General features: G+C 44.0%; 1 protein-coding gene across 2 annotated transcripts; it reads right to left on the reverse strand.

The window, feature by feature from the left end:
* Positions 1–14058: 14058 nt before the first annotated feature.
* Positions 14059–40318, reverse strand: ST6GAL1 (ST6 beta-galactoside alpha-2,6-sialyltransferase 1; the record flags this gene model as incomplete). Of its 2 annotated transcripts, none has more annotated exons than XM_084231304.1 (5): positions 14059–14300; positions 16335–16509; positions 17689–17787; positions 32996–33093; positions 39712–40318. In XM_084231304.1, the coding sequence occupies 5 exons, from the start codon at positions 40316–40318 to the stop codon at positions 14059–14061; spliced, it is 1221 nt and encodes a 406-aa protein (XP_084087430.1). The 2 variants fall into 2 exon arrangements, with proteins under 2 accessions (XP_084087430.1, XP_084087429.1); XM_084231303.1 differs by having other exon boundaries at positions 17689–17808; positions 32981–33093.
* Between the last annotated feature and the right edge of the window lie 31771 nt (positions 40319–72089).

The following is a 72089-nucleotide window of genomic DNA, read 5'->3' on the forward strand; positions in this document are numbered from 1 at the left end:
ACCATCTCTATACATCTCAGCTTTTACTGTCTAACTGGGATAAAACCAAATCAGTGTGATTCTCCAAAGGCTGGAGAAACTAGTCACTCCCCCTGCTCTTCCTTTCTTGGCAAGGGGATCTCTTTCTTGCAGGGAATTTTCTTCTTAACACCAAACAATGCCAACTTGGGGGATGGAATTATGCAGGCAAAATGAATCTGCCTTCTTTTTCTTCTTGAGCAGCTATTCTCAGATTTTTTTTTTAATATTTTTTTAAATAGAGGCATGTTTTATTTATTTGTTTGTTTGTTTGTTTGTTTTTGTTTATACATGCACTGGGTACAGTCAGAAGCACGGGAGGGTGAGCGGGGAGCAGAGCAGGCAGAAGGACCGAAGTACACTGCTGAGGGGAGCAGCGGGCGGCAGGAGAGGTCTGCGCGCCATGGGGGACCCTCCTCCGGTGGCCGGGGAACAGCCGGGGAGGAACCGGAGCTGCAGAGGCTGCAGGCAGCTTCGCAACCCAGCGCTCAACCGCTGCGCCACCAGGGAGGCCCTATTCTCAGATTTTTTGCTGAACTGTGTCACTCACACTTCTTAAGTGGACTCTAAAGTTTTCCCAGATTTGTTTTGTTGATGTATAGCTGTCTGATTATTGAGTTTTGTGTGAGGACAGAGGCTGGACGAGGTCTCCTACGTCACCATTCTGGTGATGTCACTCTCCTTATTACTGTCATTATCTTTGTAACTGCATCACATGGCACCAGAACTGGGCACAATGTAAGATAGCAATACTTATCAACTAAAAGAATAAGCAGGTGGGTGGTTGGATAGACAGATACACAAATTTAATAATCGTTTATTAATTTTTTATTTTATTAAATACATTTATGAAATAAAAATAAACTGTATTCCTTTATTGCCAGAAAAATCTGCTTTCTTGCAAAGTGATAGCAGAATTCATGGACATCAGAATCAAAGAGTTTAAAATGAACGTTAGGTCCGATCTAGAGAGTCTGTCCTGGGCCTCCCCTGGTGGCGCAGTGGTTGAGCGCTGGGCTGTGAAGCTGCCCGCAGCCTCTGCAGCACCAGTTCGATCCCCGGCCGCAGGCGAGGGTCCCACATGGCACGACAGACGTCTCCTGCCGCCCACTGCTCCCCTCAGCAGTGTATTTCATCAGTCTGCCTGTTCTGTTCCCCGCTCTGGCTCTGGTGAATTCTCTCACTGTCCAGCGCTTCTGACTGTACCCAGTGCTTATGTAAATAAATAAATAAATAAATCTTTAAAAAAAAAAAAAGTTTAAAAAAAAATAGAGAGTCTGTCCTAAGTGGAGGTTGCTGAGTAAGGCAACAATAGAAACTTCAATGTCAGGACAAATTTAGAAAGTGTCTCCACTCTCGAATAGAGATTTGGCAAGGTGGTGTCCTAGCTGGTAAACATGAAATCTCTACTATGTGGTTTCTGATGGAATTTACCATGGTCTGATGAGGAAGAACTCACACGAGTGAAACTGAAGAGGAAAAAGCCGCAATTTCTCACCACTGGCCAAGTATAGCAGACAGTGAGATCAGTACAGCCACCACCGGCCAAACCACTAACTCCCTCCCTTGGTAAGCACTGCCTGGGGCATTATAATCTACAACGGTTGAATTATTTTATTGTAAAAGTGGCTACTCAGGGCTTAGGTTTTTACTTTCACTTAAACCTTTCCTTGAATGCTACTTTATTTCTTAATGCTGCCTGGGGCTACACACTTTCCCTGTACAACAGGTTCCAAGAATGCGAGGTTTCCCTTTTAGAAAAAAAGCATTCATGTAATGACCTAGCAGGTACTTCTTTTGATCTCATTCCACAGGGGTTTGTGAAGGCTCACAGCCTTTGTCTCAGCCTGAGTTGCAGAGTTTAACAGACTTTCAGCCACTTTCATGTCTGTGACTAAAACTGGCTTTTTCCCATTCATCTGGTCATGCCTCTGGATAAGCCTTTGGCAGGCAGGTTTCAGAGATTCTTGATAAAGCACTTTATGTAACTTGTTTCCACTTACTTTAAGACCCCTTCAAACTTTCTTTGGCAAGAGTTGAAAACAAACATCCGAGGAAGCAGTGAGAGCTTTGGGCTGTGTCCCCACCTGATCCTTCAGTCCCAGCCTGTTTACTCAGCTGGACAAATTTCGGCCCACCTGGAGGCTGCCCCAGAGCAAGATGTTGTCATCAGAAACAAACACAGACCCATACCACAGAGAGACAGACCAGATCTCATGTCTGGAAAGAGTGGGTCACTTTTGCAGCTGAAGACTTTACAAACTCAGTTCTACAAAGCAACCACACTACTTTGCAGTGCCCAAGCTGTCCCGTGTTCCCCTGCTCGCTGGCCTGTGTATGTCCATTACACACACACTCCACATGGGACTTCTCTGACGGTGGCCAAAATCTTGTTTTGATCTTGGCCCTTTAACCAAAGTGCCTCTCCCCTCAAATCTCTACACAAATGGGATTGAGAGACATTGGTCTGAAGTAGACCTATCTTCATGACAGCCGTCACTTTTCTTTCTTCTGTGAACACTAAAGCCAAGCATGGGCCATTCTTGCTGCCTCTCCTTATTGCCCCATCTGCTGATACTGGAGCTGCAAATTGCTCATGCTACATGGAGTTTTCACTATCCCATATATGCCTCAAAGAATCTGAGTTATTAGGGACTTCTCATGCTGTCACTACAGGCACCTTTAATTATTCCGTAGGAGAGAGCTACAGACAATCAGGGTCTCTATCCCCTCCTATTGGGGGTTCTTCAACTTGCAACAGGAAGGCTCACCTCAGTTCTGTTCCCTCTATTCTTGGATGAGGACCCTTTCAGGAACCTCTTTCTGTTGAGGCAAATAGAGGCCTATACAAGCCATTCTCCAGTTTCTGAAACAGAGCCAAATCGTTGAAAGAACACAGATTCAGCTTAAGTAAAACTCCTGTAACAAATTTATTCACTTCAAATTTTAATGAGGAGACCTTGATTCCTGGTAAAGATAATATAAAATAGGGCCTCCCTGGTGGCACAAGGGGTTAAGTCTCAGCACTATGAAGCTATTGGCAGCCACTGCAGCACGAGTTAGATCCCCAGTGAGGGAAATAACCCACATGGCGCAGCAGACCTCTCCTGTCTTGCTCTCTGCTCCCCTCAGCAGTGTATTTCAGTCAACCCACCTGTTCTGCTCCCCACTCTGTCTCTAACCCCACGCCTCTGGCCTACACGCCAGTTCTTGTATGCATAAATAAATAAATCTTGAAGAAAAAAAAAGATAGTATAAAATAGACTAGATTTACTCTCCTAGATGAAACAAGAACTATACAAAAATAAAAAAAAAATCAAGTAAGATTACACTATATATCAGCTGTAATATCTAAAATTATTCATCCTACCAAGTTGGGAGGATGTGCAGGGACTAGAATGTTCATGCACTGCTGAAGGTAATATAAAATAGCACATCGACTTAGGAGAAAATATGACAGCTTGTAAAATGCACCAATCATACATCGCAGGGCATATTTTACTTGTAGTAACTTACCTTAGAGAAACAAAGGGTTTGTATGTGAATGGTGATAATAGTGTAAACAAACCAAATTTTCATCAGAGATATTCATTATACAAATTGAACCACATTAATAAAATGGAATGCTACTATTCATAAAAAGGAGTGCAATAGGGGCCTCCTGGTGGCGCAGGGGGTTGAGCACAGCGCTGTGAGGCTGTCCAGGGCCTTTGCAGCACGATCCCCCATGGCTGGCTGGGGAGCAACCCGCATGGCACAGCAGACCTCTCCTGTCTTGCCCGCTGCTCCCCTCAGCAGTGTGTTATGGTACATCTGCCTGTTCTGCTCCCTGCTCTCTCTGGTGAATCTTCTCACTCCCTGCGACTCTGGCCTGTACCCCACTTCTTAAAAGAAATACTTAAAAAAAAGCGCAATAAAAAGGAATAAACAATATAACAACACAAATGAATCTCAAAATAAATATGCCAAGTAAAAGACATCAGATGAAATAGCGTCTGTGTTGACTATTAATGTGTTGATTTGTCTAGTCTGGACTGTATGTCCAGGATTCTTCTTTCCTGCATGTTTCTGGTTAGGTTGAGCCACCAGGGAGATTCTTTGGAAATTTTGGAGGGTTGAAGGACACCTTGATCACCAAGATCAGAGGAAACAAGAATGGACAAGAATTTCGGTCAGTCCTTGGGAGATTCCAGCTCATGCTCCTGGAGTGCCAGCTCATGCTTGTGGGTCTCAGCTCATGATTATTGGTGTCAATCTTTCTGTGATCACCCTTTACTAATTTATTGCTCAGCCGACTTCAAGCTCCATCATCAGACATAGAGACAAGCCTTGAAGAGACTACTTACCCAGCCCCTACAATTGCATAAGCCAATTTCCTTTAACAAATCTCCTTAAAATGTGTTTTCACTCCACTCCTACTGGTTCTGCTTTTGTGGTTGAACCCTTAAGGATATTGATACAGGGCTCAAAGTATTGGTTCCATTTATATAAAATTCTAGAAAATGCATGCTAACCTATAGTATAAAAAACTGAAGGTGCTTGGGGATAGGGAGGAATGGGGGATGGAAGGAAGGGATAATGAAGGAGAAGAAAGAAACAACTTTAGGAGGTGATGGGTGTTTCTATCATCTTGATTGTGGTGATGGCGTCACTTTAAGTATGTGCAATTTATTATATGTCACTTTTATCTCAATAAAACCTTTGATTTCTTTGAATGCAGGAAAGAACTGGCACCTCCCCAATATTAATTTCCAAGTCCAAGCTACCTAAAAATAAAATTTTAGAGCCTTTTGGTCTTTGTTGTGTCACCTTCATTATACAGAGGAAGTGGTAGAAAAGATAACATTTAGTAACAGGAAGCTGATTTAAGTCACCCTTAAGAAAATGGCAAATCTCAGTCTGGAAGGAAATACAACAAAATGTGTTTTTCTTTTTCTATTATCTGTATTTTTATATATTTTTTAATTTTTATATTTTTCTACTTTGAACAGAATAATCATGTTACTGACCTAACAAAAATATTATACATTTTCTGGATGTGTTTTTCTTACACTGAAAGTTTTTTTTGTAACAAAATAATTTGAAAGTGTAAAATTAATAGAGTAGTAAATGCCTATTATCTGGGACACAAGTATCTAGAGTCTACAAAGACATGAAGCTATACAGAAAACACGGCAACTCCAGCTCACTGATACTCCCTGACTATGTACACCCATAAGGAATCTGTTTTTTAATTACTTAATTAAGTTTCCTATCATTTTCTTTATTTGATCTTTCTGGGATACTAGAAGGCTGATGTCATGGAACTCTGTTCCTAAAGAATACGAGCATGGCTTTAGAAACAAAATGGGTTTGTACATGCACATGACTTTGGCTTCTAACAGGTCCACTTAGGTGATATGAAATATTCCAGGGACAAGGTGTTCTTTACTGATTTCTTATTTTTCAATATGAAATTTAGTTTTATAAGTCACAGGTCAGCACTGTTAAAACATTTACCTGAGGGCCTCCCTGGTGGCGCAAGGGGTTAAGCACGGCACTATGAAGCTATCTGCAGCCTCTGCAGCATGAGTTCAGCCAGAGAGCTACCCACATGGCACAGCAGACCTCTCCTGTCTTACCCGCTGCTCCCCTCAGCAGTCTATTTCAGTCAGTCTGCCTGTTCTGTTCCCCACTCTGTCTCTAGTGAATCCTCTCACCCCCAACCCCTCTTGTATGCATAAATAAATATTTTTTAAAAATTTACCTGATAACAATAGAGCCCTAATAAATTGGTTCATATTGTATTCCAAGAATACTGCATTTTCCTGTGCAGTTTAATACTTCTTAAAAATCACCTTCTATGAATCAGGCTCTATACTACACACTAAGGATAAAGACAAATAAGACAAAAGCCCTGTCCCAAGGGAGTTTACAATCCATGTGTCAAGAAGTGAGTAGGATCAAAACAAGGGGGGTGGGAATTGTATAGGGACTATACCAAGATGAAAATGCATACATTGTGCAAAAATGAAAAATGATATATAAAATAAAAATGCTCAAAAAAAAGAAATACATACAATTTATAACTCTACTGTAGTCCAATATGTATGCAGGAAAACAGAAGAGCCCCCCCCCCCCATTCTGACAGGGAAGGGTGTAGATCACAGATGGCTTCCCAGAGATGTTCTGGTCTGTTTAGCTGACTTTGCTTGGCAATTTTTGCTAACAGTACGACAAGCCTAGAAAATGCATAAAAGATCTGAATTACTGTTCACCAAAGAAGATACATAACTAACAAATAAGCTCATAAAAAAATATTCAGTGTAACATCATCAAATTGATGATGTCGTTACTGAGTTCAGGTCCCCTCCCAAGAATATGAACAGGCGACGAGCCATAGATAAGACACCTTGGTGAAAACCTCAGAACCGGGCCTCCTCGGTGGCGCAGCAGTTGAGCGCTGGGCTGCAAAGCTGCCCAGAGCCTCTGCAGTGCCGATTCTACACTGAATACTGGGGATGGTCCCACATGGTGCGCAGACCTCTCCTGCCGCCCGCTGCTCCCCTCAGCAGTGTATTTCATCGGTCAGCCTGTTCTTTTCCCCACTCTAGTGAATTCTCTCACCCTGTGCTTCTGACTGTACCCAGTGCTTGTATAAATAAATAAATAAATCTTTAAAAAAAAAAACAAAAAAAACCTCAGAACCTGGGGATGAAGTGGAAGCACCCCCTTGGACCACAGAGACCTAAAAGAGCTACATTAGTCGGGTAAGTGAAGTGGTCTCACTCTAATCAAATTTCTCCTCATCACTGCAGGGCAAGGGTGTCCTGGAAAGCTGCCCTGGTGTCACAAGGGATGTGGCCACAGAGGCCACGGAGAGGCAAGGAGCTGGAAATAGGGCGGAGACAATTCCAGAGCCCCATTTTGTCCCTTTCCCCTCTTTTACTCATGGCTGTCGAGCCAGTAGTGAAAATGTGCAAAGGTTGGGGACATTCACAGTTCTTCACCCATGCACTGATAATTGTAAAACATGGCTCCGTCTCAGGGTGCAACAACAGGGTTTATTTGCAAAGGGTAATTGGGATAAGGAAAGAGTTTTGAAGGCCACAAGTGACCATCTGTCCTACCCCAGATAGTGTCCAGATAGTGTCCTACCCCAGATAGTGTCACAGAATCTAGTAGTCCAAACCAAACGCTGCTCATTCAAGATAGTGTTGTCCCTCCCAAGGGAGCCTGGAGCTGTTGGTACATCAGTCAGCAGTGGACAGGATCCAGCTAACCTGTGGCAGCTGGGGTGGTCACAGCGGCACTGCCGAGGCCATACCACACAGCATCTCTCCAGAAGCTGAAGTCTGCCTCCCCCTGAAGCTTCTTCCAACCTGAGTCAAACCTTCTCAACCAAGACTTCCCAGGCAGCCTCTTGCAAACTGACTAAAGCCTTCTGAATCAAACAAAATCAAGCCTTTCCTCTCAAGCTGGCTCCAAATCTTCCCAAGCAGCTCCTCTCGAACAGCCTCTCTCTCAGGCAGCTTTCTCCAATTTGCTTTTCTCCAACCACTCTCAAGCTGAGCCCAGCCTCTGCTTATATCCCCGCTTCAGGCTATCCGCCTTTCTAATCTGATTGGTTCATCTCCCAAACGAGCTGTTTCCAAGACTTAACTGGTACCTGTGCAAGCTTGACCCTAAATGGTGTCAGTGGGAGTTTGGATCTGATCCATTTTCAAAGCCAGCTCAGGATTCAAAACCAAAACCCTGGTAGTGGGTCCAACCTGCCCTGACCCATCTTGTGCAGGAGCTAGGCAGGTAAGCTCTACTGTATCTGAATGGCAGTGGCCAGGTTCAACCTGACCCACATGTCTCCAAAACTGTCACTTTTTTTCTTTCATCATAAAACCCTAAATTGGCTGCTCCACGGTCAGCTGTCAAACCCAGGTTGCTGCCGCTCAGCTGCCAGCTGCTGTTGCAGCCCTGCTGTGGTGTTCAGCCTACTGCCACCCTCTGTAGAAGCCCAAGTTACAGAAACATTCTGTAAGAACAAAGGGCCTGAGATCTGGGCTTCTGCCAAGGAGGATCACTGTGGTGAGGTGGGCCTGGAGGTGGCAGGTATCTCTATTGATCTTTCCCTCTGCTGTGTCTTCTTTCTCCTAAATGACTGATGAGGTAAAGAGCCAAGTTCCCATTCCCTCCCACCCTGGCCCCCAACATATACACCTTTTAAAAAGCAGTGGATACCTGAGTAGGAACCAGGGGTAAGATCCCCTAGGAAGGTTACGAAGTTCCCAATCAGAACTGGACAGAGGGGTTTGGTATCACCCCCAGGTCCAGCTCAAAGGAGCTTATAGGGATTTAGGGCCATGGTAAATTTGTCAGCTTCCAACCTAAATAAAATCTATTTTTCAGTAACCGCAATATCAGGATCCAGGCAGAAACCCAGTCTGGTTGACATGGCGTTACACCCGAGTCCAAAGAACTTAGAATGTGAGACATAGAGAATAGGGCCGAGGGACTACAGTGTTACCTGATCACTCGGATATACTCTGGTGTCCTCTCACGATCTTGTCGGGGAGAAGTAGTCACCCAGTTGTCCTTGTGCCTCTTTGGATGGGACGTCTTCAAGGCTGCTGAAGTCACATCTGCCTGGACACAAACCCTTACACAGACCCACCCTCCCCAGACTTGCAGGCCCTCCCCAGAGTTTGCTGAGAAGCAGGCACCAGGCCCCCTTCCCAGGCCCTCGATAGCCACGTTCTTTTAACGGTTCTTTCCAGCACAGTCCAGGGAACTGTTGTAGGAACAGGGGTTACACGCAGGAGGGGGAGAGTATTCATTTGCCAGGACTGCCCTAACAAAGTACTAGGGACTGGGTGACTTCAACAACAGAAGTGTGTTATCTCAATTTGGGAGATTGGAAGTCTGAGATCCAGGTGTCAGTAGGGTGGGTTCCTTCTGAGGAATATGAGGGAGTGCTCCATGCCTATCCCCCCTCATTTCTGGTAGCTTTGCTGGCAATTTTTGATGTTCCTTGGCTTAGAGAACTATCAGTCTGATCTCTGCCCTTATCTTGACAGGACATTCTCCCTGTGTGTGTCTGCTCCGACCTCCATTTTTTAAAAGGACATTAACCCTACTCCAGTATGACCCCCTCATAACTAATACACCTACATTGCCCCTACTGGCAACTGAAGTCACATTCTGATGTGCTAGGGGTAGGACTTTTACATATGAATTTTAGGGGTACACATGCAACCCACAGAGGAGGTGGGCAGTTCATAGGGAAAAAGGAATTATCCTTTCTCCCCTCATCCTGCTCCCGCTCAGGATTTTTATCCAAACATCTTGGCTATTCCCCTGGAACATCTTTCTTTTAAGGTCTTTGGAAAGTAAGGTAAGGAGTTTCTTTTCACTCTGCTATCTGCCCTATTATAGCCCTTCCCTGATGTGTACGATGACCAATAGTTTAGTTATTTAATTTCAAACAAGAACAAAAGGGAGAAAAATCAATAAAGCAGTCACTGTCTCACAGATGGCCTCCTGCCTCCTAAGGGGGTACTCCCTCTGCTGGAGCACTGAAGAAGCAGGTTAAGTCCAGAGGACTTGGAGGGAGGAGTGAGTTTGGGAATTCAGGACTCCAGTGTGTCCCCTTTGAGGACAAGAGTTTCCAATCAGCAGTCATTCCCTTAGCAAGTAAGAAGAGAGGGCTAGATAATCTTTTTAAAAAACATATTTATTTAATTTTTTTTACATAATCTTTTGGTAATTCAGAATTAGCTGAGCTATGTTTCAGCAGTTTCTGAGATTACTGTCTCAACTTCAAACCAATACCAATAGCATATTTGATTGGTGGAAGGATGAGAGGATCTCATGATACAGAAGGAGGACAGAGGCTTTTCCTGCACGATTTATAAATTATCTGTCACAAATACAAAACATTGCATCAGATCAACTATAACACTTCATCTTATTTGCATTTTATGTCAGAATCATAAATTAATTTGATCCCTTATATTAATAATAACAATTAAAAGCTAGCATCTACCCAGTGTAGTCTCCGTGTCCACACCGCTGTGCTGTGTTCGTGATTTGAAGATGGCAATGAGTGTCAAATCAGTTCAGAAAGCAAACCAGGAACTCATGGACACAGAGAGGTGGAAAAGACTCATTCCACCCAGCAGTTAAGTCTGAATCAGGTTGGAGTTACCTGCAGGGAGGAGGTAGGTGGGTGCATTATGTGCCTCCATACCTCAAATGGTTTCCTGTGTGTTCTGAGCAGGGTAGTTTTTGTCTCCCAACAGGACAGTTAATTCCCTAAGGCCCTTTCTCTGGCCTTCTTTAAAGCAGGGTCTGCCCAGGTATCTGCACAGAGCAGGTCCTTCATGAAGGAAACCAGCATCTCCTGAGCCCTGTACCTGCTAGGTACAGAAAGGAGAGAGTTTCACATAACTCTCACGACAACCCTCATCACCCCAATTTTGGCTGTTCCTGCCTTCTCTTTTGGTCCATTTGCTTGTAGGAATGTTTTCCATCCTTTAACTTGGAATCTATTTTTATCTTTTGTCATTAAATGTGTTTCCTGGAGACAGCAAAAGGTTGGGTTTTGTTTCTTAATCCAGCCTGCGACTCTGTGTGTTTTTATTGAAGAGTTTAGTCCATTTACATTTAGAGTTAATATTGATATGTTAGCGTCTGTATTTGCCATTGTGTTTGTCTTTCCTCTCCTCTGATTTTATTTATTTATTCCTTTAATAACTTTTTTTTTTTGGCCTTGTTTCATTGTTATTCATCCCTCTGTTGGTTCTGGCTTTAGGACTCCTTGTAGTGTTTTTTGGAGTGCTGGTTTAGTCGTAATGAAATTCCAGAGTTTCTGTTTGTCTGGGAAGGTCCTTATTCTTTCTTCATAGAGGAAGGAAAGCTTTGCGGGATAGAGTATTCTTGGTTTGCATTTGTTGTCTTGGAGTCTGTTGACTATGTCCCTCCACTCTCTCCTTGCCCGTGTTTTTTCGGAGAAGTCTGATGTCAGTCTGATTGCTTTTCCTTTGAATGTTATATGTTTCTTCTCTCTTGTCATTTTCATTATTTTTTCCTTGTCTTGGATTCTTGGGAGCTTTACTAGTATGTGTCTTGCTGTATTTTTCCTTGCGTCATGGAAGTTTGGTGTTCTTCTTGCTTCTTGTATGTCTATTTTCAGCTCCTTCACGTTTGGGAAGTTCTCTTCAATTATTACCTTGAATATTTTCTCTGTTCCTACGTCTCTCTCCTCTCCTTCTGGGATCCCTATAATTCTTATATTTCCTTTCCTCATGGAGTCAGATAGTTCCCGAAGTCTTTCTTCAGTCTTTTTCCTTCATACTTCTCTTTCCTTTTCTGTTTTGGTTCTTTTTATTTCTGTGTCTTCAAGAGTACTTATTCATTCCTCCATTTCATCTATTTTGCTTTTACTGCTTTTCCCAGAGTTCTTTAGCTCTTCCATTAAGTCTTTGATCTCCCGCATTTCTTTTACTTCCCTCTTTAGGGACTCAATTTTATTCTTCTGATTGTTGATTATTTTTCCCATATCATTGTTGACTTCCTTCAGTTTTTTAATCATGGCAATTTTAAATTCTCTTTCTGGAAGACTCAGAAGTTCTTCCAAGTCACTGTCGTTGCAATCTGGTGGGTGGTTTTCTTTTGGTGGTGTGTCTTTTTCCTGAGGAGTTGCTAGGCTGCATGTAGTTTTTCTTCTCCATGCTGCCTGTTTTCTAATTTGCCCTATGCGTTGGGACACTGTGTCGCTGGTACTGGCTGGCATGTTTTTGGTGTGCTCTTTCTGGGATTTCGGAAACTGGTGGTCCAAATGAGTCAAATACTGTTATGCCAGAAGTCCAGTGAGGCAGTGGTACTTTGACTATGTTAATGGTCACTGTTACAGAATATCTCCTCCTTCTGTGTTTGTTTAATTCCAAAGGTGTGTCTTGAAGTCCCACAGACTTCCCTGGAGGTGGGGCGGCTGGATTACACTCTGGGCTCCAAATAGCTGGATCACCCTCTGGATGCCACTCTTTGCCGGGGGGGGGGGGGGCAGGCTTGTGGGGGCCTTCAGCTCAACTCTGGCTCCACGGGGAGCCTTCTGCCAGTTTCAAGAATTCTTTATTGAAGGAAGGTCCATGTTCTAAGATGGTGAGCCGGAGATGCACTTTCCTGTGCACCCAGACTTGGATGCCCGCTTCCCCTCTGGGCTCGGATTGCTGGCCAGAAGGGGCCTGGCATGGCATCACCCCGATTTTAAAAATGTGGAAACAGAGACTGAAAGAGGAGGATTTGCTCTTGGTGTCACAGCTAGTAAATAGGGAGCATCAACTCGAAAACCCTGAGCTGCTTACTATAGGGTTCGCTCTACTGCCTACCATGCCAACATTTTGGCAGCAATTGAGTACCCAGCTGCAATCAGCTGGTCTGGAGCATAAACTTTAGGGGCCCTGAGCACATTGGGCCAGCTTCAGGAGTCCAAAAGCCTGTGTCTGCAGCAAGCAAAGCATCTATCCTCTCCACACTAGGGGGCTGATCAGTCCATGTGGCTCCAGCAGGGAATAAGACTAAGCAGAACCATACAAAGAGGAAGACTGCAGGGACTTCTGCCCAAAGATTCTGGCATGGCTCCCTGCTGGACAGGGTTGAGAGTATGGCAATTTGATATACCCCATGCAGATCAGTTATGATCCCCAAGGTTCTGCCCACTGATAACAACTTTAAGTTCTGGGAACCACATCGGCACTCCCTGAGAGACTTTTCACAGAAGGCCCACAAAGGACAAAGAAATAAGGTCAGGACCCTTTTAAAGTAGGAAATGCTTAGAAGTCATGGGGGCGGAGGAGAAAATTATTTTAAAGGATTAGAAAAGATGCCAGTTAGGAGAATGAGGGTGGGCCTTAAAAAGGAAGTGTTCAATGCAGCATGCAAACCCAATGGGGAAGAAAGACATCAGGCCAGACCAAGCCTGGAGAAATCAGGTTTTTGGCATCCAGCTTTCCTGGTATGTGCCATGGGGCTTATACTCGCTGCCTCAGACATGGTAGGGGACTTTCTCAAAAAATAATTTGAGTCTAAGTTCAGGCAGGTCTTAGAGAATAAGTACAGATAATAGAACACACAACTCAAATATCTCCAGCAAAATCTACCCAACATGTTCCTTCTCTCCTCTGGAAGCCACTCTACTGTCCCCAGACTGGTGCAACCTTCCATGACTTACACAATAGTGTGCGACCTCTGGGTACGCAGACAGATGGCACAACAGGCCCATCTCAATACAGGCCCGGCAGCACTGTTCTACCCATCTCTGCCACTGACTTGTGAGCCACTTAGGGGTGGCGACTGTGCCTTCTGCATCTCCACCTCCATACAGAGGGAGATGTAGTTCATCAAGGCCCTTTGCTCAGGAGTGCCCAGGTGAAGGACCAGCGAAACCATCCAGAAATAAGAACACTGCCTCCCCTAGGGGAATGGACCCCAGGGGCGACTTTGTTCTGGAGGAATCCAGCATGTTTCCTATGCCCTGGATTACTTACTTGCTCCCCCTCGCCCTATGAATCCCCTCCACCCCCCTACCCCCACCCCCTACCCAGTGTCATCCTGTACCAGGCACAATCAGAATTTGGGAGAATGTCTTGAAAACATGAAATCAACATCACGGTGCAGATTTCACGTAATACAGAGCGCTGGTTGGCATGAATAGCATCATTCAGGTGGGGAAAACGCTCAGCTTTGGCAGCCCTGGTGGCAAAGATTGATCCTGCAACTGCTTGTGGGGAAGGAGAGGAGAACTCTGTCTGAAAAGAACATTGTGTGTGTGTGCGTGTACATGTGTGACACGGGCACTGCGCTCACGTCTGCGGCTGCAGGGCAGGCTGGACCTGCTTCCTTGCCCTCAGGTGCTTGAAGCCCCAGAGCGCTCACTGACACTGCCTAGCACACCAGGGACAGGCTGGGACTGTTCAGGGACTTGGTCTTCCCAGGTCAGAGTGGCTAAGAGAGCAGCTTGAAAATGCCCAATGGAGAAAGATAAGGACACCTGGCAGCAGTCCAGGCTCAGCAGTGAATGCTCCGGAAGCCAGGCAGTGTGGCTTTTCCAAACTGGTAAATGTCTTCGTCTGTGCCCTGGTTGAGGTGCTTCACCATGTTCTTCTCAAAGAGTAGCGGGTGGTAGGCGCCCATGGTGCAGGCGCTGTCAAAGAACTTCTGGTAGTAGTAGCACACATCGGTCTTGCGCTTGGATGGGAGGAACTCATAAATATCCACCTGGTCACACAGTGTCATCATGATGATGATGCCTAGAAAGGGGACATAGGTTGAGTCCTGCCCGACAACCCACCTCGCCTCCCGAGCTCTGCCCAAATAGCCCAGCAGCTTGAAGCCAAATTCAAAGAGTTACTCTCTAGAGTTTCTATTGATTTCTCTGACCCCCCCTCCCAAGTCGGAGTTCTTCTGGTGAGCTAATCCACCAGGCTGTTCACTGGGGTGAAGGACCACTTGAGCCCGATGCACCTCTGGCCCACACCCAGGTCAGGGCAGGTCCTCCTGAACACTAGAGATTGAAGGGCTCCGCCAACCTCCTCAGGCGAGAGATTGGAGCAGAGGGGATATGGTGTAGAACACAGATGAAGCCCAACATGAGGAGGAGACCCGTGCTACCACCTATGCTTTTCCCACCCATCTTAGTCCTTTGTGTAGGACTCAGCCTTCTCTGGGCCTCAGCTCTTCATCTGCCCCAAGGCATTCCTTTTATCAGAGGCTACTATTAGGCTGCAGTAAGATCATGGATCTAAGACCCCTTTGTCAACTGTAAAAACAGAGATCTCTATGATGGGACAGTTCTCATGACAGCAAAATTTTATATAGCTAGCAGCAACTTAGTTCCAGAACCACTGTGCGCTCTGGCCACCCTGGCTCAATGGGGTAGAAAGATACCTCTATAACTAACAGATGTGGGCATGGCAGAAGGGATTAGAAGTTATGGGAGGAAGCACGTCCCATGGAAGAGCTTGGGCAAACCTCATAGAGCACCGGAGTGGGGCCTGGCAGGGGCTATGGCCATCGGGGATGGGCAAGAGAGGAATATCGGAAAAGGAAGAACAGTATGGGCAGAGGCGGCCAATAGGGCAACAGATAAGTTTATGCCTCATGATGTTCCCCCAAATGTTCCTCCTCGAAAGGACTCCAGGAAGAACCCCAAAAGACCCATTCAGAAGTTGAAAGCAGATGTAAAGATGATGTGATAGGGTAAGAGTCCCTGTCTCTTTCTATACTAAATATCTTCGAAATTAAACACTTACTTGTTCATCTACTGAGGGAACACTTACCACCGCTCTAAACCTGACCAGACCCATGAAGGTGAGTTCAACAAAGTCCCCCAACCTGAGGGTGTTTGCAGTCTAACAGGAGGGTGAGAGGCAAATTACACAATGGGGAGTGGCTGGGGTCATCTGGTGGGAAAGTGGCCCTCAAGGGGACCCACAAGAGGGCGTTCCCTTCCTATGCATTTATGGAGCCTGGAACCTGGTAGAAATTGCCCATGGTCCAGTCAAATTCAAAATGAAAGAGAGAGAAGTGCAGACAGACCGTGAGGACTGAGGGGTCTGGAGAAAGCCCAAGAAGAAAGTCTGTAACCAGCACTCAGGGCCCTCTATACTCTGCCTTAGCCCACCCAAATAAGTTTCCACCTTCTTGGCCCCCAAACCCTGTCAAACTCCACCACTAATTCTTCTCTGAGGGGTGAGACTAGGGTGAAAAGGTGAACTAGGGTAAAATTTTGAATAAAGTATTATTGATTGTTCCTTTTCCTCAGATTCCGATCTGGTTCCCAGTACTATTATTGATCCTGTCTTTATTTAAAATTCTGTTGTGTTGTTCATCATAAAGTTTTGTATTTATGGTGACTTTTTTATTATATACCTAAGGCAAGTGCCTCATTCTCCTCATATCAATATAAAGTCCCAATATTTCTCCCCCCGGTTTCCAGCCTCCCCCCGTTCTCTGTGCCTCCCTTTCCTCCACCTCCACCTGTCACATCCACCCTTCTCCTTGGCCTGGCCCATTGCCACTCCTCCATGAAGCACACGATCCACCCAGAGTAAGTACTCTCTCCTGTGGCACCGGTGGTCACGCCCTCCTGGAACTCCTGACGGAGCTCTTCCAATGGGCACCGTAAATCAGAAGGATTCTATCCTATCGATCTCTGTATTCTATCTAGAATGCTGCATGCTGTCCAAATACAGCAAAACAATTGTTTGGTGAACAAATGAATGAATGAATGAACAAGACCCCAGAAGAAATAAACACGAAAGCTTTTCCCCAGACAGCCTCACCAAGCATCCCAGAAGATGGAGGGTTTGGCTGGATCTCCTCTGGGGAGATTTCCTGAATGATGTCCCACAGCTCCCAAGGCATCTGGGGCCTGAGGATGTAAAAGGGCTGATCAGGATGCAGCTTCCGGTAGCTCTTGTAGTTATCAAAGAAACTGTAGTCGGGATTCTGGTACCACTGAAAAAGAAGAAAAGGGTCTTCTCAAGCAGAGAAACATGCCAGGCCCACTGTGTCTGCAGCCAGCCTCGTCTGAGGACTTGAGAGGGGAAAGGTCTAAGGCAGAGTCCTGGGGCACAGCCCTGTCTTAGGGCAGATTCCAGACTTCCCCTCACATCACAGTCTCACTTGCTAGCAGAAGGACCCTGAATGCAGCCTGTGCACACAGTAGGTTTTGAATGTGATGACCCTGAAACAGCTTCAGAGTCTGGGATCGTAGACTTTGGGGATGGTATCAGAGCTGAAATGGGCCCCAGGCATCACCTGACCCAGACTCTCAATTTTATTTATTTTATATTTAATATATTTTATTTTATATAATTCTTATATCATTTTTCATTTTTGCACAATGTATGCATTTTCATTTTGGTTATATTCCCCACATAATTCCACCCCTCTTATTTTGACCCTAATCTCTCCTCTCCTCCCCTTCCCACCCCCCAGTGTGTCTCTGGTTTATAGTTGCTTGTTGATTTTGACTTTTTCTTTATTATAATGTCTTTTTCATGGTCCCTTATTTAGGTTCTAAATTCCTGCTATGAGTAAGACCATCTGGTATTTTTCTTTTTCTTTCTGGCTTATTTCGCTGAGCATGATCCCTTCTAGCTCCATTCATGTTGCTACAAATTGCATGAGTTTATCTTTTTTGATTGCTGAGTAATATCCCATTGTGTATATGTACCACATCTTCTTGATTTATGGAGATTCCTCAATGTACTAAAGATAGAGCTTCCATATGATCCAGCAATTCCACTCCTAGGTATTTACCCAAAGGACACAGAAACATTAATTCAAAAGGGCACCTGCACCCCTATGTTTATAGCAGCACTATTTACAATAGCTAAGCTATGGAAACAACCCAAATGCTCAAAAATAGATGACCAGCCTCTCATTTTTAAAGGGCAAAAGACTAGGTCACAAGTTACTATAGCTGAGGGTTCAGAATCCTGGCCCTCACCTCGAGAAATTTGAGTTCTAAGTGAGATCAGCACAAAACTGTGGAAACTGAAGTAGAGAGGGTACCTTCCTTCCTAAAGCCATTCTCCTGCTCAGGGCAGCTGTGACTTTACAAACTCCAAACTCAGGAAAATCTATAGCAATCCAGAGACTCACACCTGTATGCCAGGGCCACCCACTTACCTTTGGGATATCTGAATGGTACACAGATGGGTCCCACACGATCAGGATTCCCTCATTGTACAAACTGTCCTTGAGGAAGCGCTTTTCTGTGGTGACCAACTGCAAGAGGACACAGACAAGCTGTCACTTGGACATTGACATATAAATAATGGACACATCACAGGCACCACCTGAGGTCCCAAAGCCTCTGAGGTCCCAAAGACCCTGAGCTGCTAAATTTGGGTGCAGAACCTCTGTTCTGCACATGTGAAGAAGGCAAATTGCCTGCAGAAATCTGTGGACCTGAAAGGTCATTTTGTCACCACTGATCAGCCATGGAGCAACAAGGATTCCAGTCAGACTTTGAGATTACTGAGAGTGAGAAGAGCCTGGCTATTGTCCCCTTCAGTTCCACCTGGTGTCCTAGCATGGGGGTTGGGGAATGAGGGTCAAGTCAGACTTTCATATACTCAAAATGATCCCTGAAAGTGTCTTCGGTTCCCTATAAAGTCCAGCATGCAGTTATTTAGCACCTCTCACGAGTTTGCCACACCCAGTGGTTTCTGCAACTTGGAACAGATGGCTGCATCTACGGATGGGCACCAAATGTAGCACTTGGCTTGTGTGTTGGGGCCACATCTTCAAATATGAGACTCTCACCAGGCTGGTGAGATGCTCCGTACAACCTGCTGGGAACTGGTCAGTTCTCGTCCCCCCCAGGCTCATCCTAGGCTCTTGGGCTACAAAGAGGGATCTGGTGGATGGAAAGAGGAGTGAGAAAACATCCCTAATCTTAAATGGATGTTGTTCTGAATCTACCACGATAGTTCTAGTGACCCTTTAAGTGAGAGTCAAAGATTTTCTCAAAAAAAAAAAAGTTTCAAAATTGTACAGGGACTTGGGAGACTGCTTTGTGTCTAACTCACTCTGTGGTCTAAAGTTGGCCTGTCCATCTCCAGGCCTCAGGTGCCTGATTTCTAGGATATTATCATCGTATGAGGCCTTACCTGGGGACCGGTTGTGCTTGGACAACATCTCAGTTATGTCAGTTTTCTAAGTGCAGCACAAGAGACTTGAGGGAGAATAAAGTTCTTCTACTCAACTGGATGGGGAGTCTGACCTGAGTTCAGGCACCCCATGGGCCTCAGGATGAGGAGAGTAAGGCATTGCCAGAGCAACAGCACCCAGGGGAACACCTGCCAGGAAAAGGTGACACCAGGGAGATGGAACACTACTGTTTTAGAAACCTGTTTAAAGTAACCTCTCCAGTTATAAAGGAAGAAATGCTCACTGCAGAGAGTTAGAAAACACAAGAAAAGAATACATGTACGTGTGTGTGTAAACACTTACAGACACTTCTATGTATATAAAGAAAATAATAACCATCCATAATTGCATTTCTTCCCAAATCTTCTTTCTTTGTTCTAGATTGAACACTAGTATTAAAACAGTACAAAAATTGTACTGAAACAGTGCTAAGACACAGTACTTTAAAAAGTGCCAAATTTGGTATTCGAGACAGTGTCAAGGGGCAGTGCTCAAGGTGGGGGGACATGTCCCTGTCATTGCAAGACCACTCAGGCTCATGGTCCAGTAACAATAGGGTTTATTTAACAAACAGGGGATTGGGGAAAAGGGAAGTATCTAAGGCCCCAAGTGGCTGGCTGTCCCACCCCAGTGTCTGTAGTGCCCAGAAGTCCCAAAAAAGACTGCTTATAGAAGATAAGCAACAGCCCACAGCAGCAGTCCAAAGGCTGGGCCAGACACTGGACAAGATAATGATGGACTCAACAGCACCAGGAGGTGGTGCCAGAGAACTAGACGCTGTGGACAGCTCTTTGTGAGCTGTTGGCATATACCAACAGCAAACAGATCTTTGAGACACCAGACTGAGGCTGATGATGCTCATCATAGGCAATGTTAGAGGCAGGGACAGAGGCAGGGCCACTGGCAAGTTCTCTGCATAGGTGTACAGAGATCTAGAGGTCCAGAAGTCTACTGAATCTCATGGAGATCAACTGCTCGTTTCTCTCTTCGGAGGTCAGCTGCTGAATGCTTCCTCTTCAAAAGTGGTCCAATGAACACTCTCTTAAGAGGCCAACTGCTGACTGACTCAAGCTGGTTCTTACTCTGCCTTATATCCTCTTCAGGGTCCCTACCCTACAAGCCTGATTGGATCATTTTCAAGCCTGAGCATTTGATTGAACCATTTAGCACCAACCAGCTCACTTTTCATTTTCAATCCAAAGTTATCTCAAGGTTGAGTGATAGCTGAAGAGCTCGAACCTGATTAGTCCATTTTGCTCAAACCTTATTGGTCCATTTAGTTTGAACCTGATTGGCCCATTTAAAATCACAGAGTCAGATGTAAGAGGAAAAAGTATTCTCCTGCCCAGACTGACTTGCACTGAAGTAAGGGCAGGCTCATGTGCCTCAAGGCTCTGATTTTCGTTGCCCCTCAAATTCATGTTGAAGCCCTCACCCCCAAACTGACTTATTGGAGGAAGAGCCTTCAGAGAGTTGATTATGGTTAAATGAAGTCATAAAGATAACATAATAATTAGTCTTTTCCCTGGTCCCTTATTTAGGTTTTCTAAATTCCTGCTATGAGTGAGATCATCTGGTATTTTTCTTTTTCATTCTGGCTTATTTTGCTGAGCATGATCCCTTCTAGCTCCATCCATGTTGCTGCAAATTTTATGATTATAATAAAGTAAAAATCAAAATCAACAAGCAGCTATAAACCAGAGACACACTACAGGGGGAGGAGTAGGGAGTAGGATGAAAACAAGGGGGGTGGGAATTGTATGGGGACTATAACCAAGATGAAAATGCATACATTGTGCAAAAATGAAAAATGATGTAAAAAATATATAAAATAAAAATTTTTTTAAATAAAGGTAAAAAAGATAACATAATAATCTGATAAGAAATATTGGTGTCTTCATAAAAAAAAAAGGAAGAGACACCATAGGCATATGAGAGAAAAAATGAGAAGGCTGTCATAGACAAGTCACAAAGAGAGCCTTTCTTTTGTTATACCAGAAAATAAAGAAGTATCAAAAAGGAAAAAAAAAAAAATGACGTGGGCATGCACCTCATGGAAAACAAAAGTCAGCTTGAAGGCACGCCCACTAACCAAATTGGGGAAAATTTGAATACCACAGTAATTCAGAACAGCAATGAACTACAAGTCATTGAAAAAATAGGAACCCATGAGTTCTTTGCAATAACAGGTAAAGAAAGGAAAGCTAAGAGAGAGGGAGGGAAGAAATCCTTGGAGAAAGAGGGTTCTTGCTTATGGAAGTTGAAATACTAACTAGAGGCTATGGAAAAAAGGAAGGCTGGGACTGAAAGACTAATAATGCAACCCTCATAGTAAAGATTCTTCAGGCCAAAAAATGATCAAAGAAAGCTAAGCATGGGAATAAATTTTGATGAGGAACAGAGTAATGGCATTGTATTAAAGTGATTACCCACCAACTACAAGGGAAAAGTAGTAATTGATCAGTGAAGCAATCAGGCCACACCTTATCCAAGTGATCAAAATGAAAATCATTTTGATGGGCAGATCAAATCAATTATTTTGATGGGCAGAAAATCATTTTGATGGGCAGATTAATACTGATGTTTCCTTTTGTGATGCTCTTTGGAGGACACCATTTCATTTTTATAGTTTTTGAGCTAGGAATGCATAAACCAAATCTAATATTGAATAAACATTAGACAAGTCCGAAATACTTTTCTTATTTTTTAAAAAAGGGACTTAATTCTTTTAAAGCACTAATGTTAAAAGACAAAGAAATATTCCAGATTAGAAGAGACTAAAGATGTGTAACAACTAAATGTATTACACATTCCTATATGGATCTTGTACTAGAAGAAAAAAAATGACATAAAAACATTATTAGATCAATTAATAAAACTGGAATGCAGACAATTAGGTAAAAGTATGGTATCAATATAAATATATGAAGCTGATAACTGTAATTTGGCTGCTTACAACAATTTTATCCTTAAGAAATGCAAACCAAAGTATCATCTCAGTTAGTTTGGACTACTTAATACCATAGACTGGATGGCTTAAACAGTAGATTCACTGTGAGTGCTTTGCTGAAAATATTTTTCACCACAAAACAAATTGGCCAAAAGGCAATTCTAGCATTAAAAAAGATAAAGATAATAATGAAACATAAAATATTAATAACACAATTAAAAGTGCTTTTTTTGCTAAAATTTCTTCCTTCACATTAAAAGAGTTATCAGTTTCTAATCCTAGGATGCACAGTTGTAAGTGAGCACTGTATTATGTTGTGAAAGACTACTATGCTGTTATCTGTTCTTGGCATATTGTCACATGTCTGCTGATGGGTGTTCCAAAGTTGTGTGGGAAACCTGGATTCAAGTCCACACTTTCATGGTCTTCAGTCTCTTTCTCTTCCAATGTAGTGTGTTTTGAAATAAGCACCTTACCCTCATCTGTCAGCTTGATAAAAAAAAAAAGTCACAATGTGGAAGAAATGTTGATGCTGATGGTGTAGTGCATTTAATTTTCATGTTTAATTCACCAAATTTGGTAAAGATAGCATTGGAGAGCAAGATGTGGTGTGTAAATTATATAAAATTTATATAATTTTAATTATATAAATTTAAATAATTTATAATAATAATTATAATTATTATTATAATGATAATTACTGCTCTTGAAGATTTTTGTGAATCGCTGGCCACCTCTTTTAGATTTGCTTTAGCTTGGTAAACTGTTGGTTTTGATAATGGGAGGTTTGACTGCAGTTGCTAAGGAATTTGCAAACAAACTACCATTTTCTAGTAAACTATGCAATCTGGTTTTAAGTTTCTTATTTCACACTTCTAGTAAATTTTATTGCTATATTTTCTATCAAGTTCATATACGTAGTTACCTATATTTTAAGACCACCACTTCTACTTGTCACTATATGAACCAAACTTGAAAACAAACTGTCAAACCAAGCTATCAACCACTTATCTTTTATATTAAAATTGCCTTACAGTCAATAAGTGAAGTAGTAAAAATGTTTGCAGCAAAAATGCTTGTGGCAAAGAATTTATGGCAAATCTACTTGCCACAGGCTTGCAGAGACATCTGATTCTCACAGTTCTGGAAGCTGGGATGTAAATCAAGCAAGGCCAAGAATCCAGTAGGTTCCATTCCCTAGAAACAACCCACTTCCAGACTTGCAGATGGCAATCTTTGCCCTGTACCCTCACATGGTGGAAAGGGAAAGTCTGGTCTCGTTCCCTTTTCTTATAAGGACACTAATCTCATCATGATGTCTCACCCTTAAGAGATGTTCTGTGCTTTTGTCCCAAAAGTCCCATCTCCAAATACCATCATATTGCAGGCTGGGGTTCCAAAATATGAATTTGGGGAAGGCATAAACATTCTGTCCATAACATAGTGCCTCAAAGTCCCCACAAAGCATGTCCCACTTGCATGCAAAATACATTAATTCCACTTCAACATCCCCCCAAAGTATTTACTCATTCCAGTGTTAAGAATAGAAAGCCCAAAGTCTCATCTAAATATCTCAATCAGATAATGTTGAGAATCAAGGTAGAATTCATCTTAGGAAACCAATTAAGTTATATGCTTCCAAAATACAATGGTGCACAAGACATAGGATAAACATTTCCATTCTGAAAAGGAGAAATCAGAAGGAAGAAAGATGAGAAGTCCCAGGGAAGTCTAAAACCTAGCAAGGCAAATTTCATCAGATTTTAAGACTTGAGAACAATCCTCTCTGGTTGAATATTGTGCCTTAAGAACCCACTGGAATAGCAGTCCCATCTCAGTGACTATGCCCCACCAGCCGTGAGTCACTTCCCCCAAACTCTGGGCAGTTGCCATCTGGCTTATTGAAAGCAAGGCAGTGTACCCACCCTTTGAAACAAAGGAGGGTACCCTGATGATTTCTGAATCAGCTTTGGAATCATTCTTGAAAGAATGATTGTTTTGATGAACAGTATGCACTCACAGCCAAACAGCTGTACAGTCTGACCCTATAGGATCTAAGTCTATCAATCTTTCATTTCATCCTGTCTCCATGTGCTTCAGTTTAAATGGACAGTTTTTCTGCCAGGGTGACTGTGCTTCACATCCACGCTGAATCTTCTTGTCAAATGGTTATCTGGCCATCCTCTTAGTATTCTCTTCAAAGCAAGCTTTCTCACTTTTTTTTTTTTTGCAATATAGATAAAATAAGAATTTTCCTAATCTTTAAGTTCCACTTCATTTTGCTCAACTATTCCTTCTTTAGTTCATCTCTCTCCTCACATTTTACCAAAAGCAATCAAGAGAAAGTTTACTGAGACGTCACCTCAGTTAAATATTAAATTTCTATATTAAATTTCTTTGCTCACTAGTTCAATCTCCACAAAATATTAGAACAGGTTTCAACCAAATTATTTGCCACTTTATAACAAGGATCACTTCGCCATTGTTCAGTAATGTATTCCTCATTTCCATCTGAGAACTCAAACAAATGACCTTTATCATCCATATTTTTGCCAACATTCTGTTCATGATTATTAATGCATTCCTAAGAAGATAGATGCTTTCTCTCCAGTTTGCCTCATTTCTTTTTGAGTCCTCACCAGACATTCCCTTAGTATGCCCTTCAAAACTCCTCCAGCTTCTACCAATTGCCCACTTGCAAAGATGCTTGCACATTTTTAGGTATTTGTTACAGTAGCATTGCACTTCTCTATAATAAAAAAATCTCTCAGTAAGCTCAGCGAGGAACAAGAAAATACCACAACAAAATACCACAGGCTGGGTGGCTGAAACAACAGAGAGTTTCTTTTCATAGTTCTAGAGGGTGAGAAAGCTGAGATAAAAGTGCCAGAGATTTGGCTCCTGGCTTGAACATAGCCATGTTCTCACTGAGTCCCTACATGGGAGAGATAGAGATCTCTGGTCTCTCATACTCTTCCTATTGGGATCCTAATCCCTTCATCAAGGGGATCCCATCCTCAAATAACTCATCTCAATCTAATTAACACCTGCAGGTCTCTACCTCCAAATACCATCATATTAGAGATTAAATCCTACTTATGAGTTTGGGTGGTTGGGGCAGGCAGGTGAAGACACAAACTCTCAATCTGCAACAGGTATTTAGGGATCAATGCCTACAATACAGATATTATAGAAATCACCTCAGTTAAATACTAAATTTCTATATTAAATTTCTCTGCTCACTAGTTCTATCTTCCAAAAATACTAGAACAAAGTTCAACCAAGTTATTTGCCACTTTATAACAAGGATCACTTTTTCTCCACTGTTGAGTAATACATTCCTCATTTCCAAGTGAGAAGTCAACAGAATGACCTTTATCATCCATGTGAAAAATTATTATGAAAGATGAATAGAGTGCATGATACAGCAATGGGATAAAATTTCATAATAACTGAAGATGGATAAAGGATATATTTGCATCCTTTGTATTATTCTTATTGCAACTTTTGGGGAATTTTTACATATTTCTAAATAAGAGTTCAAAAAACACACACTAAAAAAAATTGGAGGAAGTTTGGAGGCAATCCACTGAGTAAAAAGAAGGTTCCCTGTACTAGACTATGTTCAGCAAATGTTTGCTACACACCTACCGTGTAATGGGCCCTACTCCAGGTAATTGAACAGAACAGACAAAATGCTTCCCTTATGAACCTTATTTTATAGTGGGGCAAAAAGCAATAAATGAGATGGATAAATAAAATGATGGGAGTAGAAAACACGGACTTGGAAAGTGTTGCCAGAGAACCAGGGACATTCCTAGAGCAGCTGTTAGGAGGATATCCCCCTCATGGGCCGGCCATCATCCTCTGAGCAACAATGCAGTCGCCTCTTCTCTCTCCTGAGGTCTCAGATGTCTTGTTTGTAAAGTGAAATAATCAGATCAGACCCTGAGTTCCCAAAGGGTAGGGTGTTTCAATTCCAGCTCCCCTCACAAAGTCTGAGAAACAACAGGTGATCAATAAGAACTCCAACATGAATGAATGACTAATTGATCTCCAAAGTCCTTTTGCACAGTGATTTCAAATGCCATTTGAATCACCTCAAAGGATGTCACATCACTACAGATTCTACAAATGTTAAAAAGATAATGAGGGACTACTATGAACATCTTTACAACACCAATAAATTGAATAATTTAGAAGAAATAAACAAATCCCTTGAGACTCAAACCACTATAGCTCAGTCACAAAGAAGCAGATATCACAAATCACTCTGGATCTATTAAAGACAGTGAATTTGGAACTTAAAACTTTCTCACAAGTAAATTGTAGGCCCAGTTGGCTTTATTGGTAAACTCTACCAAACTTTCGAGAAAAAAATACTAATTCTATACAAATTCTTCCAGAAAATTGTAGAGGAAGGAATTCAATTCCCAATGCATTCTACAATGGCAGCATTACTCTGATATCAAAAATACAAAGGCATTACAAAAAAACTAGGGTCTTCCTGGTGGTGCAGGGGTTAAAGTCAGTGCTGTCAAGCTGTTGCCAGCCACTGCAGCATGAGTTCAATCCCCAGCCAGGGAGCTGACCCACATGGTGCAGCAGATGTGCCCTCCCCTCTTGCCCACTGCTCCCCTCAGCAGTGTATTTCAGTAGATCTGCCTGTTCTGCTCCCCAATCTGTCTCTGAGCAACAATGCAGTCACCTCTTCTCTCTCCTGAGGCCTCAGATGTCTTGTTTGTAAAGTGAAATAATCCGATAAGACCCTGAGTTCCCAAAGGGCGGCAGGGTGTTTCAATTCCAGCTCCCCTCACAAAGTCTGACACACAATACCCTGCACCTCTGGCCTATACCCCAGTTCTTGTATGCATAAATAAATCTTTACAAAAAAGGGAGGGAGGGAGGGAAGAAGAAAGGAAGATTACAAATGCATAGCCTTAATGAACACAGATGCAAAAATTCCTAGCAAATCACCTCAAAATATTGAGGTTGAGTGAGATTCTTATGTAAGCAATGGTTATGGCTGGCGGATGAGCTGAAAGGGAGTGTGGAGTCAGGAAAGAGGTTATTTTGAAGATAGCTAGTTTCTACAAGCTAAATATAGGCTTTAAAGGTAAATGTAAATCATCTAGAATTTAGCAGTGAGCTCACAGAAAGAACCCCATGCCAATGACTGTCTTCCCCTGATCCAAATTTCTGGGTCAGTTGGTACCAGTCAGACACTGGAGTATACCCTGCTTTTTTGTATTTAGGGTAAGAACACTTTACATGAGATTGACACTCTTAACAATTTTTGAAGTGAACAATACAGTATTGTTAACTGTGGACATGTCATACAATAGATATCTACAACTTAGTCATTTTGCATAATCAAACTTTATACCAACTGAACAGCAATTCCCCATCTCTCCCCACCATAGCCACAACAATTCAACTATCTATTTCTATATTGTTCAATCTTTAAAAAAAAAAAAAGAATTTCAACCACATTTGATACCATAACTGAATCTGGAGGACATTACACTGAGGACATTACACATTACATTACGTCAATCCTGAAGAACAAATACTGCACTTCATTTATGTAAGGTATTTAAAAGAGTCAAACTAACCGAAAAATAATATACCCTGCTTTTGCACTGTACATTTTGCATACTACCTTTGCGGGGTGTGTGGAACCTTTTCCCTTCAACTAAACTCAAGTCCTTGTAGGGAGAAGAATTTTGCATTCTCCCAAAATGAATTCTTTTATACCAGCCAAAGTGTGAAGGGAGTTCATTTACTTGACTGAATGGAATCTGGGCAGCTGGTGAGCCCAGGGTGGATGGACCACAGAAAGGAAAGACCAAGAGCAGCCATGACAAGAAGACCACTTGTGACCAGCACTATGGAATAAGAAAGCAGAGCCCAAGATCAAGTCACAGCACTCCTCTAATTCTGAAAATTATCAGCCTCCTAGCTTGCAACTGCTGGCCAGAACAAGGAGTCCTGGCATTCATGATACCCACCATGTCAAACTTTCAGCTCTCAAAATCATGATGCTAAAATACTGTATCAAGGGCATTCCATCCAATAAGCTGGCTCATCTAGTAGATTTTAGTCAGGCTCTTGATGGAAAATCTCCCCGCTTATACAGACGCATTTTGAGAAGAAATATTAGAATTTAAAGGAAGCTGAGGGAATTAACAGTGCCACTGGCAAATAGATCTAGATTCAAGTCCCATCTCTGTCACATGCTTTCTGTACCCAGAGCAACACTTTGAGCTTTAAAACTCTGAGACCAACTGTCCTCGTGTAAAATGATAGTTGGCAATCACACCTCACAGGGTTGTCATAAAGATTAGATGAAATAAGACACGTGACCCTCAGACAGTAGCTGTTAACTCAAGATAAGCCCCAGTAAGGAGTCTGGGAATATTCTGGTTGAAGTCCAGTTGGTACACACTGTTGTTCCCACAGGACATAGAAATCTTCTCTGCCCATCTCTGCAAGAGCTTCTCAGGAAGCCAGTGGCCCTTCTTGTCCCACCGTTTCCTCTCTCAGTTCACTGAACTGAATCTCATGAAACTTTGTTAGAGTCAGAGCTGAATGTATTTAAAGCCACATGTAGCTAGCTATATGTGGTTTTCCTGTTAAATCTCATAACACCTGGCACATACATGCCCGAATAGGTTTGCTGAGTTGAAACTCACAGAATGACACCATGCGCTATAAAAAGCCATCTTCTCAGAAACAAAGGCATCTTTTTGTTTCCATGGCTTGGTCACAATCCAGATGCACAGAAGACTGTCCTGTGCCACACTGAGGGAGGGAAGATGAACAAACACAGGCTACCCTCAGAAGGCAGCTGCGGTCAGGAGAACCTCTCCATCTGGGAAGAGGACAAGCTACTTGACCACAAGATTTTACCAAAGCAACAGCAACCCCAAAACCTCCTAGGGGCCCCGCACTCCCTGTGGCCATGGTGAAGATACAGTTTGCTCATCCACAGAAACAGACACAAAATAGCTGGGATAACCAGTCAGAACCAAAGGAAAAATAGGGACCCCAGCTTCCTGAGCTATTAGGGCATCATGGCAGAAAGGTGTCCATCACAGTTCAGTATCACAATAAGTACTGCCACAGAACCACCTGTGATGAGAGTATGAAATGAACAGCCCGAATATTTAGTGCCACTTATGACAGGAAAGGGGGGTTGATGGACCCTCCAGGAAAGGCTTTCTTGAGAGTAAATAACGTACTCCATGAAATAGGCCACCCGTCTCTTAGCTCTGGCCGAGGGGGCATGATGATCTGGAAGTGTACAGGAAAAATGTCACACTTCAGTGGAAGAATGTGTCACCTACAGCCACCTTTTTTCTCTGTTAGATTTTTTTTTTTAAATGACAACTCTTTTTTTTTTTTTTAAGATTTATTTATTATATTTATACAAGCACTGGGTACAGTCAGAAGCACAGGAGGGTGAGAGAATTCACCAGAGCCAGAGCGGGGAGCAGAGCAGGCAGAAGGACCGAAGTACACTGCTGAGGGGAGCAGTGGGTGGCAGGAGAGGTCTGCGCGCCATGTGGGACCCTCCTCTGGTGGCCAGGGAGCAGCCAGGGATCGAACCGGTGCTGCAGAGGCTGCGGGCAGCTTCGCAACCCAGCGCTCAACCGCTGCGCCACCGGGGAGGCCCCCATGTTCTCTATTAGATTTTGATCCTATGGGATCTGCTCAACTACTCTTTGTAATGGTAGCTCTCATCATACTTCTTCAGTCTTGCCCAGCAGAGTTTCAATTCATTTCCTCCTCCTCCCCACTTCATGGATAAAACTGTGTCTTGACTTTATGCAGAACTAGCATTGCTTCTGGCTTGTCCTCTGAATGGGTTATAACATCTGCCTGGTTCCCTCATATGAATAAAATAGCTTGTATGAGAGCCATGATCTTACCTCTTTCTAAAAATTATCCTTTTGGGACCTAAGTCTAACCTGCCTTCTGCTGAGCAGCTCCCAGAGGGCCCCTTGCTGCCTGAACATCGCCACTGGAAGGCCAGAGGCCCCTGTGCCTGGGATATAAGGATGGCACAGTGAGTTCCCAATGCAGGGCAGGCCTTGAAGCTCTGGTGGTGACCACCTCCACCGCTCCCACAGCACTAACTGCAGACCTCTGGATGAAGTGCTCCATGCCTAGAAATTCCATTTGATCCTACAAAGACCCTGAACGCTAACTTTTCTTACTCCCCTCTGACAACTATAGATGCTAAAGCTCAGAAAGATAAAGCAACTTGCTCAAGGCGCTCAAGTAGGAAGTATTCAAGGAAGAATTTCATCAAAGTTTGTCTATTCATGCCCAGGAAACTTTACTTGGCAAAGATTCTAAGTTCTAGAATCTTTCCATAGTTGAGATTTAGTTCTTAACTAAACTTCCATGAAGAGATGCCCAAGAAGTACCGTGGTAGCCTCCCCAGTCTGATAGGATTTTCAGAGCTCCTCCATGCTCCCTCTTTTTATTGCTGCCACCCACTGATCAGCAGATCTTATCAGCCATGATCAAGCAGCGTTAACTTCTTTGTTCATGCTTCCAGTGTGGCTGCAAAACTTGGAGATCCTACTCCATTCCTCTGGTATGTTTCCTCCTCCACTCTTCTCAAAGACAAATTTAAATCTCCTCTGTTCAAACTTCTTCTATTAAAACCTCTCCCCCACTCAGTCTCCCCCCAACAGGGCCTTGCATTTGACTACACAGAGAAAATAGATGTCCTTTCATTCTTCCACTACAAACTGCCTCTAAACACATGCACACACGTGCGTGCGCACGTGCACACACACACACACATTCCTGCTGGGGTTAATCCTCACCTAGGTTTTACATCAATTCCCATTACTTTCTCAGGAACTACTTACTATCTCCTCTTTTTAGTAGGTTAAATTTCTCCTCCTGTCAACTGGTTTCTCCTCGTTGACTCAATGGCTTTTATTATGGTAAAATACATGTAACATAAGTACCATTTTAGCCATTTTTAAGTGCATAGCTCAATGGTACACTATGGATGTTGTGTCTCCATCACCACCATCTACCTCCAGAAAATTTTTATCTTTCCAGCATCATGGCTTGGCTCCGTTCTTCTTCCTCATCTCTCACCACAACCCCATACACTGACCGTCTGATTTGCTAGGCCCTGCACCCCCAGTTTTCCATGACAACACCCATGCTGTTAGCGCTTCCTGAAAAGCTTTTATACCACTCTTCTCATCTCCTTCTCCCCACCTCCCCCCACAGCTGAGCATCACCTCCTTGCTTTTCCTGACTCCACTGACTATGGAAAAACTTCCATTTATGGGCTCTGGTAGCACCTTGATATCCTCCTTTGTAGTTCTCTGTACAACTTTGTATTTCTTTGTGTAGTCATCCGAGCAACTTTAGACCAGGGGCCAAATCTGCTTTGCTCACCATGGTAACCCCAACACCAACTCGTTTGCACACATAAATTTAAGAGTAGGCAAGAGTCATGGATATATGTGCAGTACTAAGTGCTTTGCATAGATTTCTCACTTATTCCTCAATCAACCCTGTGAAAGAGTATTATCCTCTTCTCTCCACAGATGAGTACGTGAAAGCATTAAGAAGCCGTGTATGATAATTTAGCTAATAAAAGGCAGAGCTGGGTTTCAACCCTAAGCATACCACCTGCAGGTCTACGCCCTGCTCGCTACACTCTCCTCAATACTGCCCATATCTGTAGAAGGAAGGACAGTAGAGAAGAAGGAAAGGCAGGGAAGGAGAGGGGAAGCGAGAGAAGGGGGGGGAGGGGATGGAAGAAGACATGGAAGGAAGGAACCAAACTCCTGGATAGTTAAGCATTAACCCTATCTAGAAACACAATTTTCTTTCACAAAATCACAAGTTAGGCGTTGGCACTCCCTTGGGTACCCTCTGGTTCCATCAATTCAGTAACTGGGGCACAGAAAGGAAAAGGAAGACTCATCCCAATCCCTCTGCCTGATCTAGACTTGCCAAAGTCTGAGCAGCCACAGGCCCAGCCTCGTCTCCCTCTCACAGGCATCATGAATCTCACTCCACCCCCAGCCAGGCTTGTTTGAATGCCTCCCTCATTTTGTATACATAACTGTCCTGCCAATCCCACTTTTTGGGACACCTCCCTACCATTAGTTCTCCAAATCCCGCCCATCTTTCAAAGTCTAGCACTTGCTTCAGAGATTTCCTTGCTGACTAATCAATTTCTTTTAACCTTGCCTGTAGTAATTTTTAATAGAAGCAATGTAAAAACCCAAAACGTATTGTTGAATGATAATTATGCATGGGGAGCACATCGAGTCTACTGGAGGGTAATAGTGACAATACCATTACTACTAACAGTATTCAAGAGACAACAGAGTTGTCTGGCAACCAAGTTCTTCATTCCCATTTATAAAAAGTTTCCTATGGCTGCGGGCCTCCAGTGGAAAGTAGGTCATGCAGCTAGTGGCTTCTGTCCCGCTGGTGAGCTCCTGAAAGCCAGGCAGTGAAGAGAGAGAGAAACAGAGAGTGGGGAGCTGGCAGAGGGCGGAGAAATGTGTATTCTGCCAGGACAGCATTGGAAGGGCACTGCCACCTCTGCCAGGATTCACTTCATGCCCAGAAGTCCTGGGATGTGTGCAGAGGCTCAACATTGACATTTGAACACCCAAGGCTCAGGTTTACTGAGGAAACAACTGATTGCAGGGTGTTAAAAGTGAGGTGAATGGCATGACAGCTCTCATGCTATTTTTGATATATGTGTGATCCAGCTCTTTCCACTAATTAAACCTATTAGCAGAAACGTGTGGCAAGAATATTTTTCAAGTTCCCATGTGCTACCTGGAAATACTTCAGGAAGCTAATTATCTAGGGGAATTCATGAGGTTATACCTGAATTCTGCTGCGGCCTTACATCTGATCATGGGGTGCTCGTCTTACCACACCTGTGTTAACACTCACAGCTTACACGCCCGCCCACTGACTCTTTACAACAGCATGCTTGCTCTGGAAAGTCTCAGTTCTGCTGTCCCTCATCCAACACCCCAGACAGGACCTGGCAGTTGCAGGGACTGCAGGACTCTCCTCCTCTGAGCACCGGATACCTCCATTCATGGCAGACTAGTCCACAGGGGCTTTGTTGTGAACTTACCACCAGGTTGGCTCAGGTAGTCACTGTATTTTCCTGCTGCAATGAGGAAATCAGTACTCGGGGAGGTTAAGGGGCTGAATTAAGCAGGCGACTTTGATGCGCTTCTAGTAGATACATTCTACTTTAAAGCCCGTACTCTGCCTTCTCTGCCTCCAAATCTGTACAGAGGAGGATTTTACCTGCGAGTTCATCAGGCGGATGGTGGTTTTCGTGCCGACATCTTGTTGAAAGCTGGCTGTGGGTGCCCCATTAAATCTCAGGACAGCATCATGACCATCTACAAGCCACAAGGAAACAGAGAAGAGATGATAGACACCAGTAATATGCAGCACAAGCGGAGGTCTGCAGGGAGGGAGGGTGGGGAAGGGAAGGCAAGAGAATAATCTCCCCAGTCTTTTCCCCATCATGGTACAAGGGGAAATTATCAGGTTTTATGGTGCAATAAGGTAAAATTAATTGGCAGAGATGACCACCTGTCTGCACAACCACCTCAAAGGCATTCCTGAAATTGCACCTGGAGACACCAGTGTGCCCAGACACCAGCAAAAAGGAGACAGGGGCAGTGTGTTCTTTATAGTGGAATCACTCTTCCACTTACCAAAGAAGCAAAACCAAACATTGTCTTGATAGTTCCATTAGGTTATATTTCTATCCCTGTCAGAAAAATGAAAGCACTAATATAAGCTCTAACCCTTAAGTGCCAAGTACCTCGCAGCACCCCAACAAGCTCACAGTACTCAGCAAATAGGACAGATTCACTGTGACCGTCAAGACCACCCCATTTAGGACACGAGGCCAAGAATTGAAAAAAAGAATCATGGACAAAACCATGGGTAGAGCTTAAGGAAATTGATAAGGATGGGCCACAGCCCAGAGTGGCTCCCTAGCTATCACTACCCCCCACCTAATGTGGCAAGTGGAGCTCGGAGACTCTGAGCTGAAGGCCACTTTCAGGGAACTCTGCTTTAGGAGAATCCAGGCAGCCAGAAAATATCTCTCTCTTCTCTTTCCCTGACTTCTAGGCCTGAAGGAAAAGAGGAGAGTCTGAGAGGGCTGCTTGAAAGGGGCTGAGACTTTCAGCCAAGGGAGAAAGGCAAGTCATGGTTACTCTGCAAGGGTGGTCTAGGTAGATGGAAACTCTGACCTCACGCTCAGTCTCATACCATGGTGTCTATTGTCCACTGCCAAATAAGAGCAATGAAGCCCAGTTGACACACTCCTAATTTTGATTCCCAGGGTACAGAATCAGATAGAAAACATGGGACAGTGTATTTGAAAGGGCAAAGAGAGAACATCCAGCACAGAAGGCTTAGGCTAGGTCCTTGGTGTTGACCATAAGAAAGGAGAATTCAACTAAACTCACTAAGCACCTACTCCGTGCCAGGCAGCATTGTAGGTGCTAGAGACAGTGGTTGTGAGCCAGAGAGACAGGGTCCTTGATCTCAGAGATCTCACAATCTACCACAGGGAGATTAAAAAATCAGCACGATAACCTACACTCAAGATAATTATGGTTTGTGATTAATACTATGACACAAATAGACTGAGCTAACAGAGACCCTGAGGGAATCTCCTTCAGATAGATTAGTGATTCAAGGAATGTCTGTGAACTGAGACCCCAAGGATGGTCAGGCATGGCAAGGGTCCAGAGAAAAGCATTCCAGTCAGAGGATGCAGCAGTGTCAAGACCCCCAAGAAGGAGGTTTGGAGGCAAATGAGTCAAGGAAATAAAGGCTGGCAGATCAGACAGACTATGGAGGCCAGGTATGAAGTTTGGATTTTATTTTAAAGAAAAAAAGAATTTTTTTTTAATAATACCACTAAATTGGGCTCATAAAAAGGGGAACAGAGGGCCTCTCTGGTGGTACAAGGGGTTAAGCGTCAGCACTGTGAAGCTACCAGCACGAGCTACTGTATGAGTTCGATCCCCAGCCAGGGAGGTGACCCACATGATGCAGGAGACCTCTCCAGTCTTGCCCGCTGCTCCCCTCAGCAGTGTATTTAAGTTAATACACCTGTTCTGCTCCTCACTTTGTCTCTGGTGAATCCTTTCACCCTCCACACCTCTCGCCTGTACCCCAGTTCTTGTATGCATAAATAAATAAATCTTAAAAAAAAAAAAAAAAAGCAGGGGGTGGGGATAGAATCCTTGTTTGCCAAACTGTCCTTGCTATGAAAAGCAGAAAAAGTTTCAAAGTTCAAATAAGCCTCCCGGAAATCACCAGGAGAAATCCACAGCTACTAGGATTCCAGCAAACCAGAACCTTCCTCTGCAGAGGAGGCCACAGAAAATAGCCTCTTCTCTTTGTGGAGAATTAGAGCACAGAAAAGGATGCAAATGAGAAAAGGAAGAGATAAATAAATCACTGTATAGAAATAATATAATTACATGCCCAGAAAATTCAACAGAACCAGCTCATTAGTAAATTCACAAGTACATCAGAATCCCCTGCCTCCAGGTATAGTAATTCTAAGTAGCTGTAAATAATGTAAATGAAAACAATTTATGACATTTGGGCCAGTTTTTATAGTCTGTAATTAGATTAATGAATCATCTAACCATTTTTGGAAAACTACATTTTGATTCTGGTTAGAGAAACTAGATATACCATGGATCATGGCTGGCAAACTACAGTGCTCAAACCTTGCCTATCCCCTGTTTCTGTAAATAAAGTATTAGTAGAACACAGCCAGGCCCATTTATTTCTTATTGTCTATAGTAGCTTTTGCATTGTGACAGGAGTGTTGAGTACTTGGACAAATGCTGTATGACTTCAAAATGGAAAATACTATTTGTCCCTTTCTAGAAAAAACTTCCCAGCTCCTGATAGAAATAATCACAATCTCTGCACTGCCTAATCCAATTCAGTCTTTTCAGTCCACACTCAAGACCTTGTCTTCCCACCCCCTCTACCTTTTGGCACACAGTACACTCTTGATCCTACTCCAGTCCTCTCATGCCCTTTCTGAATTTTGTTTTGTTTGTTTGTCCCTAATCTTTTCCCTGTCCTTCCACACAATTTTTCCCCTAAATTTCCACATTGGTCACTTTCTCTGACTACAACAATCAACATGATATAAACGACTTCTAAATTTGATCTCCTGCCCTGACCTGTTCCCAGAATCAACTACCCAACCACATAAAAATCCACCCAGGGGCCTCCCTGGTGGCACAGCAGTTGAGCGCTGGGTTGCGAAGCTGCCCGTAGCCTCTGCAGCACCAGTTTGATCCCCGGTTCAATCCCCAGCTGCTCCCCGGCCACTGGAGGAGGGTCCCGCATGTCGCGCAGACCTCTCCTGCCGCCCGCTGCTCCCCTCAACAGTGTACATCGGTCCTTCTGCCTGCTCTGCTCCCCGCTCTGGCTCTGGTGAATTCTCTCACCCTCCCGTCTTCTGACTGAACCCAGTGCTTGTATAAATAAACAAACAAACAAATAAATAAATAAATCTTTAAAAAAAAAAAAAAAATCCACCCAGGAAAATCCACAAATGGTTCAGACTCAGCACATCCAAAATGGTAACTTTTCTTGCCAGAAACTTGCTCCTCTGTGATACAGGATAGAAACTCTGGCTCCTGCTTCTCACTCAGTGTCATTTCTAGTTACATAGCAAGTTCTGTCTTTACCTCATGATGCCTCTCAAATCAGATCTTTTCTCTCCACTGCCACTGCTCAGACAGGCCTGGCATGTCTCACCTGGATGTGACAATAGTCACTAATAAAAGAGAAATTATATAGTAATCCCCTGAATACAGGGATTCAGAAAGAAATGAGAAATTGTTTCTAACATTGCTCGCTTGCTCAAAAACCTCCTAGGGCTCTCCATGTCTTAAAGAATGAAACAGAAAGTTCTTAATATGACTATCAGCATCCTCTAAGAGCTGATCCCTTGCTACCTTTCTGGCCTCATTTCCAGCCCTCTCCCCAATGGACCCCACATGCCAGCCAAACAGGGTTATGTGTAATACCCAATGTACCCTGCACTTTCGCCCATGCAGACTTTGCTTCTTGCCTTGGCCTCAACTCAGCATACTCTTCTCCTTTCCTGAAGGAATGAAAGCTGGCAGGAATATCAAGGGACTTTCTTTTAATCTGACAAAGAATCATTATATCAAGTTTATTATAGAGCTATAACCACTAACAGATACAAAAGCAGAGGGGTCAAGTGTGGGGAAATTTCTATCAATAAAAATCCCAGTCTATTAACCAGTTGTGTCATCTCTTTGAGCTGCAACAATTAGCTCCTAAATAAAATGAACAATGGCACCTACCTCATAGGATTCCCGCAAGGACTGAAAGAAAAGCATGTTAGGCAGATAGCAGGTGACCAATAAGCATTATTCCTACTGGTCATAAGTTTTAAAATACATGCCAGTGTTTAAAATGAGAATTCTAACACATCTAAGACACTTTACATGTTAGGTATCAAAAATAATTGAAAACAGCTGAGCCCACCATTGATTGGTTTGTGGCACCTCCGGAGAGACAGTACGTTATGACAGCCTCTCTGGGCAACAACTGCACAGTGGACAAAAGAAGAATCATAAATGTATAGCCCACTTCAGTCTTCTAGTCTCTCTTCTGAGGGTATTTCCTGTTGACAGGCAGTAATAGTCAAGTGATCTGCACATAAACCTTGTTAGCAGCACTATTTGTGAGAACGAACAATTTGAAGCCAACTGCCACGTTGCATAGTTGGGAAGAGGCTGGACAAATCCCAGGTGTAGTGGGAAAGCTGTGAGCCTGGCATGCTGCCTGAAAATCACAGATCTTCAATCGTAGCCTTTCCCCTTTCCTCTGTGTATTGTAAGTACCTTGTTTGTATTTTTGAAGAGTTCATGAATGAATTTAAAATAAAGAATGAATGCCTTAAAGTAATTGTTAGACTAAACACCCAGAGGAAATACCCGATAAGGAACAGACCATCTGAAGTTGAACATGCAATTTTTGTTCTATCTCAAGATCAAAGTCCTCCCATGGAAATACATATTTGAAGTGATAGCTGCTATCTCTAGACAAAGATTATTTTACTTAATGTTTATTTAAGTCAGTCAACACTGATGGAGCATTGACATGGGTGGCTTGGTGGAGGGTAAGCGGAGCATGTACACATATGAAAGAGCAAAAAAAACAAGCCCTCAAATTAAATATTAAAAAATGAAATACAATACAGATTCCCAGACCCCCAAAAATAAATAAGTAAATAAATCACTCAAAACTTTCATGGAGTATCTAAAAATAAAAGCTGTAGCTCCTGTTCATAAAGGTATGGGATCTACCTCAAAATCGACAGAATTCCAGTCAGACACACAAATGATAACTTGACATGAAAGGAACGAGCTGATAGGTAGGATATTAGAAACATCACCATTAGGGAGCCAAAATGGGGAGAAAGAAAGAAATCTAGTCCCACCATGGATGAACAAAAACCAACCACAATTAGTTTCTGGAAAATGAAGTCCAAAAGAAACCAAAAGGCAAAAGTAAAAGTTGGGTGGGGCGGGTCACTTGGCAGCTTTTATTAGTAAGTGCTGCCTATTTAGGGAGGCACAAAATGTGATCTCACCACTTCTTTCTGTTCTAGAGACTCCAATGTGGGTCTATTTTTTTTTTCCTTTGAGAGCCTGAGCTTAGTTTCAGACCATTTTTCCTGGCAGTCATATGAAGGAAATAAAAAAGTAGACATATGACCTCACCTGCTTGTACCTTCCAGAGACTGACAGAAGAACAAGGCTTCCTATGCTTGCTTGCTTTAGCCTGACCCACTGCACAATATGGAAAACACATTCTCTCAAAATAAGGGAAGTAAGGAGCTATAAGCAAATCTGTGTCTCTGTGTTGAATACATACTTATAAATATGGATAGACAATCTCTCTTATTACCTGCAAAGGATTTCAAGAAAAACAAATAATATATTCTGACCAGTGACTTTTAACCCTTCTTTCAATTGCCTCCTTTTGAATTGATTGACTGTGGACACTTCTGTTGAAAAGTGAACAGACTGACTTGCACACATGCACACACATTATGCACATCTAATGCAAAAAATACATTTGCATGAAATTTTAGGGATTTATAAACCACCTGAAGTTGGTCCCCAAATTAAGAATTCCTGTTCTACTTAATTCTTTTCGAAGAGAAAAACTGAGGATTACCCACGTAGTCGACGCCAAAAGACAAAATTAGTCCTCAATTAATCTGCCAGGGTCCTCGGTGCTGCCTGAAGTGCAGACTGGGAACCAGACCCCATGGCCAGTATGTCCAAACTCTTCAACCCGGAATTCCTTGGCATATAATTTAGGTATATTAAGAGATTTGTGCTCCAATGATTTTTAAATGTCAATGTAGTGTCTGCTTTTTGGTAGAGCATCTGACTTCCATTTGAAAAATGCAAAAATGGGGCCTCTCTCATGGCATAAGGGGTTAAGCTTCAGCACTGTGATGCTATCTGCAGCCACTGCAGCACGAGTTCGATCCCCAGCCAGAGAGGTGACCCACATGGCACAGCAGACCTCTCCTGTCTCGCCCACTGCTCCCCTCAGCAGTGTATTTAATCCACCTGTTCTGCTCCTCACTCTGTCTCTGGTGAATCCTCTCACCCCCCACACTTCTGTCCTGTACCCCAGTTCTTAATGCATGAATAAATAGATCTTTAAAAAAACAAAAGGTAAAAATGAATCAATTCTAACTGATGAAGATGTTGGGAACCTGGATCCCTATCCTTTCAGCTGCTCCCACGTTCCCTTTGAATCATAAAAGACAGTTGAAAAAGACCGATGTGGACCCACTCTACTAGTCCTTGCTGTCAAACTTGGGATCTTGTCTCCAATCCTTTCCATATGCCCAGTTACTCCAAAAGAGTTCTAGCTGCTCAGTTAACAACCCCAGAACCCACCTATTTCTTGGCCCAGTTGGGAGGACTTCATAGATCCTGCTGATGAGACGACAGCACACCTGCCCCAAGGCCCAGCCTTGGTCCTAATGTTCTCCTTGGGCAGGTAATCCTCCCATTCAGAGGTATTGAAGGGAAAATCTGTGGCCTCAACCATGGATACGTTCACTTGGTCCCGGAGGTGGCACCTCAGGGCCTCTGCACTGAACTTGACACCCGGCCCTGGCCCCTGGTAGGACACTTTGTACTTGTTCATTTTCAGATAATTCTTCCAGATCTTCTGCAGCCTAGGGATAACGTTTTTAGAAGAGCTGTCCTTGTTCCACACCTGGTAAGAGCCCGCAGGCTTGGCCTTGACTGGGCCCCTGGAACTGTGGTGGGTCTGACTGTTCCTGCCAGGGTCCTGGGTGATGCCTGAAGAGGCAGACTGGGGACCAGATCCCATGTCCTGTTTCTCCAGACTCTTCAATACCTGAAATTCCTTGGTTTGTAACTTAAAGGAATCATAGTAACTTCCTTTCTTCTTTTCCTTCCACACACAGATAACAGCAAACAAGAGAAAGGCCAGCACACAGCAGCTGAACTTTTTCTTCACGTTGGTGTGAATCATAATGAAGATGCATTCAAGGAAGCAACTCTGTTCTGGGCGGGAAAACCAGCCTAAAGGAAGTTAGACAAGGCAAAAAATTAGGTAAAGAAAAGCTAAAAATACAAATTGGAAAAGGGCAAGATGTAGGCTAAGTGATAGAGAATGACCGAACTTGAATTCCAACCTGGACCTACTACCTAAAATCCTCAGCAACTCAAATAAATTCACTGTTGAGTTCAGGCTTTGAATGGCAAGAGCAGTCCTCAGACATTGCTGTCTTCCTCTCTGAGCCATGTATTCCCCTACCATTCCAATTCCCACCTTGATGTTCAGGTTTACACTATCCTCTATAGTTTCCTGACTGCATTCTGGGTCTCTTAAGTCAGAAGCCACATCTTATACCTCAGTAGGTTCCCAGCACCACACAATCTATTAAATGCATGTTTGAAAACTAGAAGAAAAAAGAGCAGGCTGGGCAGCTGCACCACCAGAACCCAAGCTCCCTAAAATCCTAAGTGGTCCAGCATCCTTTCAAAACTGCCAGAAAGAGATCACTTGCCATAGATAGTACCCTCGATTCATGATGTATATAAGGCTGTGACCTTGGACTCCTGGTCCAAGAAGTAGCATTCAGAATTTGGGGGTGCTCTGCAAGACTTTTATCAAGTTTTATCAAGGAAGCTGACTCACTTCATGATAAAGGTATGGACATCCTGATAAGGTAGCAGACATGTGACTAGTTAAGGAAATGAAGACTCATTAAGTAGATAAGATGTTGTTTCTTGTCATTTAACTGTAACCGGAGACACCGCGATGTACCACACCAGCAAGCATGGTGAACCTGCATCTAATGCAAGGGCATCTCCTGCGCTGTGCAGAAGCACTGACCCTCACAAGTCAGAAGGTGTTCTATGCTCCATTTTTATAGATCAGCAACATCAGACTCTGATAGTTGCAGAGACACAATTAGGATTACCAGCTGAGTACATGGTAGTGCTGAAGTTCAAATCCAAGTGCCCTGGATTCCATAATATATGTCCTTTTCACTACACTATGCACAAACTGAGATTTCTGCAGCATGGATCTCACTAAGCAAACAGGACCTGAATAGTCTCCTTCATTTCTGGGTAAAGACCTACTTTGTTTTCACAGAATTTATTGTGTAACTGAATGGAAGATAGAAGGACTTTGAACTCAAACAGTATCTCTATCTTCTGAAAAACATCAAATTCTTTTCTAAATAACTAGTTTTTGTTTTTTTTTTTTTTTACTGTAATGAGTTTATACAACCACCTCCAAGGTTGTGGAGAACTACAATCCCTCCCCATGAAGGCCACTAAGGATATTAGGATGAGGCTCTAGGAGTACTGGGCTGGGTATCCATGAAACCTGAGTTCTCATTCCCATTCTCAGTGACATTGGGAAAATCACTTAGACTTTCTGCACCCATTTCTGTAGAGAATCATCAGTGTTTAAATGGGTCCTTCCATCCACTGGAACATGTGTGTGTATAGGTTTCCCCCAAAGATAAGCAATTTGGGGGCCCCAGCAGTTTCCTAAGAATTCAACTCAATTCTAACACTCTCTACCCTGAAATGGCATTAGATTCCACAGGTTCAGGGTGAAGACTCCTAAGATCACCCTCCATTTTAGGTGCCAGTCTCAAATCCAGGTTGTCACCTGCACTTCTGTTCAGCTGGCTTAAGTCAGAGATTCCCACAACTCCCTCTGCAGATTTGTCTAATTTGCTAAAATAACTTACAGAATCCAGGATACATGTTTACTCACTATATCACTGATGTACTACAAAGGATGTAACTCAGGAACAGATGAAGAGGTGCACAGGGCAAGGTATGGAGAAAGGGCACAGAGCTCCCATGCCCTCCCTTGGCAGGTACACCATTCCCCCCAAATATTCACACATTCACCAACCTGAAAGTTTTCTGAATCCCTTCTCTTGGGCTTTTACAAGGACTTCATCACATAGGCATGCGTGTTAAATCACTGACCACTTAATCCCATTTCCTCTCCCCACCCTGGAAGTCTGGGGAGTGGGAGGTAGATCTGGAATTGCCAACCCTCTAATCAAAAAGTTGGTTTCCCTGGCACCCAACCCCCAAATTTAGATGCTCCCAAAAGTCCCCCCACTCACAAAATGATACCTTTATCACTCTGGACACTCAGGTAATTTCAAGTGTTGGGGAGCTGAGAGATAGGAACTGTGGGTGAAGACCAAATATATATGAGAAATATATGTATTTGTTATAAACCACAGTATCATAGTGTCTTTTCTCATTTGTGAAGTGCTGGAGGAGAAAATGAGGATGGTGGAAACAGGCTAGTACATGGGACAGGCTAGTACCGAGAGCAGTCTGGGAGTCCACTGACAGTCCAGTCAAAGCAGAGCTTCCCACCACCCCAGGCTCAGGAACCAGTGGCTTTGGGGAGGATGGGCTGCTGCCTTGGCCTGCCAAAGTTTGGGATATGATGAAATGTACACAGAGGCAGAAGAACACAAAGATCAGTGAGGAGACTTGCTGCATCATCAGAACACTAAGGTACTTGGTTTCCTCTGACACCATATACAACTAATCACATAGCAGCTGAAAAAGAATTACAAAAGAGGGGAAAGGAGCATTTAAGACAAATTTTTCTTCAGAAATTCATTGGGAAAATAGACCAGGTTTTGAATTTTTCAATCACACCCAAACTGACTTTTAAGCTTCCAGGCATCTGCACTGTGGCCATCTCTTCTCTTGTCCATTTGTAGCTAACAAGACACATTACCTTCCTACTTCTGACCTCCTGTGGAGCTCACCCTGATTTCTGTGCTGTTCTTGCTCCCTGCTACTCACATCTAGTGTTTAGTGATATTTGCTTTTCCCACTCCAGGGAAACCGTTTTGGTATCATTCTGAAACCCCAGTGCCCACCCAGCACAGTGGCTGGAGCTCAGTATGCACTGATCAGTGAACTGTAGCCACGAATCCTTACAACCCCACGAGGCTTCTACTAACAACTCATGCTTATAGAGAGCAACTCCACAGTAAACCAACAGAAAGAAAATTCCAGCCTAAGTAAGTCTCCTGCGCCTGGTCTACTCCTCTTTACCATGTGCCTACCGCCAAATGCTTGGCACATAGTAGGTGCTCACAAAAGGTAGATGGAGCTACAGATTAAATTCCAATCTTACATATATAATTTACAGAAATAAGCAAATCACTTATCCGCCCTCCATCCTCATCGTTGAATCAGGGCAAAAAATAATACCAGAAGAAAATAGCAAAGGGAGAATGAGACATTGAGACCCAGTGTTTCCTTGCACTTGCACAAATTATCATGCCTTTTTTTTTTCCATTCAGGAACATGCCCCTTTGCTGCCTCCTAGCCCAGTCTTCAGGTGTTCCTTACCTGCTTCTGACTAATATCCCTGGGGCTGCAGACCCTCCAGGTCCTCAGGAACCAGCACTAGTCTCCATGTGAGTGATGTTTGCTTTATTGGATATGGAGGCCAAGGCTCATTTGTCTCAGCATGATCAAATAACATCTGTAAAGTCAGGGGGTGGAAACAGAAGAGGTAAGAGCTGTTTTCCAGTAGTGGCAGGGTTAACAATTAACGATAGGCACTTCTACTAGGCTCCAGTTTTGGCACTGGTCTCGACTATGGCTCAAGCTAGGAGGCTCCAAGGGACTCATCAAACAAGAGGGAGAGAAGAGGCTGGCACAGAAGCAGTGTTCTGGATCTGTGTACAGCACAGAGCCTAGAATAGGCTATCCTTGGTAAGAACAAGCTAGAATGACAGAGCTGGCACCGTTAATCAATCCAAGAAGAAAGGTTTATTGAGTCACTGGATGGGGACACATTCATAGCAATTTGGGAAAGAGAGAATTAGGTTCACCCCAAAATAAACTCTAGACAGATCTGTAAATCTTATTTCTTATCAAAGAATATTTAATGACCTATCAGCATGATAACTGAAAAAAATGTACATATTATCCAAATTAAAAAACTGTATTTAAAAAATGTATATGTGAGAAAGAGAAAAGACTAAAATCAATACTTATTACACTCATATATACATCCTGAATGGTTGAAAAGGGACCGTTTTTATTTTTTATAATTTTTGTATATTCCCAAATTTCTAAAATGTGCATGCAATACCCTCAGCTTTGGAAAAAAAATAATAAAGATAGAATTTTTAAAAACCTAAAAATAGAATTCTATATTTGTCTGCTTTTCTTTCTTGCAGTATGTAAAAATATTGCAAAGCTAAAGCTTGAAACAGTCACTTGCAAGAAAATTTCAACTGCTACATAGGAAAATACTAGAAATGTACTAGAAATGAAAACAAGAGTCAAGTTACAAAGGGTTAACCCAGTCAAAATATCCCAAATCAATGGACTGTTGACATGAACAGAAAAATCATAAAGTAGAAAGTACAATTAACAGACAGTAGTTCTAAAAGTGATAACTGGATTGTAATGAAATTGGTATATTTTGAGGGAAGAACTGCTGGCTAATACACATTGTATAAACTAGTATCTATATATCGGTTATCCCTTTTGGATTTCTTTCACAACTAGTCATAATCAATCGCTTATTTGTTAATTGAAATTTTATTGCAAGTCACTGTATTAAGCTATATCTGCTAGGACAATTTGCACACTAAGATTAAAATCATTCCCCACTCAGGATATTTTTTAAAATCAAAAGATCTATTTTAGGGGCCTCCCCTGGTGGCGCAGGTGGTTGAGCACAGCACTGTGAAGCTGTCTGCAGCCTCTGCAGTGCAGTTGGATCCCTGCCGGCGAGATACGCACATGGTGCGGCAGACCCCTCATGACTCACCAGCTGCTCCCCTTAGCAATATATTTCGGTCAGTCCACCTGGTGAATCCTCTCATCCCCCACCCCTCTGGCATGTACCCCAGTTCTTGTATGCATGAATAAATAACTCTTAAAAAAAAAAAAGATCTATTTTAGGTCCTAAGGGACTTCCAAAAGCAGTCACTGAAATAATCTTCAATCCAAAGTGATAACAGAATTCTCAACTCTGGTGAGAACATTTAGAATTCATGACAATGATGGCTACTATTTATTTAGTACTAGCAATGTGCTAAACACTAACTTTAACTTGTAGGTTATGAGTATGAGCTCTGGAATTAGGTTAACTTGGGCGAGAGTTCAAACTCTACCTGTCACCAGTTACATGGCCGTGGACAAGTGACTTAACTCCCTAAGATTCAGCTTATTCATCTGTAAAATGGGAGCAGTAATAACAAAGGTGACTTCAGACACTTGAAATTTAAACAATCTATAAGATAAGCCACCCAGAGGCTGCGACAGTGCCTGTGACAATATTAGAAGCATCACCTTATGTTGTGCTCATCATCCCTATTGTGTGGTACCATTACTATCCCCATTTTACCAATTGGGAGGTGAGGGAAAATAATTTGCCCAGAATCACTCATCTCTAGTGCTCCAAATGTCCTAAGAACTTTTATTTTTTTATAGCTCTGCAGATAAATGCATGCAATGCCCCATCTACCCTGTCACATGGGGTCATACCACCTCGGACTCCAATACTCACTTAAAAGTGGTGCCCCTGGACTTTGAAGTTTTCTTGACTCCACCAAAAGTGACATGACTCACTATGCCTTTTCTGGTTCTCATCAAATTACATGACATCTATGTTTACAGGTTTGTCCCCATTAGACTGAAAGACCCTTTAAAATTGACCTCTGATCTCCACACCTAACCAAGCTCTGAACCACAATTGGAAAGTGCTCAGAAGTTATTGAGGGAAAGTAGGAAGCTTGCTCTGACATCACCCCAACCTGCTCTCCTCATCCTTGAATGGTTAGAATTACTTCAACCCACCTACTCCCCATCCACCCATCTCCTTCAAAGACTAGATCCCCTTTACAGCACTGTCACTGAAGAAGTTTGTCTGTTGGATACACTGAGGGACTTCACTGCCTCCCCAGGTTGCACATTAGTGTGTGAGCAGCTCTGCCCCTAGGGTAGGTCTGAGAATGAAGAGAAATTAATAAGTGCTGTGGTTTTCAAGTTCTATTTTCTGCAGCCATATAGACTCAGAATGAGAGCCACCAACACATGACTCTACACTCAGCACTAAGAAATACATATGTGTGAACTCAGTTTCTCCACCCATGAGATTCCTGTTCATTATTTGAATATTTTCGTCCTCTGCGACACTACATCTGTCTTAACTGTTGGGCATAATAACATCTTCTACCTACAGAATCATTCAAGTCCCCTGGCCTCTCAGTTCTTTGACCTCCTCTACTCTACTAATGGTTAAGCCAGCCACTCACCCAACATGATAGAACTGATCTTGTCATTTCCCAAAAAATGCACCCCCTCAATTATCTTTTTTTTTAAAGATTTATTTATTTATATAAGAACCGGGGTACAGGCCAGATGTGCAGGAGGGTGAGAGGATTCACCAGAGCTGGGAACAGAACAGGCACACTGACGAAATACACTGCTGAGGGGAGCAGCGGGGAGACAGAAGAGGTCTGCTGCGCCATGTGGGATTCTCGCCGGCCGGCAGGGATTGAACCCGCACTGCAGAGGCTGCGGATAGCTTCACAGCGTGGCGCTCAACCACCTGCGCCACCAGGGAGGCCCCCCACCTCAATTATCCTGATTTCAGGCACCCCAGTCTAATCACCACTCCTACCTTGCAGCTTCACCCAATGAATATCTGACTCCAAGATCTCCAACAACCTGGGTTTGATCCCACTACCTTCTATCTCTCATTTTCCTCCTGTCCTCACTTACCTTCCTACTCAGCTTAAATACCATAGTCAAACAAACTGACCTCTCTTGTCATACACAGTTGGAATTCAACTTACTCTTCTATTCCACACCTACAAGCATGCAGCTAAATGACTAGGAAAAATAAAATCATACAATGGCACTGATTTCACTTCAGCTTTATAATCATTAACTACAAGCAACTCCTAAATGTTCCTCATGCTACTTGTCCAGTGTATTCATCCGCCACTCTCCAAGAAAGTATTTGTAGTCCCCTCCCTCAAATTTCCCAACATCTTCACTCCCACCTCATGAGAAGAAAGGAAGCTACTAGACTATAACTTCTACATGCAGACATTTGTACCACAGTCACTCACATCACCTGCATTCATGCCCCTATGACCTCTTATTACTTTAGAAGAATTGGCTGCATCCAACACCTGTCCTCTATATCCTACATGCCTTTGTTAACTTAAGGATGTTCTTTTACAAAAATGTCCTTCTGCATGAAAATCAGAAATCATTCCCATCAGGACACAGACATCTATCGTTATTCCTACCTTAAAAAGAACCTCTCATTATTTAGGCAGACTCTACCAGATCCTGATCAGTCTTAGGATCACTAATAATGTGATTTTTTTTTAAAGATTTATTTATTTATACAAGCACTGGGTACAGTCAGAAGTGCAGGAGGGTAAGAGAATTCACCAGAGCCAGAGCGGAGAACAGAATAGGCAGAGTGACGAAATACACTGCTGAGGGGAGCAGCGGGCATGACAGGAGAGTTCTGTCACGCCATGTGGGACCCTCGCTGGTGGCCAGGGATCGAACCGGTGCTGCAGAGGCTGTGGGCAGCTTCGCAGCCCAGCGCTCAACCGTTGCACCACCAGGGGAGGCCCATAATGTGATATTTAAATGGACAGTATGTGGGGCCTCCCTGATGGCTCAAGGGGTTAAGTCTCAGCACTATGAAGCTATCCACAGCCACTGCAGCACTGAGCTCCATCCCAGGCCAGGGAGATGACCCACATGGCGCAGCAGACCTCGCCTGTCTAGCCCACTGCTCCCCTCAGCAGTGTATTTCAGTCAATCCGCCTATTCTGTTCCCCACTCTGTCTCTGGTGAATCCTGTCACCCCTCACACCTCTGGCCTGTACCCCAGTTCTTTTATTCATCAATAAATAAATCTTTAAAAAAAAATAAGTAGCATGTGCCTTCGACATAAGGAAATCTGAAGGACACAGCACTACCTGTAGAATATCTTGCCCAATATATTTAACTTATATATGATCAAGCCTTCATATGTAATTCCAGTTCTTAGAAAATTCAGGAGAAAAAAGAACAAGTTAAATGACACTATAATTATCAGACAAATTCAAAAAGCAACACTTTCTACTGGACAAAAGAACTGCTTTCAGCAACAAGTCGATGGGCCTGAAAAACAAATGGCTTAAAAAGACGTAAGAACGATATGCAATTTGTAGACCTCCCTTGAGTCTTTAGGGACGAACGGAGAAATCTGAACATAGACTTAATATAATTATAACATATTATAATGATATTAAGAAATCACTATTAATTGTTTTATATATATTAGTAGCATTATTATATTGTGGTTAAGTATGTAGTTGTGTAGAACAAAAGTGTTATGCACGTGAAGTTATTAGAAATGAAATCTACTTTACAATATCTCAAACACATAGAGCAAATAAAAAAATTCATTATCATTTTTTCAAATGTATTCAAATTAAGCTTCATAAGGAACAAGAGTGATCTGCAGACTCTTGGACAACATGGTTTGGGAGTTGGGAGAATTGAAAAGAGCTTGAAGAGAGAAGTTACAGTAGACAATTGTGTCTGTTTTACTGAAGGAATAAACTATAAAAGATACATGACTGTACGGATATCACATATTCAGTCTTTCAAGAGTTCTACATAAATTTCCCTATCCTACCAACAAAACCTCTTACTCTCATTTCACCTTCCACCTCCTACCCTTTTTCTTTTCTTCACAGTAAAACTCCCTGACAGAATAATCACTGTTTCCAATTTCCGTCCTGCCATTCACTTGACTCCACTACAGTCAGGCCTCCCCCACATCCATGAGATAGGTCTTGTCTGCCACCGAACATTCCATGACTCCATGTTGCTAATCCCACGGTGACTCCATGTTGCTAATCCGTCTTCACCTTACTCATCCCATGGGCAGCATTTCACATCACTGGTCACTTCTTCCTCCTGGTTTCCTTGGATGTTTTCCAAGTCTACACTCTCCTGTTTTTTTTCTATCTTACTAGTCACTCCATCTCAGCATTCTCTGTGATGCCCACATCTACACACTCAAGTGGCCCCAGGTCTGAACTTTGTTCTCTCTCCACTCACTTGCCACTCACTCTCCACTCGTTGCAAGTATCTGTGATCTGTACTCCTACTCCCAGTGTGTAGTTTACACCAACACATGTTTGTAGAAATGCATTAAAATGAGTCAGAATGTAGGGTCCCTCAGTGAATTTCTAAGGAAAGGAAGTCCTTAATAATTAAAAAAAATATATAAAAAACAGTAGGCTAGGGATGGGAAGTATAGAATAAAACATTAAATCACTCCACTCTTTGCCCTACTATCTATTATTTGTACCAGTATGAAAGCATTGCAGAAACAATGATTCTTAGACTTAGAGAATATCAGAATTATTAAAATTACTTCCTAAAATACAGATTTCTGAATTTTGTCTCAATCATTCCATCCAAATAATCTAGGATGAGGCTCAGAAATCTGCATTAGCAAGTACCCCAGGAAATTCTGATGCATGTGATCCATCTATTATTCAACAGACTCTGAGAAACAAGTAGCTTAGGACAGTACCAGCCATAATGAAATCTGCGAAAGTCTTATCAAGGATTAGTAGGAGAAAAGTTCAGCTATTCAGTGTAACTAACTTTCAAAATGATGGAAAAGAGCAATTTTATATCTGTTCAATCTAATAACTTTAAAAATAAGGTTGGTACTGTAAATGTCCTTTTATACTTCATTATTCTAATAATCCTTTTGATTGTATTTTTAAAACTATTGATGTATGATAGGTTGGGGGAAAAAAACAAGTTCTTCACCACCAATAGCATGAGAAGACCTGCCCTTGGAGATAGAATTCTGGCTCTGTTATCTCAAAAGCCCAGATTAAAATTCTGGCTTTCTAACTAGTTACAAGTTAGCCTAATTCATCTACTTGTGTAAGCATTGTGTTTTCATCTGTAAAGTGTGGATAACAATACTTTAAAATTTGCCTCTGCTAGGGGATGGTAACAATTTAATAATAGACTTTATCAGTTTGTTTAAGCTAATAATTATTGAGCTTTTACCAAGAGCTACATGCTTTACACACAGTAAAGCCTTTAAAATGTGGTAAATCTCATTTAAGTCCTGCAATAACAAAAGCACCTGGGTGGGTGCTGCTGTCACTGGGTCACGGAGGCCGCTCAGGAGCCAGTACATCCTGCTGTTGACTCCAATATCCTACTTCCTAGCCACTGAGCTCCATCGAGGGCAGCCAACACAGGTCAAAATGTTAATAGTTTTGTCAAAACATTTCTGTTTTACTCACATGGGCAGCAAAAGTCAGAAATGTGATAAGGAACAGGAAACCTACTTGTAATTGGTGAATTTGAGAAGCCAATGGAAAGATGCCATGAGAGATTTATCAAGAGCCCCAGGAGCTGCAGTGGCATATGTTTACCTGAGAACAAGTCCAGCTGCCAGGCTAGTGGTGGGGAGGGGGAAATCCTGCTCAGATCAAGCCCTGAAGATAGAGGGACTCTTATTCTCCCAGCACTAACTTTCCAACCCAGGTTATTAAAAGGGTCTCTTAACAGAGGTTAGATCTCTTCCAGCCAGGTAGGGACTGATGGAGAAGATTAAGAAGTCCTCAGAAATGCCTGAGTACTTTTCCTGGAGTTTTTCTAAAGTGTGGGAAACAAAACTTCATGGGGGGTATTGAGTCCCCACTCCAGATTGGTAGCTGCTTCTTGATTCCTAGCTAGAGCTAGCCACTCTGAACCAGTAAGGAGAGCCCAGAACTCGTGGTTAACGGAGCTCTGGCAAAGGGAAATCATGGGTCATTTGCTACTATCTTCATTCAACCTTGTGCCTTCAAAGGACACATATTTGTGGAAATACTTGCCTTCCTATTTGACATGTGCCCACCCACTCCTTACATAAGCAGTAAAATCCCCAGCACCAGCCCAATCCCAGCCCCAGCCCCAGCCCCAACCCCAGCAAGAATCTCCCTCATCTTACCACATCAAAGACCACTCTGCACTCCACTCCACCAGGTAGGAGTAAGCTGAAGGGGAAGAAACTAAAAGGGCCTATAAAGAGGGCTGAACCAATCACTGCGCCCCTCCCACACAGTAGACCAAACCCTCTTTGCTCCAACACCTGACAAAAGCACAGAGAAAAGAAAATAGGCCTCCTTCCTCCTCAGGAAGAGGAAGTTTCACCTCCTTTTAATCTTCAAGAAAGAATTAAGTTAGTGGTATGCAAGTTTTTATGCAGACAAAAAGTATAGGGTGTAATATAATGAATCTCTATGTTTTCCTAACCCAGCTCCAACTGTCCCTGTCCCCTGGAGTAGTTTAAAGCAAATGCCAGACTTCATATCAATTCCTCCCATTTCAACTCTTCTCAGCTAAGGTTCCATGAGAAAATTAAGTTCTAATGGTCCAAGATATCCATTTATGTAAAGAATTAACTTACTTACCTAACATGTACTAACAATGTACTAGACTGAGAGTATAGACCCTCAAATCACTTTCTGTAAAGCTTAATTTTCTGGAATACACCACAAACACACACACATACACCCCACGCATCCACAAAAACACACCAGATTCTAGAAGAGAATATATATTGTGATATGTAATATATATAATCCACCTTCAAATTTTTACCAAGTCTCTTAAAACAGTCTGTTATACTGAATTCCTTGAATGGGGGATCCAAACAACATTGGCATATTTTGTTTGGATGATATGCTACTCTTAACTCTCTTAATTTAAAACCATTCCCCACACTCTTATTTTTTTTTCTTTTTCAAGACATATTTGTTGAAGAAACTAAGCCATTTGTCCTATGGAATGTGCCACGTTCTGAATCTGGCTGATGACTTCCTCCATGTGTTTAAACGTACTCCTCTTTGCTCTGTGTTTTCGGTGTACTGAGTGTTAGATTTCACAACTTGTTGAGATTCAGTGGTTTCAAGTTCAATGGTTCTCCAAATACTGAGGGGGAAGGGGTCAGGGAACAGCTAAGAAGAGCTCCACTTAGTTGTTTGTGGGAATTTGGGGAGACAGAAATGAAGAGGGAGATCTCAGCTTCTCCACTTCACAGTGGCACTGAAATCTATAAGAACAACAAACACCAGCACTCATAATAGGTTAATTTATTCAGCCAATGCAGACTGTCTGCTGTGAGCCAAATTGGAGATAAGGTAGAACAGAAATCAGCCAGATATCCCTAATCTCCCAGAACTTGCCTTCCAGTGAGGGGGTAAGTAAATAGTAAAATATGCATGCTGTGCTTTGCAAGGGAGGTACTGGTATGCAGAAATTCCAAACCAGGAAGATGGATAAGGATAGAAGGGTGAGGTGGAGCGTGGTTGGAAATCAATTTTAAATTGAGTGGTCAGAGAAAGTCTCACTGAGAAGAGGCATTTGAGCAAAGAGGATTCCAGGTGGAGGGAAGAGCAAAATGCCTAAGAAGGGACATGTCTGGCCTTCTTCAAGGACCCCTCGGGTCCTGGAGCAGAGTGGGTGAGGAGGAGGGTAGCATGAGATGAGATCAGCAACATGTTAGAAGCCAGATCACATGGGCCGGAGACCAGTATAAAGATCCTAGTTTTCACTCAAATTCTCCATGACTTAGGTTTGAAAGGGTACATTCTGGCTGCTGTACCAACAATCAACTGAGGTAGGGACCAGTTTAGGAAGATTTTTTTTTTTTTTTAAAGGAAGATTTTCCAGGAGGCTATTGTAACAATACAGGTGAGAAGGCCCATGAGTCCATTTACTGAGCTCTGACTGGTGGTAGCATTTTGTGTTACCAGATTCAATCCTTATCATCACCCTGTAAGGTGGATACTTGCAATCTTTCATAAGCAAAGAAACTGATGCTCAGGGCGTTTAAGCCATTCGTTCAAGATAGCACTGAAAATGGTCACATTGGGGAGTGAGCCTGATTATTTACTATGACTTATCCACTGGCCATGTTGCCCCACATATGTACCTCTACTCAGTCTTTCAGAGGGCCCAGGAGAGCCTCCTCTTGGCTAGCTCAAGGATATTTGACAGCTCCTCCATTGGACCTTCTGGTGACAGTCTTTAACTCCTACCCCAGACCTCTAAGTGTGCAAACCTCATCTTCATCTGGACCTTAGAATCCAAACTTTCTGCCCCTAGACTAGAGACCTTAATACCCTATTGCCCCTCAGCTAACCATACACCCCCCGGACTCAGGCCAGGTGCCCTAGCCTGCAGAAACCTCTACCATCATCACCTCCCTCCTTTCTAAGATCACAAACTCTCTATTTGGGCAATCTGAGCTACTACCACTGAATCCTGCAATGACTCCTCTTCCTGTTTCTCGTGGCAGGAATGACTGGTTGCCCTTCAAAAATGTCTTTTCTCTGCCACATAATGCTGTTGCTGAAAGTGGCAGCCCAATCATGAATTATGTTCTCCCCTAAGTGCAAATGCACAATCACACACCCTGCATCTAGGTGGGACCTTCTGACTACCTGCAGTGAAATGAAAGCAAAAAGAACATTGTCACTTCTGAGCCAAGGAGGTAAAGTGAGTTAGACTTGCCCCAAGAGGTCGACACTACAAACCACCATCTGAATACCTATTTTTCTAGTAGTCTATGAACATTCAGAATTCTCAGCTATGTAGACTTTTCATCATGCACACAGTTCTCTCCACATACCAATATTTCACTTGCACAGTGAAATAACAGAAATTCCCCTTAATTTGGTCCTAGTCAACAGTTCCTAAATTCTTCCACCTAAGTACTCCTTGCAATTATTTCCACCTGTTGTGATCCCCAGGTTTTAAAAGGTATTTTCAGCCAAATTTAATTAAGATTTTGAGTTCTTGGGCCTCCCCTGGTGGCGCAGGTGGTTTAGCACCCTGCTGTGAAGCTGTCTGTCTGCAGCCTCTGCAGCGCCAGTTAGATCCTGGCCGGCCAGCAAGGGTCCCACATGGCATGGCAGACCTCTCCTATCTTGCCTGCTGCTCCCCTCAGCAGTGTATTTCGTCAGTCTGCCTGTTCTGTTCTCCGCTCTGTCTCTGGTGAATCCTCTCACCCTCCCGCGCATCTGGCCTGTACCCTGGTTCTTGTATAAAAATAAATAAATCTTTAAAAAAAAAAAAGAATTTGAGTTCTTATATGTTATTAAAAGGACAAAGATGCCACTGCCAATATGGTTCTGACCAACATCGGCTTGTCATTGTTACCGCAAATGATAAAAATTAAGCGTGATTAAAAAAACAAAACAAAAAAAACTTGGGCCTCCCTGGTGGCACAAGGGGTAAGCACCGCACTATGAAGCAATCCTCAACCTCTGCAGCATGAGTTTGATCCACAGCCGGCCAGAGAGAAACCCACATGGCGAGCAGACCTCTCCTGTCTCGCCCGCTGCTCCCCTCAGCAGTGTATTTCAGTCTGCCTGTTCTGTTCCCCGCTTTGTCTCTGGTGAATCTCTTACCGCCTCCTGCATCTCCTGTACCCCAGCTCTTGTACACATAAATAAATAAATCTTAAAAAAACTTGATGATTTAAGTAAAAAATGTTGTCACAACCTTGCATCCTGAACAGGTCTCTTACCTCCTCCTTTGGGAGGACCTTACTGTTTTTCCACCTGACTCGTTTCGGCCTTTTTGTCCTCGTGGCATTATTTCCTCTAATGGACGGAGGACTCACATCTATGTCACCCAAACTCCCTGCCGCGACCAGAGAACGCCTGTCCTTCTGGGCTATTCCTTCTCTCCTCCAGGCCTTGGGCAACGACCTTGCCACCTGCATACGCTGATGTAGCAGCCGATGGGCCGAGGCAGAGGGGGCACATGCTGCGGCTGCTCCACCTCCAGCCCGATCTCATCACCAGGCCCGAGTGCACGAACACCGGGGAAGGGGAGCGTGGAAAATTCGGCTATTCTAGCCCCTATAAGGGCCACAGGGCTGGCAGGCGAAAAAGGCCAACAAACCATGCAGTATTGGCCCTTTTCTACCTCCGACCTATATAATTGGAAGCATCAAAAACCCCCGTTGTTCTCAGAAAATCCTAGAGGTCTTATTAATCTTTTCGAGTCTATTTTATTCACTCACCAACCCACCTGGGATGACTGTCTCCAACTCATGCAGATCCTGTTTACGACAGAAGAAAGGGACAGGATCTGGGGAGAGGCACGAAAACAGGTCCCGGGTGTGGACGGCCGCCCTACCCAGGATCCCACTGCCATAGACCTGGGGTTCCCCTTGCGCCGCCCTGATTGGGATTACAATACCCTTGAAGGTAAGGAGCGTCTCCGGGTGTACCGCCAGACTCTGATGGCTGGGCTCCGAGTGGCGGCTAGAAAGCCGACAAATCTGGCTAGGATCCATGATATAAGACAGGGGCCGACGGAAAGTCCGGCTGCCTTTCTAGAACGCGTCATGGACGCTTTCAGACAATCTAGTTCCCTTGACCCCGAGGCTCCCGATGGCCAGGCAGCGGTCACGCTAGCTTTTGTCAATCGGGCAGCCCCAGACATAAAGAAAAAGCTTCAGAAACTTGAAAGTCTGGGGGAGAGGCCAGTACAAGAACGCCTCAGGATGGCTGAAAAGGTGTATCATAATAGGGAAACGGAGGAGGAAAAACAGGAAAGGCTTAGGGTAGAGCAAAGAGAAAGGGAAGACAAAATTAGAAAAGAAGACTGCAGCCAGCAAGCAGCAGAACAAAAGAGGCAGAACCGCCAAATGATCCATATTCTGCTCGAAGCAATGGGCCGAGGCGACAAATCCCAAGGAAGGAAACCCAGGCCCAAACTGGACAGAGACCACTGTGCCCGATGCAAGAAACGCAGACATTGGGCCAGAGACTGCCCTGACAAGCCTGAGCCTGAGCCTCTACGCAAACCAGGAAAGGTTCTCCAGGTCAACACGGAGGACAGTGACTAGGGGGGTTAGGGCTCGGCTCCCCTTCCCAAGCCTAGGGTAATTTTAACAGTGGAGGGGAAACCGGTTGACTTCTTGGTGGGCACAGGGGCCCAGTATTCAGTTCTCGTACAGGAGCAAGGAGAAAAACAAAACCGCACCACCTGGGTCCAAGGGATAACTGGAATTCGAGAATATGGATGGACAACAGATCCCCAAGTCAATCGGGCCCAAGGAACGGTCAGCCACTCCTTCATGGTAATTCCGGACTGTCCTACCCCGCTGCTGGGTCGAGACCTCCTGACCAAGGTAGGAGCCTCTATATTTTTGGGCCACGAGGAGTATGGGTCAGCTCTCAAGCGGGACTCCCGCTCGACTCTGGGCTCCAACAAGACCCACCTGTCCATGTCCTTACGATGGCACTGGTTGACGAATACCGGTTGTATTCAAAACCACGGGGGGACAACCGTATGATGATTGACTGGTTGCAACAATTTCCCGAGGCGTGGGCCGAACCGGGGTGGGGGGGGGGGCTGGTTTTGCCGCCCACCAGGCTGCTGTTTTTGTGGAACTAAAACCAGGGGCTGACCCAGTTTGCATTCGTCAGTACCCTATGCCGTTAGCAGCCAGACAAGGCATTGCCCCACACATAGTGCGGCTAAAGGACTTAAAAATCCTCCGCCTGTGCCACTCTGCTTGGAACACCCCGTTACTACCAGTCAAAAAGCCTCATTCTTCTGACTACCACCCGGTTCAGGATCTACGCAAGGTTAATGTCCGTGTGGCCGACATTCATCCCATGGTGCCCAATCCATATACTTTGCTGAGTGCGCTGTCTCCACAACATACCTGGTACTCGATTCTGGACCTTAAGGATGCCTTTTTCTGCATCCCTTTGGCACCTCAAAGCCAGGATATTTTTGTCTTTGAATGGCAGGACAATACGGGCCGGCTGGAGCAATTAACATGGACTCGGTTACCACAAGGATATAAAAATTCGCCAACTCTATTCAATGAGGCACTGGCCAGAGACTTGGAACCCTTCCGGGCCTCCCACCCTCATGTTACTCTCCTCCAATATGTGGATGACCTCCTGTCGGCAGCGGCCGACCAAGAGGCCTGTTTAACAGCCACCAGTGATCTATTGCGGCTGTTAGGCTGACTGGGCTATCACGCCAGCGTAAAAAAGGCCCAGTTGTGCTCTACGGAAGTCACATACCTGGGCTACCGCCTTAAGGAGGGACATCGCTGGTTGACCCCAGCCATGACCAGGACCATCCTAAATATCCCAAGGCCAACAAACCGGCGACAAGAACGGGAGTTTCTCGGGTCGGTGGGCTACTGCAGACTCTGGATATTGGGGTTCGCTGAAATGGCACAGCCACTGTACGATCTAACCAAGGGAAATGACGCACTCTTTTCCTTGGGGCCCTAAACAAGACCAGGCTTTTCAGACTCTCAGGACCACCTTGCTGTCAGCCCCAGTATTAGCCCTACCAGACCCCACCAAACCTTTTGTCCTTTTCGTGCCTGAAAGCAGGATGATTGCCAAGGGAGTCCTCATTCAGGCACTGGGACCCTGGAAGTGGGCCATCATGTACCTGTCCAAGCGATTGGACCCTGTGGCAGCAGGATCGCCCTGTGTCTGAGAGCCATAGCAGGTGTGGCTATCCTGGTCAAAGATTCCAACAAGCTGACTCTCGGCCAGCAGACTGAAGTGGTAACTGCCCATGGAATTGAAGGGGTCCTGAGACAGTCACCGGGTAAGTGGATCAGCAACACACACCTTACCCATTATCAGGGGTTGCTCCTCAATTCCCCCGAGTGGTTTTTAAAACTAAAACCAGCCTTAACCCAGCCACGTTGCTGCCAGATCCTGCCTTGCAGGACACGCAGCATGAATGCCATGACATCCTGGCTAAGGCCATCTCTGTAAAGGGCGATTTGATGGATACCCCCCTGGTTGAGGCGGACCACGTATGGTTCACGGATGGCAGTAGCCTGGGGCAGGATGGTCTCCAAAGGGCAGGAGCGGCAGTGGTCAGTAAAGACAGTTATTTGGGCTCACAGACTACCCAATGACACTTCTGCACAAAAAGCGGGGCTGGTTGCCTTAACAAAGGCCCTCCAACTAGCCTGAGGAAAGCGGCTAACAGACTACACGGACAGTCCTTATGCTTTTGCCACTGCTCGCATACACGGTGCAATCTATGCAGAACGTGGATTCCTCACCACGGAGGGGAGGCCGATCAAACACACTCCCATCATTCAGGAGCTATTGAAGGCTGTCCAGCTACCCTCCCACCTAGCAACTGTACATTGCAGAGGTCACTAAAGACTGGACACTATAGAGGCCCAAGGCAACCACAGAGCAGATGAAGAGGCCTGGAAAGCAGCACTATCGACTGAGGAACCTGTGACCATTAGGTGACCAAGGTTGACCTCCCAGAACCCGGCATGGGACCTCTTCCAATTAAGGCTCCTACATTCACAGATAAAGACCACCAATGGCTCCAGAAAGAGCATGCTGAGGCTCAGCAAGACAACGGCTGATGGAAGACTAAGGACACTCTACTTCTGCCTGAAACAGTAGGCCAAGGCTTGATTAAACGCCTTCATCGGACCATGCATTTAGCAACAGAAAAAATGAGAGATTTAATTAAGACTGTTTGCTTAGACTTCCCTAAAATTCACCAGATAACCAAGAAAATAGTAGAAAACTGCCAGTCCTGTCAACAAATGAAACCCGGTAAGACGGTTGAACAGATGGGAAAGCAGCTACGAGGTGAGTTCCCTGGAGATATATGGGAAGCAGACTTTATAGAAATAAAACCAGGAAAGTATGGGTACAAATACTTGTTAGTTTTGGTAGACACCTTCTCTGGGTGGGTTGAGGCCTTCCCCACTAGAAGGGAAACGGCCCTTACGGTCTGTAAAATGTTATTAGAAGATATTATTCCCAGGTATGGAACACGTAGAGGAATTGGGTCAGATAACGGACCAGGCTTTGCTGCCCAGGTTGTACAACGCCTGAGCAACTCCCTGGGGATTAATCGGAAGCTACTTTGTGCATATCATCCCCAGAGCTCAGGTCAGGTAGAAAGAATGAATCGGACCCTCAAGGAGACCCTGACTAAATTGTGCCTAGAGACTGGCGGGGACTGGGTGACGCTCCTCCCCTAAGCACTTTTTTGGGTCAGAAATACCCTTTATTCTTTGGGGCTTACCCCGTTTGAAATAATGTTTGGATGAGCCCCGCTGGCCGTCCCTAGAAATGCAACCAGGTAGGCAGGGCCAGAGCCTGTGGGGCTACTCCTTTTAGCCCTGCAAGCAGTTTGGAAGACCCTGTGGCCCCAGCTCAAAGCCTTGTACAGCCCCAGTTCCCCCAACCGCAGTCTCCATGGCTTCCAGCCTGAAGATTGGGTCTGGGTCAAACGGCATTCTCCAAAGACACTGGAGGCCAGATGGAAGGGCCCATTCCTAGTCATTTTTCCCACCCCTTTTGCTTTAAAGGTAGATGGAATAGCAGCCTGGATCCATCACACCCACGCAAGGCCACTCACAGGACGAGACCAGCTGGTCGCCGATCCCGGTCAGTGGACGGCCCGAGAGGACCCGTCAACCCGCTGCGCATAAAACTCAAACTCTGCCGGCACCCGGACTAACTCCCTGAGACTGATTCAAACAAGTTTCCCGAGTGAGCCACTACAATGATCGGACCGTTCCTGCTTTTGCTGACCCTTCAAACTGTATGTGCTCTCCCTTGCATCCTTTTGGATGAGCCCACATAATCTGTGGAACATCAGCTGGACCCTTAGCAATGCAAAAACTGGGAAATTGGTTGCCCGGGTCAGGCACCGTGCTCCCCTGGGGACTTGGTATCCAGATATATCCATTGATCTCTGTAATCCAGCAGATGGGGCCTGGGATAAGTCTAATAAGGACACAGGTATTTTTACCGGGTGCTGTAACAGGCCAGCCGGGCGAAGCCAAATCAGAGAAAGTCATTTTTACCTTTGCCCAGGGCATGGGGGGCGTAACGTGCACACCTGTGGAGGAGAAGGGGAGTTCTTTTGTGCATCCTAGAGCTGTATCTCCACAGGCCATATTGACTGGACAGCTCCGTTCAAAGGGGATTATATTCAGGTTGGCAAAGCTCCGGGGTCTGAATCCTCAGGTTACAAACTTTTGCCAGATAAGTGGAGCCACAGGTGGGCAGGTGGGCCTTGTGTGCAGGCTCAGTGCAACCCAGTTGTACTAAAATTTACCCAGCTGGGCAGAGACTCCAAGCTGCTCCCCCAATGGATTGATGGAATGACCTGGGGGGTCAGGCTCTATGTATCTGGCACAGATCCGGGTGTCTTGTTTACTCTAAGGCTTAATGTTTATCCACCTCAAGCACCCCAACCAATGGGCCCAATGGGACCCAATAAAGCCCTAGGCCCAGTCCATTCCCGGGAACCCATTGCTCCGGGAACCCATTGCTCCAGCAGCCACTGTATCTCCTACCTCCTCGGGGTCAGCAAGCACCCGAGTGACCTCAAACGCTCAGTCACACCAATAGTATGGGCTGCTCAACCGCCAAAGACTGACACTTTCCTAGAAATGGTACAGGCTGCTCAATTGCACAAGACTGACGCTCTCCTAGAAATACTTGGGCATGTGTTTCAGGTGTTTAATGCTTCCTGGCCTGACTTGACTTCTTCATGTTGGCTTTGTTATGACTCAGCCCCTCCCTTCTACAAGGGGATTGCAGCCTTGGTAATGTGTCCACCTCTACAGAGGACAGTGACTGTCGATGGCAGCAAAAGGCCAAATTAACCCTACAACAAATATCAGGGCAAGGTCTATGCATTGGAACTGTACCCGAGTCCCATGCACGACTCTGCGCTCACAACATGACCCTTAGCCCTAGCATGTCCCATTCCTATATACTCCCTCCCGCGGACGTGTGGTGGGCATGCTCTACGGGCCTGTCCCCTTGTATCCATGCAACGGTCCTGAATCAAACTGGTGACTTCTGCATTCTTGTACGATTGGTACCCAAACTAGTCTATCATTCATAGGATAGCTTCCTTGATTCTATGGAAAAAATTGGTGGGCCCACCTCCAGATGGGTCAAAAGGGGACCAGTAGCTCTCCTCACTCTCAGTGTAATAATGGGTTCCAGCTTAGTAGGGGCAGGCACTGGAACTGCCTCCTTAATTTACCAGAATCAACAATACTCCAGCCTGCGGGCGGCTGTTGACATAGATATTGAAAGACTGGAAGTCTCCATTGCACACATGCAGGAATCCCTATCCTCCCTAGCTGAGGTAGCGTTACAAAACCGCCGAGGACTGGACCTTATTCTCTTACAGCAGGATGGGCTGTGTGCGACTTTAGGAGAAGAGTGCTGTTTTTATGTTGACCATTTGGGGGTCATTAGAGAATCCCTTGCCAAAGTAAGAGAGGGTTTAGCTAAATGAAAAAGAGAATGGGAGGCTCAATAGGGATGGCTTGAATCTTGGTTTAACGCCTCTCCGTGGCTGACGACCCTGTCGTCAGCCATTGCGGGACCTTTAGTTTTGCTCTTGGTAATGCTTACATTTGGCCCTTGTATACTCAATTGCTTGCTTGCTTTTGTTCGCAATAGGCTCGAGGTGGTTCAAACTCTTGTACTTAGACAACAATACCAGCCACTGCAACCCGTGCAAGCTCCAAACATGTATTTGGGACCTTAAAATGGTGTTTTAGAAAAAGGGGGGAATGTAAGGTAGAGCATAACAGCAGCCATTTTTAGAATATAGCAGCCATTTTAAGAGCATAGCTGACAGAGAGGTTGCAATTCCTGGAACCCAGATTCTAAGAATTGCCATCTGTAACTGTCAGATGACCCTGACAGTTGGTTCTAAGAACCGGCATCTGTAATTGTCAGATTACCCTAAAGAACCCATTCTAAATGCCTATATAAACTGCTTAATTTTGAAGTTCGGGGTCCAACCCTGTCTGGGCACGGCCACTGTGTTGGTTCCACTCCAGGGGTTCGGACCCTAGCTTGAGCTAGCTAATAAAGGCCACTTTTGCTTTTGCATCAAACTTGGGTCTTGGTCGTTCTTGGACTCGACACCAATGTGCTCTAACACTGCCATCTGCCGGATCAAGACAAAACATGTAAGACCTTTAATGGAAAGGAACTTAAGTACATTTAGTGTGCACTACAGAAAACACAGAAAAAATAGTTTTAAAATCAAGCACCCAAAGTTACCCATCCCCTCTTGGGTAATGTCCAGCCAAACAGGATTGGCTCGAATCAAGTCCTGAAAGCCTGCCCCAAGTCTAAAGCACCTTCCAGCGGGGACCCATAAAAAAAGGGTCAGAAGCAGTCAGACAAGTCTGGGAGAAAAAGTGCAAAATCAAAACCAAGATAAAAGCTACCATTGATAACCTCCCCCTGGGTCTCTCACCCACATCTGTTTGAAACAGTCCAGGACCGAGAAGCAAGCACAGTTTCTTCACATGTCTCTCTGCTTCTTCTGCTACCCCCAGGTCACCTTCTGGCTCTCCAGCCTTCCTTCCTTCCTTCCCCAGTCTCCTCTCCAGCTTCTTTTCCTCCCTACTCAGCTCTGCCCTCCTTTGGGTGGGGCAGGTGTTATAGGACAGGGAGAGGGTCAGCCCAAACCCTGCAAACCTGCCTATTCTAAATGGGTTCTGCCATCCGCCGCATCAGCACAAAACATATAAGACTTTAATGGGAAGGAACTTTAATAAAACTAGGAAACAATACAGGTAAGGCAAAGAGTCTAGTTTCTAAATGAAGCACCCAAAGTTACCCGTCCCCTCATGGGTAAAAGTCCATCCAAATGGGATTGGCCCAGAGCAAAGCCCCAAAGCCTGCTACAAGTCTAAAGCATCTTCCAGTGGGGACCCACAGAAAAGGGTCACAAACAAGTGGACAAGCCCGGAAGGAAAAGAGCAAAATCAACATCAAGATAAAAGCTGCCATTGTCACCTCCCCACGGGTCTCACCCACATCTGTGTCACCCAGTCCACGACCAAAAGACAAGCGCAGTTTCTTTACGTGTCTCTAGGCTCCATGCGCCTCCTCCAGGTCTCCTTGCTCCATCCTGCTTCCTTCCTCAGTCTCTTCTGCAGCTTCTCCTCTTCCTGCTCAGCTCCACCCTCCCTTGGGTGGGGCAGGGAACCTGGAACTTCCCCCTTTCCTGGGGACCACCCTGTTACACAGGGACCCTAGAACCTTCCCTTTTCCTGGGAACTACCCTGTTACAAGAGGAGGGGATGAGTTCTACAGAAAGAAGTGATGTCAATTATTTCTCAATAAAACTGGGGGGAAGAATTTTCCTTTAAATTCCTATAATAGGGTCTGATGCTCTACATCTGTCTTTACAAATCTCAGTGTAATTATGCCTTTACTGAAAGTGATGTCATTTTTTGGAGTTGTTGGGTTCAGAGAGTGGGGTCCTTGGCTTCACTCTGGGAAAGTTTCGCCATAGCTCCCCTTTCACCAGCATCGGCAAGTTCCCAGGCGAGTTCTCTGCACACAGAGATTTTAGTTATATCCAAAAGGGCAGGTTTATTAAAAAGGGGAGAGGAGAAGAAAGGACACTGGCATAGACACAAACAGGCAGAAAGGGCTGCCTTGATAGGGACAGGTGTGCTGAGAGAGGCCTGGATGGTTGCAGGCAGGCGGCCTTGAGGAGAGCTGCCTCTGCTGAGGGAGGTCAGTGAAGAGAAGCCCCAGTCTGGTACAGGTCACAGACAGGCAGGAAGCTGCTGCCCTATGGAGGGACAGAGTAGGCACAAAGGAGCACCTGCATAGGAACAGGTAGGCAGAAGGACTGCTGCCCTGCCAGTGAGGAGACTACACTGATAGTCTTCTTTTCTTCGGGAGGGGCTCACTCATTCTTGGAGTGGTTTGTTTCTTGCTGACTTTGAATAAACTATGTAGAATTTGAAAGGGGTCCTTAATCTCCATATCTTCACCTTCAGGTCTGTGCTCATGACCCTCCCTAAAGCAGTCTGCTACTTGGTTGGGTCTTGGGCTTTGTGATCTAAGATCTTAGTTCCTATAGCTAGGTTAATGGCTATGTAAATCCCTTCTACCCTCACAATGCTCTTGGCATCCTGTGAGCTAGGTTTCTGATCTTGTGGGGCCTCCTTTCCAGTTTTTCTGTCCTTATCCTCCATCAAAAGCAAAGATGTCTGCTAACGTAGTCTTAATTTTATGAGGAATTCCAGAGCTGGAGGTCATGCCTCAGGGTCTTTGTTCTTTTCCTCCATTGAAGTTTCATTTGTTGGGCAGGGGAAAGCATCAGAGTTCCTTGACATTTCCTAAATGCCAAAATCACTGACGTGCAGTTCCCTGTCCTTAATGTCACCAAGGTGATGACAGTTTTAATCTCAGCAAACTGATCTCTTACTAGGATCAGCTCAAGGGCAAATGGGCCACCACACAAAAAAGGAAACAAATGTAGAAAAGAGTTTGTTCAAGCCTGTGACCAGAGGTGCAGCCCACCCCATTCCTTAGCTGTAAAAGATGAGAGGGTGGCGGGGATGCAGAGGAGGAAGGGATCACTTAGAACAATGCTTCTCTATCTTTCCAGAGCACTAAGTGCTAATATTTTGAAAATACGGATGCCAATTGCATTGTCATAGATTCTGATTTAAATGTTCTAGAATCAAAAACAATAGATGTCTTAAAGAATGTGTAATTTCACAGGACCATTGAGTCCTAGGGCAAGTTAGGGATAATTAGCTGCAGGGACAGTGCAGGCAGGGACTTCAGGAGAGTTAAGGAAGGATCCAGAGATAAGGGCAACAAATTCCAAAGGGGACTAGGGCCAACAGGACATTAGCAACAAGGATGATAAAGAAAAGTATGCTAAGATAAGGGCTGGGACACAGAAACTTAGTTCTGGCAAAGAGACATTTAGGCAGTGAGTGAGACTGTTAGGGGGAAAAGGATGTCCTAAAGCTAATTCCATACAGGCTTTGTGGACTCCACCCCCACCCCAGGCCAAAGCCAAAGACACTGGGAACTCCAAATCCCATCACCACCAAAGGGAAGGTGGCTGGGACCTGAGGGTGGGTTAAGCAGCCAGGTTGGTATAAAGCCAGACACATGGGCTTTGGAGGGGTCCCCCATTTTGGCTCTCCGCCAGCTCTGAGAGTGCCTTTGGGTTTCCAGGTCGGTGGATCGGGTAGGACGCATTAAAGACTTTATTTCCCTATTTTCTCCCTGAGTTGTACATTTCCTTATTTCCTTTTCCCTTGTAAATAAACCTTTTATTAACTTTTTGTGTGTGCCTGTAGTGGAGTATTAATAAGTCCCTTTTAAGCGCGCGGGTGAGGACCCACAGCCAGGCAACCTGTTCAATATCGGGGCTGCCCTGTAACAAGACCACCGAGAACTACCCAATCACAAAGAGACTGGTGGAGCTTTAGAATAATTAGGGAAAGGAGGAGTATATTCCCTGAGACAGTGTTACAGGGCAGGGAGAGGGGCAGCCCAAACCCTGCAAAACTGCCTCTTCTAAATGGGTTCTGCCATCCACCGCATCAGCACAAAACATATGAGACTTTAATGGGAAGGAACTTTAATACAATTAGGAAAAAATACAGGAAAGGCAAAGAATCTAGTTTCTAAATCAAGCACCCAAAGTTACCCGTCCCCTCGTGGGTAAAAGTCCATCCAAATGGGATTGGCCCAGAGCAAGGCCCCAAAGCCTGCCACAGGTCTAAAGCATCTTCCAGTGGGGACCCACAGAAAATGGTCAGAAACAACCAGACAAGCCCAGAAGGAAAAGAGCAAAATCAAAATCAAGATAAAAGCTGCCATTGTCACCTCCCCACGGGTCTCACCCACATCTGTGTCACCCCGTCCACGACCAAAAGACAAGCGCAGTTTCTTCACGTGTCTCTCGGCTCCATGTTCGTCCTCCAAGTCTCCTTCTGGCTCCATCCTGCTTCCTTCCTTCTCAGTCTCCTCTGCAGCTTCTTCTCTCCCTGCTCAGCTCCACCCTCCATTTGGGTGAGGCAGGGAACCTGGAACCTCCCCCTTTGCCTGGGGACCACCCTGTTACAACAGGACTCCACTTCTGCGTCCTTGCCCCTCCCTGGCCTGGTTCTATGGTCTGGGAGTCCCACTTTATTTCTGTTCCTTTTCTCCTTAATAAACTTTTTCTTTCTCTAAACACATTTGCCTCTTCTTGCTTGCTTACCTGAGCGTCAGCGAAGTTCCTGCTGCGGCTTCGTGAGACGCCAACCTGTGGTGGTCTAGTGGCTGGGACTCAGCACTGCCCCGGCAGCCTGGGGTCCATTCTGGCTTGGAGACTAGACCTGAAGACCTGAAATTACACTAGTTCAGTCTCAGGAAGCCATTGCTGATGAGTCAATGCAGGGGCTCAAGCATATTGTCCCTGCTTAACACAAGCTCGCCCATAGTGATGACTCACAGTTACTGAGAAGATGGTAGAGCTTCAGCTTCCATCACCTCTCAGAATTTCAAACTAAACTGTGTCTGGGTTCCCCACCCACAGGGGAAATGTGACTAATTTGCATCCATTATGCTGAGCTACCAAAAAGACAATTCACAGGCCTTGCATCAAGGTGGATCTTTCTTTCACCTTTCTTTCCTCCCAACTGTGATTTTGACTTTGGTCACCAGATGTCACAAGTAGCCAGATGGCTGAAGAGGAATCTCTGGCAATACACCTGAGCAATCCCTCATGAGAGCTCGTGTTTAACTTCCTCTTCTTGGTTTTCTGTAGATTCTCACATTCACTTACTTCCCCATAACATACACAAAAAAATACTTTATATCTGCATCTATTTGGTGCTTAATGGGGAATGTTCCCCAGGGACAGGTTTGGATTATTTTTTCTGTAGGGGCCAGATTCACAGATGTTGGCACTCACTAGTCTCATCCCCAAACCTCCCCACTCATCACTCCCTTCACTTCAAGGATCAAAGGCAGACCAGACACCAGCCCATCTCCCCAGAAGGAACTCCCCAGATTCTTCTGTATGGAGTTATCTACCTGTGTGAACTTTCACCATACTCCTGGCCTGAGCAAGTGCTCCCCAACAAGCACCTTCAGGGGCTATATGTGAGACTTATTCTTACAATCAGACAGTGCTCCACCCCGCCCTATCGAAAGAGGGAAAATACTTTTGGTTCTTTCTTGGTCTTCAGGAACAGAGGTGTTTTAGAGTTATAGCCTCCTTTTAGGTTTCTGTTATTCTCAAACTTCTGGAAGGGGTGTGTGTGTGTGTGTGTGTGTGCGTGTGTAGCACGAATGTGTCCAATTCAGGAGTGCTCAGTCTGGGCACCAAGTGAGAGTGAAAGGAGGATGAGGGGTCAGAAGAAGGGGCAGTGAATTGAGGTAGAACCCCTGCTGGGCTGGACCACCTTTCCAGGTCACATTCCAGGTGTGGATTCTGCTCCAAAGAGTAAGGTGAGACACACTGTCAGGTAAACCCTACCAGAAGTTCACTTCAATCCTCTGAGACAAGCACTGCATTGGATCATTTCCTCTGAATCAGATAAACATATCAGCAGTCAGAATTCATCTCCCCAAGATCACTCAATTCCCCGAGATGAGTTTCCTAGCTTGAGAGTGTTGCTTCCAGAGCCCAATGGTGATTAAAAGACCACCGAGCAGTCAGGTTTTGAAGAACAAAAAGTGAAAAGGCAGTTACCCAAACATGAACTGTCATTCCTTTAGGAGAGTCTCCTGTGTGTGAATGTTGTTGGGGGGGGGGGCGGGGGGGGGTGGGAGGCACCCAGCTCTAAGTCCTAGGTGGCTCCGCAGGAAGGCAGGTTCTTTTGTCTTGAGCCACAAGTTCCCAAGGACAACAAAATGTATGTTTTCAGATTGACCACTGCACACCATGCTTTTTCCCTACCCATTTCCATCACCTCACTCTCATGCTGAAGATGATGGCTCTATCTTCAGGGAGAACATCTGAGGCTCAGTGAGGTTCAAGTAGCAGAAAAAAAGTAGCCAATGAGTGGCTCAGCAGAGTGCCCTGTGACTACGCTTGCCTCTCATCTTTAACACGGGGAATGGAAAGGGTATTAAATCTATCTTCTTCTACTCATCTCCCCTGCTCCCTCCCTACAGGGGCAGGAACCAATTCAGTGTCAGGTTGGAGATTCAATGTCACTGGAAATCAAAGAAATATACATTAGAATTATAAGCTACCAACTCCCCTCATCTAATTAATAGAAGATTCACACACACACACATACACACACACACACAGAATGCAAAATAGCATGGAACATCTCTTCTGAAGGGCAATTTGACATAATGTATCAAAGCATTAAACATATCCATTCTCTTTTAATTCAATAATTACCCCCCCAAAAGGAAATAGAGATGTTATCAGATTATATATTCCATCTCAGCCCATGTCTAACAATAGAGGAATAGTTAAGTGTTATGGAATGACAATTAAAAATCTTACTTATGCAGATTTCCTTAAGTTTTTTAATGAAAAATTGCATACAAATAGAAAACTATAAAAAAGTAGTATAATGATCCATCATATACCCACTAACCAGCATCAACAGTTATCAGTTTATAGCTAATTGTGTCACATCAATACCTATTCAGTATCCACCTTAAGTATTTTAAGCAAATCCCAGACATCATACCACTGTATCCATAAGTGCATCAGTCTATATATCTAAAAGGTACTCTTTAGAAAATAAAATCAAATTACCACTGTCTTTAGTTTTCAGCAGTTTAATTATGATGTGATTCAGTAGTTGTTGTTGAGTTTATCCTGTTTAAGTTTCACTAAAATTCTTCAATTTGTAAATTTACATATTTCACCAAATTTGGGACATTTTCAACAATCCTGTTTTCTTTCTCTTTTTTTCCCATCTGGAGACCCAAATGGAGATTGCAAACATGAATTTTCAATTTTTTGATGTTGTTCCACAGTACCCTATAACATCATTTTTTCAATAAAAAAGTGTATTTACAAATATACTATGCAAAATATTCTATAATTTCTATTGTTCTATCTTCAAGTTTCTCCCTGTCATCTCTATTCTACTACTGAGTCCATGCAATGAATTCATTACTTCAGATCATGACCTTAAAATTTACCTCTGATTATATTATATATGTTTTATATTTATACTGAGAACTCCTGTATTTTCTTTCACTTCAAGAGTGAATGAAGGGCCTCCCCAATGGCGCAGCGGTTGAGCGCTGGGATGAGAAGCTGCCTGCAGCCTCTGCAGCGCTGGTTCGATCCCTGGCCTCTGGGCGAGGGTCCCACATGGCGCACAGACCTCTCCTGCCGCCCGCTGCTCCCCTCAGCAGTGTACCTCGTCAGTCTATCTGTTCTGCTCCCCGCTCTGGCTCTGGTGAATTCTCTCACCCTCCCGCACTTCTGATTATACCCAGTGCTTGTACAAATAAATAAATAAATCTTTAAAAAAGAAAAGAGAGTGAATGAAAGTACAAAGTGCAAAGTTTACAATCTGAATCATCTCAGGGTTAGCACCTATTGATTGTCTTTTCCCTTGGATATTGTCCAAATATTCCCATTTCTTTTTATATTAAATAAATCTGGATGGTATCCCAAACTTTTGAGTTAATATTATGTTGAGACATTGGATCCTGCTAAATATTTTGGGGAGGGGAGGGGGTACTGCTGACTTTTCTTTGTTTTAGAACCCACTCAGGTTCAGACTGAAAGTTCTGTATCAACTTTTGTGACTGGTAGCTCCAATATCAGTTTAGTTCACTATATTTCAAGTTCGCTTGTGGTTGATTTTTGTATTCTATTCAGCTTTTAGTTATAAATAACAGTAGAGAGAAGTTGCATTGAATTACTTTATCTTGCCTAGCACTGCCCCCTTCCTTCTCAGCAATTTTTCTTCTCAAAACTACACGCAACTCTCAAGGCTCCATCATAATACCACTTTTTTTTCCAAAAAAGCCATCCTTCTCCCTGCTAGAAAAAAAGTCTTCTCCCTTTGAACTAGGGACAATTCAGATTTAGCAATATTGAAATTACGCCTAAGCGCAAATCTCTTCATGACTATTTTTGTTTAAACCTCTTTTGTTTAAGGCTTGAATGAAATCAAACTAACCAAGAAGCATCATGGTGGTTAGAAAGAGTGAACTTTACACACACACACACACACACACACACACACACACAAAGTTAACTTCATCTAAACATCAGCTTTGATAATTGGTGGATATGGCCTTAGGCAGTCACTATTTACCTCAGAGTCCTCATCTGTGAAAAGAAATAGTAATTATCACATAGAATTGCTGTGAAGATTAAATGAGCTGATTATAGGTTGGAAAGCACCTAGAAAAATGCCATGTTGTGGTAATGATTATTATCAATCTGTCACAAGTTACCACAACTTTATTCTGCAGATGAGGGAACTCCATAAAAAAGAAGAAGCAGAAAGCTAATCACACATTTTGGTTTTGGTAAATACTTGGAAGAGCTGTGTGTGTGTGTGTGTGTGTGTGTGTGTGTGTGTGTGTGTGTCTTCAGAGAAGCCATGTTGTAGAGGGGGAAGATATGGGTCTGGAGGTTGGCCTCTATAGAGCTACCTACACAGAACTAGACAGAAGAATTTTATAAAAGGCAAATGGAACAGGGTCATTTTTCAATTTACCCTCCAAGGCCTTCCTGATACACAGATATAAATACAGAATTGACTCTATATTCCTTGGGCTGTGCCATAAGACCTTTTGTGATTTTTGCTTCTTCTGCTCCCTTTGATTTCATCTCCTGCCACTCCTGCCTAAGCCCCAATTTCCAGCTGTACTTACCCAACTAATGGGCCCCATCACATCTCATCATTTCCCATTTGCACCACTGCTCTTGTTCTTGAGCTCAGATATTCCTAACATCTTGTTAAATATGTAAATACCTCCTCTGCCATGCAAACTGCTCAAGGATTTCCATGAGGCTTTCTCAGACTTTCTAGGACCCTATGGGCAGTCCTTGCCTTCCTCCCTTACGTCCCATGGTCCATGGTTCTCTGATGGCACCATTGGTAACACTTACTAGTGGGTGATAGTCACTTACTTTATAGATCATTCTCTCCCCCACTATACCAATTTAGAAAATCATCACCATCTTTAAAAAAATAACTTTTTAAAAAGAATAAACAGGATTCAAAAATACCAGAATTCATTGCATATAAGTGTGTTCTATGTCTCAAATACCTAATTAGAAAGCTGGATATAGCTGGATGGCAGATAGTGAACTTGCATGGTCCTTGACCCAGATTCTATAATTATCAATTATAAGCAATCTTATTTTGTTTATACCTAGTCCTGCCCCCTTCATATTTTGAAACAAACCTCAAATAGCACATCATTTTATTCATAAATATTTCAGTTTGTATTTCTAAAAATGAAGAGAGACTTTTTTAAAAGGCAATTACAATACCCTGTATTATTGGCAGCAGTCAAAAAAAAAAGTCTCTAAAACTTACAAGCTCCCAAGGAATGATGCCACCTCATTTATCTCCACATTCTCAGGGCCTGGCACTCAGTATGCACTGAGCAATGGAGGGAAGACAAGGAGTAAAGAGAAAGAATAGAGGGTGGCATGGTAGTAAAAGGGAAAGAAACATCCTGAAAGTACTTTTGATGAATTTGTCAAAAGAAACAAAATAATCACTAATTTAGATTCCTCGTCCTTAATTAATTCCTGAAGAATTGAGGTTTCTGCATTCTGTTCTCCCTCTGGGATGCCACACATGTCTGAGCAAGTTGCTCAGCACATCAATGCACTTGGCCTTGGCTGGCAGAAAGGATGCCTTTCCCAAC

The sequence above is a fragment of the Talpa europaea genome (genome assembly GCF_964194135.1).
Source record: "Talpa europaea genome assembly, chromosome: 4".
Lineage (NCBI taxonomy): Eukaryota > Metazoa > Chordata > Mammalia > Eulipotyphla > Talpidae > Talpa > Talpa europaea.